Source organism: Atractosteus spatula, unplaced genomic scaffold, assembly GCF_055471065.1.
Source record: "Atractosteus spatula isolate fAtrSpa1 unplaced genomic scaffold, fAtrSpa1.hap1 Scaffold_159, whole genome shotgun sequence".
Classification (NCBI taxonomy): domain Eukaryota; kingdom Metazoa; phylum Chordata; class Actinopteri; order Semionotiformes; family Lepisosteidae; genus Atractosteus; species Atractosteus spatula.
In genome coordinates this window covers 1-69614 of record NW_028296718.1, presented here as the reverse complement: position 1 = coordinate 69614, position 69614 = coordinate 1, and the positions used below count along the sequence as shown (strand labels likewise).

Genomic DNA, 69614 nt, shown 5'->3' with positions numbered 1-69614 from the left:
TTGACTCCGGTATCACGTTAGTTAAAGACTTCGAAGCTTACAATGTTTAGGGAGAAATGGAATACCGGTGTGTATTTTTTTCTTTAAAGTACCAAGACCAGCTATATACTGTATGTTTATGTTCCAAAATTAATATCGTTTATGGCTTTCACACGCGTTACAGTATGCTCCTATTCTTTTTATGCTCAGCTACTAAGATTTCCCTTCAGTGGTAAAATTCAATATCTACAACGGGCACAGCAAAGACGTTTTTACTTTAAGTCTTTCTACGACAGACCAACGGACCACGAGTGCCCCTGTCGGTCAACCAATCACTTACTGCGGTGCCACGCGTCATCTTGCGTCATACTGAGCGACGTCACCTGCGGTACGTGTCTGTGACGCGCACTTTGAATGGCTGCATCTGTATCTCAAGAAATTAATAACGATATAATTATATTCATGTTGCAAAAGAACTGCAACGGACATAAAAACTCCCTTGCTTTTAACAGAGCGTTCCATAATTTCTAACTATGAAAATGCCAGGTGAAAGGATTTGTAAACATATTTTGTTAAAGCAAGTCAGTTTTTTCTGCAACACATAAAAGACATTTTTCCAAGAAAGTTTAGCCTTTGTCACTAATGAAACCACTAAATAAAGACATAAATATAGAAATCTTAAGATTTGTTTTATTTAATGTTGGTAGCAGGATGAACTGTCAGAGTGTATATTTTGTCGCAGAGTTGCTGCAAGATGTTAACAGTGAAAAAGGTATTTAGAAATGAGTTATTTCAAGATGAAAATTTTCAGAATAATTGCAAATCTAGCAGGATAGAGAAAGCACAGAAAACTGGCAGTTAGATTGATCAGATTAGTATGAAAAGTCATTTAGCAAAGGGAATTAGAAGAGTGACAAACTAGTATACTTTAGATCTTTTTTTCTGAACCAGGGACAATCTGATCATGTTTCCCTATAACAATAATAAAAAACTTTATTTGATATATCACCATTAAAGGTGGCATCTCAAAGCAATACAGTAGATGTAAAAACAGATAAAAGGACCACAGATTACAAAGTAAATGCATATAAGAAAGACAAGCAGTTAGAGGTGCTACCAAAATTAGAAAATGAAGCAGATACAGACACTAAGTCTTCTGAAAAGAAAGGTTCTGAGGTTAGATTTAAACTGGCCCTGGTGTGTGTGTGTTTGTGTCTGTCTGTCCTGTGATGGACTGGCGCTATGTCCAGGGTGTATTCTGCCTTGTGTCTGTCGCTTACTGGGATAGGCTCCAAATCCTCTGTACTGGATAAAGAGATTAGAAATGGATGGAAGTAAAGGCACTGTGTGGATGGAACTATACACAGTGTTAGAAACCCACTATGAAATGGCAGCATCTCACTGAGAATAAAACATTTTATACTGCTGGCTTAAGGAAACAGCCTTTCCACCTCTCTTGCACATCAGTATCCATACCTAGTTATTTAAACAAATTGCCTCTAATTATAAACATCTTAATATGCTGGCTCTGTGGATCCGCATCAGCTATGTTTGCCCATTCCTTCAATTCATGTGCATCCAACACACAGTTCAACGCTAGCAACTACACAAAATCTAAAATATGAGCTCTACTTGCCACTTACAGTACCAACAGTACCAGCTAACTTTAGTAGTGACATTTTCATGGATCTTTTTAACAATAAAATTTACAACATCAGACTTCAGACACAATTAAACAGGCCTCAAAAAAGTCTGGTACAAACATTTTCAGCATGGAATAAACCGTTACTTTAATGGTATAAACCTTAAATGGATTCATATTCTCAATAAGATTTGGTGCTCAGTAACATGACTTAGAAAATGACAGAAGACATACGTATCATGCTTATCCTTCTATTTTTCATAATCGTAAACTCCTTAAGGCAGTTACATTTTCTCTGTTCTGACCTGGAGTTACAGAGAAATTTAAATTCTAATAAGAGATTTGTAATGAGGAAAGTCATACCAATCACTCATACAGTACCAGGATTTGCAATTACAATACAAATACTTTCTTTCTGTATGTGTTTATTTTGCAGTTTGAGTCTATGGCATTCCTTTGGGGGTCCATACTCCAAGGCATGACTTTTTTATGTATAAACATCAGTATTTACTGCTATTAATTACTGTACGATTTATAGTTGAAATCTGAGCCTAGATATAAAGTTAGATATAAAGTTAAAATCTCGACAAAGCAATGTAGGAAATACAGAGAAAATAAATCCTTTCTGACATCTAAAATCAGTTTCGATCAAGGTCTCTAAAACGAACAAGAAAAAGAAGATTTTCGGAGGGCAATTACGCTGTGTTTATATAGAATAAGTGATTTATGAGCAATCTAATTTCTTGTTCGTTTAAAACAGTGAAATGTCAGCTGCAAAAGATCACACCAGAAACAGCACTCTCTCTGCCTGTCATAGACGTTCAGGAAAGGCTGAATGAAGTCATGTCAAGTACAATAATTCGGAGATCAACAATAACAGTTGTAGGACAGTATATAAGGAGGATAAGGATTTTGAAGTTGACTCGAAATCTGATAGGTAACCAGTGCAAGGACTTGAAAACAGGTGTAATGCATCCCTGATAGGATTCTTGCTGTCATATTCTGAACATATTGAAGATTGCTCAGTGTGGATTTAATTTCCCCAGTGAACAGGATGTGCATTTATTAATTCTAGAAAAAAAGCCTTTCTTGATTTCTCTAGTTCTTAGTTTCTCTAGTTCCCTTTAAAATAAACTATTATTCCACAATGCAGAGTATTACATGCCCAGTATTTACACATGATATTTGTGATTTAAAGAAATTAACACAAGCAGCTTTTGGAGATTTAAGTGTTGACTGAGTTATTGCAGGATAAAAGACTAGAGATGTTGGCAAGAAGAAGATAGTTTGGGGAAAGCTGAGGAATACACTTATAACAAGAACACTTCCTAATGGGGTTAGGCATACTTTTGATGAAGATGATGAAGTTAACAGACTATATGTTTACATAGATACTGAAATAAGGATTGTATTTTAGATTATGTGTAGTTGCTGGCATTGAACTGTGTGTTGGATGCACATGAATTGAAGGAATGGGCAAACATAGCTGATGCGGATCCACAGAGCCAGCATATTAAGATGTTTATAATTAGAGGCAATTTGTTTAAATAACTAGGTATGGATACTGATGTGCAAGAGAGGTGGAAAGGCTGTTTCCTTAAGCCAGCAGTATAAAATGTTTTATTCTCAGTGAGATGCTGCCATTTCATAGTGGGTTTCTAACACTGTGTATAGTTCCATCCACACAGTGCCTTTACTTCCATTTCTAATCTCTTTATCCAGTACAGAGGATTTGGAGCCTATCTCAGTAAGCAACGGACACAAGGCAGAATACACCCTGGACATAGCGCCAGTCCATCACAGGACAGACATACACAAACACACACACACCAGGGCCAGTTTTCCCATAAACCAATTAACTTACCAGTATGTTTTGGAGTGCGAGAGGGAGTCATATCACACATATGGAGAAAAACCATGTAACCCAGAGAGAACATGTAAACCCCACACACACAGGATGGCAGGAATTGAACCTAGGACCCCAGTGCTGCAAGATAGCAATGCTAACCACTTTGCCACCATTATAAATGGATAGATATCTTAGTTATCATTCTAGTTCACAGGTTTGGATGCATAATTTAATTTTGAAAGCCACTGAGACATCAGGTACTACTGTTGTATTTATGAAAAAGAAACAAAACAAAAAACATACTAACAACTGTGCCATCCTACTCCTTAGTTAATACATTTTATTATTCATAAACAGTTAACATTGTTAGCAAAATATTTTGAATTATATTTAACCCTATTTTTTCTTTAGTTTTGTATTTAACTTATTATATGATAGTCAGACTTAATGTATATTTGAACAATGAAAATATATTTTTACAAGATTTTACATTAAGCACTTAAAATTAATATGGTTAATAATAGTAAACTGTAACATGCTGTAACAAGATCGGTTAAACTGCGAAGAAAATGCTTTCAGAGAAAATGTTTCAGGTGTGAAGAACATAGATCTCCAATGCAATTTCAATCAAACCTGTTCCCACACACCCTGCCCCCACTACCATTAGAATATACACAAAGCACTCACATCTTTCGAGCTAATGATCAGGTGACCCAAGAGAGAGCGAGAGAAACACCAAGGGGTGCGGAACCAGGGAACCATTTACATGGAAAACGGGCGATCTCCCCAGACTGTCCGCCCGTTTCACTGTTACCTGGATACCTCTTTATTTAGAACTCACTAACACTGATTTTTAGTTTAGAAGGATTCAAGTAGGGTTTTAGATGAAAGGCAGCGACCTTAATCAAGCCCAAATCACAATTGAACCCATTCAGAGCCTACATTACATTTTAGCGTTTCATTCTGAGCAGAAGACCCTCACACCTGAAGAAGGGGGAGGTGTTTTTCGCTGGAAATCTCGCCTGCTTCTACTTTACAACCGGAGTGCTGGCTGTGACGAATTAAACCGGTATTACAGGTTTCAATCACAGACCATGTGACATGGGAGTCAGGAAACTAACACACAGCGCCACCGGATTTGATAACGCTATAAAAACGCTATAAAATAATGTGACTTGGCACAGAACAAGTTTACAGCACAGTACAATAATAAATGCTGACCATGACTTTAGAAGCATAAATTGCCTTACACTCAATTTAAACACAAGCTGTCTTTAGCCCTCTAAGCTGGTTCATACAGAAATGTAGAGATCCAGGCTCAGAACACACAGCTTCATTAGTGAATACATATGCAGGACAACTAGAGAAGATGTTTTACAGAGGATGGATTTTTAGAAACATCCCATCAGTGACATCACTGAAGTCAACTCCTAGGTACTGTAACTGTCGTGTGGATAGTTTCACAAGAATCAGACAAAGGTTTAAGCATCGCTTGTTCTAGATAAAACTGCAAAAAAAAAACAACAACCCATAATGTACTTCTTTGCGGCTCTGTTTGCCCAAATCATATATTCACAACGTGAAATCTAGAAAATAATATTACGTAACCAAAATCCGCAATATGGAAACAGAACCTGTGTAATTGTTGATAGATGATGTACTCGTAACATTTTTTCAAGACGAGCTACAACATTTAAAAAATGACTTGTATGTACTTGATATCTCTAATCAATCCACGGGTCCCAGCACAAAACGAAACTAAAACGCATACCGTTTCGCGCTTCTTATTAGTTGCTCAAAAGTAATTTGACCGTATGAAATGCATAATATAAACCTAGAAACATATACGTGAGCAGTACTTAAGCACTGTAGTATCGGTGTTAAGACATATCTCTCAAATACTGTAAATCAAGTTAAAAATATCTCAAGACAGATTCTGGTCATAATGAAACCATGTTTCGTGTATGTTTTCTTTAAAGTACCGAGACCAGCCATATACTGTATGTTTATGTTCCAAAATTAATATCGTTTATGGCCTTCACACGCGTTGCAGTATGCTCCTATTCTTTTTATGCTCAGCTACTAAGATTTCCCTTCAGTGGTAAAATTAGATATGAATATTCAATACTTAAACGGGCACAGTTAAGACATTAAATATACATATACATACTGTATACAGTACAGTTTGCATACGGTAATATGATTATGTTCCTAAATCAATCTCTTTTATGAGCATGTGTAAGGCATGGTGAATCGATTCTCAAAAATTACTGTACTTTGCATGATTGGAAAAAAATGTGTGATTGCGAAATGCTGTGGTGTTACTTTTACAAAGACGGTCAATGAAAAAAAGAATGTGGACCAGGGCAATACTTTGAGTTTACAGCTTGTCCAAGGTCATTTATTATTAATACTATTATTAATATCTTCGTTAAAGACTTTGATGGCTACAGCTCAAACATGAGAGGTTGAGCTTTATTAGCTCCACCTTGCGGAAATTCCGGATACTATTATTTTGCTAGCGGTATTTACCGGTAACTTGCGGTATTTACCGGTAACTTGCGGTAGACTGCGTACAGCATACCTGAAAATAATGCGGTATCGCCTGCGCATTTTGAATGGCTGCATCTGTAAATGAGGCAACTTGCAAGGCGAGCAGGCTCGGTGCACACCGAACGCAGATGTCTCAGAGCAGTTGAGACGTGTCCAAGTGGCTGTCAAAGGACGGCCCTTCGCCGGCGCCGTGGCTTAGTTGGCTAAAGCGCCTGTCTAGTAAACAGGAGATCCTGGGTCCGATTCCCAGCGGTGCCTTTCTTCCTGTCTTACTGTACAGAATTTATCCTTATGGGCAAATCCCATGCCTTTTAATTCAGGTGAATGCAAGTGTTCGTTTCCTTTCTGGAACAACTTGTTTTGAAAGAAATCTATACAGCTTGCGAAAGATGAAACACAAATCTTGCTTATCAGTGAAGAAGAGGTACTCCCAGCAGGCCAGCTAATACCAGCAGTGTTTTTTTTTCACCCTAACCCAGAGAATGGAGAAAAGCGAGGCGCCTGTGGCTCTGCAGTGTAATCAGTTCGCGAGTTCGGCGGTTAGCTGAAAGAGTGGTAAATGCAGCTTGCCCCAGCCCGTTCTTATTCTTTTAAAGAGGATAAAAAATTAACTTCGCCGCCATTACTACCAGCTTTAAAAGACTGCCATGGGCACGGAAAAAAACACACTACAGATGACTTTTCTGGAACCGAAGCAGAGATTCCTTTACGAACCAACTGATAAAGTTCAGCCAGTGAATACTGTTAACAGAATGTGAAAGCACGATCAACTTTGTAACTGCAACCACAGGAAAAACAGCAAGAAGCAGGCTCCATTCCCCATTTAGATCTGTCGTGCGAGGCATGCTTCTTGAACGCATGAAGTAAATGCCACGATCGCTTTTGAACTTGGACAAAGTACTTCCAAAGGAGCGCTATGCGCAAAGATTTAACAAGCTCAACCCCCGCCAACGATTCGGTGTGAAGAAGCAGAACATTCAATTTTCACAGACAGAAGCGGCACACCAGCACAGCCAACATTAAAACGGAGGGCACACTACGATTTGCATTGACACAAAAGTGATCTGGGCAGACGTCGTTCCCTGCATAACGCAAAAAGTGGCAAAGCGCTTTTGGGGTGAGAGGACGCAAGAGGGTTTTGGTTTTGTGCCTTGATGTCAAGCTGAGAAAGTATCTTTAAACACTTTGCTTAGTTTCTCGAGAGACTGCCAAAAGGCAGTTCCCTCCCTTTCGTCTGAAGTCAGCTGAAAAGGGGTCGCAACAGAAGCACCTGGCAGCAGTGGGATTCGAACCCACGCCCCCAAAGAGACTGGAGCCTTAATCCAGCGCCTTAGACCGCTCGGCCACGCTACCCGCTGTGCGATGTCTCTTTGTCTCATTACTTGCTCGGAGGAGGTCGGGTGGGTTTTGCTCTTGTCACCCGACTTAGTGGCGTTATGACCGTTGAACCGACTGCACCTGCTTTTTCTGAGATGCTTCCCCTCTCATGGTGAGATCTCGACTTCTTTAACACCTCTGGATAAAGATCTTCTGTGGAGCAGGTTTCAGACCTCTGCGTACAGCACCCTTGATGTCATTTTATTTTTACAGCAGCCGCATCCGGAAAGTTGTGTCTTTTACGTTTTATTTGAACAACAAAACTACATACAATACAAACAAGAGCACATATAACGTATGAAGAAAATCATCAGGGGAACATGCTATAATACAATTACACTTTATGAAAAACGATTACACAAGGTAAATAAAGATAAGGTCCGCACAGCTTGTTCTTACATTTCGAAAGAGTCCGTAAATACCCCTTTACGTCTATTTTGAACTGTTCAAACGTAGGACTCTTCCCAGACCATTTCACTTTATACCACATTCCTAAACGAGGATGCATCTCCTGTTTTAGAACTATTTTGGCCATGTGGCTTATACAACACACCCACAGTATTCAAATGGTGGACTGCAGATCTGTGCTATAGTTCAGTCGAATTCAAAGGATCCAGCAATCGTACTGGATTTGACTGGGATTCTGAAATGTCTCTTGCAAAAGTATTCGGGTTTGCTTGAACCTTTGATAAAAAAAGTGATCTGATCTGAAACTACCCAGCTTACAATCTCTGAGGTAGTTGTCACTAAACTCGGACGTGATGTGGCACACATGTGCCGTGTGCCTTTACTTTTGTAAAAAACTGGTATCGGGAAAAGTTTCTTAATATTTCTTTTGATTAGCATGCAAGAAAATGTGATCATTACCTATGGAATTTCCCGCCAGCGTGGAGCTTGAATTCACAACCTTGAGATTCAGTGTTCAAGAGTCACAGAAGAGGTCGGCCTGGTCTTCAGTTTGCCAACGATAAGCTCCGGCAGTGCTCCTCTGTAAAGCAGATTGTTCGGATCGGTTATGTGGGACGGCACTTCGATACTAAGATCGTTTGCAGCACACGCATTGTTTCCCCCCTTCACGCAAAAAACATAGACGAAGGAAGCTCTCTTCTCTTGGGCTGCTGACTCCCTGATTTAAAGCGCTCTGGGTGCCAGCTAAGTCTCTAACAAGCACACTATAAAGACAGGAATTACACTTTGCTCACGTCACGCATGGAATGGCGAGGCTACTTGTTCCAATATTATCTAGTCACACCTCATATGGTGCCGATTCCTGGATTTCATTTAAGAAAGAGCACTGCAAACACCGTAAACAGTGCAAAACGTGTGATGAAAGAAGTCTTTTCCCCCCTTTGTCTAAAGCAGAACACAGCGGAGTCATGCCGAGGGTTGTGAGATCAAGATTTCAGTGGAGCACTGTCGTCTACGTCTTTAGCTACATGAGTTGGACATCCTCTTGTACACGGAAAGCAGATTGAGATCCTCTGACATGAAAAGTGCCAGATAAAAGCCATTTCTCATCCTTTCTCTTAGTGGTGGAGCTATCGCATGTAAATGAAGCAACTTGCAAGGCGAGCAGGCTCGGTGCACACCGAACGCAGATGTCTCAGAGCAGTTGAGACGTGTCCAAGTGGCCGTCAAAGGACGGCCCTTTGCCGGCGCCGTGGCTTAGTTGGCTAAAGCGCCTGTCTAGTAAACAGGAGATCCTGGGTCCGATTCCCAGCGGTGCCTTTCTTCCTGTCTTACTGTACAGAATTTATCCTTACGGGCAAATCCCATGCCTTTTAATTGAGGTGAATGCAAGTGTTCGTTTCCTTTCTGGAACAACTTGTTTTGAAAGAAATCTATACAGCTTGCGAAAGATGAAACACAAATCTTGCTTATCAGTGAAGAAGAGGTACTCCCAGCAGGCCAGCTAATACCAGCAGTGTTTTTTTTTCACCCTAACCCAGAGAATGGAGAAAAGCGAGGCGCCTGTGGCTCTGCAGTGTAATCAGTTCGCGAGTTCGGCGTTTAGCTGAAAGAGTGGTAAATGCAGCTCGCCCCAGCCCGTCCTTATTCTTTTAAAGAGGATAAAAAATTAACTTCGCCACCATTACTACCAGCTCTAAAAGACTGCCATGGGCACGGAAAAAAACACACTACAGATGACTTTTCTGGAACCGAAGCAGAGATTCCTTTTCGAACCAACTGATAAAGCTCAGCCAGTGAATACTGTTAACAGAATGTGAAAGCACGATCAACTTTGTAACTGCAACCACAGGAAAAACAGCAAGAAGCAGGCTCCATTCCCCATTTAAATCTGTCGTGCGAGGCATGCTTCTTGAACGCATGAAGTAAATGCCACGATCGCTTTTGAACTTGGACAAAGTACTTCCAAAGGAGCGCTATGCGCAAAGATTTAACAAGCTCAACCCCCGCCAACGATTCGGTGTGAAGAAGCAGAACATTCAATTTTCACAGACAGAAGCGGCACGCCAGCACAGCCAACATTAAAACGGAGGGCACACTACGATTTGCATTGACACAAAAGTGATCTGGGCAGACGTTGTTCCCTGCATAACACAAAAAGTGGCAAAGCGCTTTTGGGGTGAGAGGACGCAAGAACGTTTTTGTTTTGTGCCTTGATGTCAAGCTGAGAAAGTATCTTTAAACACGAGAAAAGCTTAGTTTCTCGAGAGACTGCCAAAAAGCAGTTCCCTCCCTTTCATCTGAAGTCAGCTGAAAGGGGGTCCTGACAGAAGCACCTGGCAGCGGTGGGATTCGAACCCACGCCTCCGAAGAGACTGGAACCTTAATCCAGCGCCTTTGACCGCTCGGCCACGCTACCCGCTGTGCGCTGTCTCTTTGTCTCATTACTTGCTCGGAGGAGGTCGGGTGGGTTTTGCTCTTGTCACCCGACTTAGTGGCGTTATGACCGTGGAACCGACTGCACCTGCTTTTTCTGAGATGCTTCCCCTCTCATGGTGAGATCTCGACTTCTTTAACACCTCTGGATAAAGATCTTCTGTGGAGCAGGTTTCAGACCTCTGCGTACAGCACCCTTGATGTCATTTTATTTTTACAGCAGCCGCATCCGGAAAGTTGAGTCTTTTACGTTTTATTTGAACAACAAAACTACATACAATACAAACAAGAGCACATATAACGTATCAAGAAAATCGTCAGGGGCACATGCTATAATACAATTACACTTTATGAAAAACGATTACACAAGGTAAATAAAGATAAGGTCCGCACAGCTTGTTCTTACATTTCGAAAGAGTCCGTAAATACCCCTTTACGTCTATTTTGAACTGTTCAAACGTAGGGCTCTTCCCAGACCATTTCACTTTATACCACATTCCTAAACAAGGATGCATCTCCTGTTTTAGAACTATTTTGGGTGGTATAGCTTATACAACACAGCTACAGTATTCTAATCGTGGACTGCAGATCTGTGCTATAGTTCAGTCGAATTCGAAGGATCCAGCAATCGTACTGGATTTGACTGCGATTCTGAAATGTCTCTTGCAAAGGTATTCGGGTTTGCTTGAACCTTTAAAAAAAAGTGATCTGAAACTACCCAGCTTACAATCTCTGAGGTAGTTGTCACTAAACTCGGACGTGATGTGCCGTGTGCCTTTACTTTTGTAAAAAACTGGTATTGGGAAAATTAAAGTCGAAACCCAAAACAGTTACATAATTAAGAGTAAATGCCTCCTAATAGCTAGCAAACGCTCCTAGTTAGTAAAGTTTTTTGTGTTCCTGCCTGTCACGCGGGAATCTGGGGTTTGATTACCGACGGGGAGACAGCTAGTTTTTTATGATCAGATTCCAATATTAATGCTGTGTGTGAGAGTTTACGTAACTTTCCTTTTCTCACATTTTCTGACGACTATTCCGAAGGAGCGCCCTGTCAACTCCTAATACTTTTAAAAAAAATCTACCTGCATGTTTGATTATTTTTGTTTTATTTAGAAAAAGTTCAATATTGATCATAACTAAAGAAAATAATGATCAGAAACAAAAACAAAATGTTGAAGATGCGACTCAATCTTGAATCAGAGCTGGGTGACACGGGCTTCTGTTCTGATATGGTTGTACGAGAAACAGGAGGAATCTTTTCTCTCCTATGGAGCATGAGCTGAATCAGGAATGAGACATTTCGTGTGTTTGTGCATATGTCAACGCATGACCTACATCGTAAAACTAAAACTAAATTAAAAACTAACATTAAGTTTTCAGAGACATTCATTTATATACAAACAAGAGATAGACAAAGCAATAATTCTACATTAACTTGTCCTGCACTGATCAGACTAATTGAAATGGTCTGATTCAGAGCCTGTGCAGCTCGTGCTAATACAACATTTTCCTTTGATTTCCTTTGAGTGACGTCAGTGTAAAACAGCTTTCCTTCTTGGGGAACAACGGTTGTGTTCCATATTTCTAATTATTTTGGTTTCAAGATAGCAATTTAGGATGAAACATAAAAGCCAGCTGGATAAAGCCGTTACACGTCATTTACAATGGTCTTTCAACTAATAGCCCGTGCAGGGATCAAACCCTCAGCTGTTGGTACGAGTTGCGTAAGGCTCTGCAACATGCAGATGAGAAACTAACCTCTGCTTCTTCATTATATACACAGTGAGCTATATATGCGGGCTTACTGCCCCCTACGGGCTCTGTATTTGATTGCGGTACAAGACCGGCCGTGGAGAAATGAAGTGAAGAGGGTGTGTTCATTAAAAGGCTCATAGCATCCCTGGATGGTCTCAAACCACCACCCTTTTGGTTAACAACCGAGCCACAAAGACTCATGTACAGCTTAACACTTCTCGGTCTCAGTGTAAGTGATACACTCCGTAAAATTTCTGGAGAATCATTTGTTTTTAAAGGAAAATCGCCAACAGATCAATTGGAGTTTTTTCATTCTATACTGCAATTTCTGAAGGGTACCCTGTGAAAATACGAGTTTTGACGAGAAGGGATGGACATATAAGGTCAGCAGGCTTGGGGAATTGGACCTTATGGTGAAGGCTGCGGGCTCGGCATCAGCAGAACCTGATCAATATCGGTTGACTCCAATATACTTTGACAACTTAACTTCTGGATTTAGAGACATTTACCTTAGTGTCGGTATACTAAGATGTTTTGGTAACGAGGAAGGAGGGACAAAGCAAATTGGCAGAATGTGTGCTATTTTGTTGACTACAAGTCCTCACATGCCAGAGGGTCAATATTAAAAAAAACGTAACAGTATAATCTCTTGTACTTCACAATTTAATAGTGTCTGTTACATTGTGTCTCACACCTCAGTGTCAGAATTGTGAGACGAGTTTGTAATCAGGAGGGAGGGCCATAGCAATTCAGCAGAAATTGCATTCACCTTTTCCCAATGCATTCTTACATGCCATTTTCTCACATGCCATGCTCAGAGGGTCATATTTTTAAAATGGTATCATAAAATGTCCTGAAGTTCAGGATTTTGACAGTCTGTTATATTGTGTCTCACACCTTGATGTCAGAAATATGAGACGATTTTAAAATCAGGAGGGAGGGCCCTAGCAATATAGCAAACATTGCATTTACCATTTGACAATGTATTCTCTCATGCCATGTTCAGAGGGTCGTATTTCAAAAACGGTACAGTACAATGTCCTGAAGTTCAGGATTTTGATAGTCTTTTCCATTGTCTCTCACACATCTGTGTCAGAATTTTTAGACATTTTTATAACCAGGAGGTAGGTTCGATCACCCTCTGCTCATCCTCAGTTAACCATATAGTCTCATATGCCATGTTCTAAATGTCCCATTTAAAACTGCTATATTAAAATTTCTTGTAAAATGCAAGAGTTTGAGACTTTTTATGATCAGAAGGCAAGGTCGTGGAAAATATGCAGAAAGTGCCAGTGAATTTACGTTTTGCCTTTGTCTTATTTACTCCTGGTATAACATGCCAGTTTGTTTTATTGTGAGTTGTGTTTCTGAAATGTGTTTCATACAAAAATGCAATTTGGACAGTCTCTACTTACATATTCCCCTTTACTGAGGAAATGTACAGTAATACATCCGGATAAGTATTTTTAAAAATGACTGTAGAGAGCCATCTACAGGCGAAAGACGACATAACATCACAGCAGCAGCATTTAAGATGGAACGAAAAACGCAAAGCAGCAGCTGGCGAATAAGAAGCCAACTTCAGCCTCGTTAATGCAATAGCATTAGGTGAGGTGGAAAAATATTTCTTGCTCTGAATCTTAACATTTTTATAGGAGGTGTTCTAGGACTTCTTGCCTCAGAAAAAAAAACTGCCAGTACATCAGTTATTTCTACTCCATCAATAGCAGCAGTGTTATCAGTACTGAGCCCTAAATGTACTGTAGGTCCTATCATCATATAAAAAGTCGAAAGTATCGACTGCATTCAACTGATAAAATGTATCTTCTATGAGAGTTATATCTTTATCCAAAATACATCAGAAACAAATTTGCACGTTTTTTGGGGGGGATCCTGAAGACTGAGACTCAAATTTTATGCTTTAAATTAAATAAATTGTATTTATTATGAATGTGCCGGAAATTTTTCAGTACTTTAGAGGGTTCTGCCATTTTAGATGTTATGCTGTTCCTGTCTGATTTATCAAATGTGTCATTTAAATCTCCAGTCATTTCTATATCAGTCTGAAGGCCTTGCAGTAAAGATTGCAATTCATCCAAAAATGCCAATTTTCCCACTGGTGATACATACAAGGAAATGAATGTATATTTTCCCCCCAAATCAACAAATTTAAGATCAAATACCTCCCTCATCTGCAGGTGGAGATAATAATGTCAGAATAAATACAGGTTTAAAAGTCAGGAGCATTGATAGTCCTATTTTAAAATGACACTAAAATGCTCACAATATATTAAAAAGCTCTGTAAAATGCAAAAATAATAAAAAAAATATTAAAACAAGGTAAAAAGAAATAATACACAGTTATAAAGCTCAGGAATTATCAATGTGAAGTTACAATGGGTTGATTGTGTTTCATGTGATTTAAAAAATAAAATGTTTGCAAAAAATCCACTTACAATATGCTAAAAATGGCAAGAATACTTAACCTTTTACTACCAGTGACATATTTAGCCAATGTCCACCTGGAATTTCCTCCCCCTTAAACATTTGTTATATCTCTGCAGCAGAACATAGCAGGAGCCTGGTTCAGGTCTTAAATTGAAGCTAACCCCCTTGGCTTTGAGTGTGAATAGTCAAATTTCTTATATTTCTTAATGTGTCCACTCAGCAGACAAACATATGAAAATAAAACAAAAAAAACAGCTGGCGAACATTTTTTTTGGTCTTCAGAGGTCAGAGTTTTCAACTATATGCATGTCAAGGGCCTGGGAATGATTTGAAAACCTTGTTCTAGGTGGCTACTAGCTTGGATAAAAATTTGGGACAAATGGATCAATTAGAAAAAATTCTACATCATGTTTTGTGAAGACTGGACCTGGAATGAAATTTCACGCCTATAATAAAAAATCATAAAAATATTGAAAATAATAAGAATAAAAACCATTGCAATTGCTATAAAAACCTTAAGACACTGCTAGAGAGCCTTTATCTGCTGTTATGCAATGAAAAAAAACCTCAGAGTTGCCTTCTGGTGTGAAAAAAAGGAGCACTGATAAGAAACTGATAAAAAACTGATTGATTATCCCTTCTGAGTCAATGATTGACAGCTAAAAATGCAGCCTGAAGCTTCTAGAGGAAGTCTCACCCCCTAAGGGCTCTGAATGGCTGAAAATACAAAGAATGACAGCGGTTTTTACCAATCAAATCGCCTTATTTCTGGCGCTCGTTCTTCAAACATTTATTACGTAATCAGTAACGTTTACTAGTCTCTAGCTCTTGAGATAAATTAGTCTGGGTTATTTTGGATATATATCATGCTCCAGAATAAGGTAAAAACATGGGATATATATATATATTTGCTGGTTTTTGCTTTTGCGGTTTTGTTGGTAAAAATGTATGATATTGACATGCTGGGCTGGCCAGGTGATCGGGTGTTTTTATTGGGATTCTGCTAGTTCATTAATTTATTGGTTTATTGCATAATAGTGTCATGTCTGTGGAAACAAACTTTATGATTTTGTTGTGGTGATATTTGAGAATACGTGCATGTGAGAAAATTTGTGGAGCGGTTTCAAACAAACGTTGTTTATCTCGCCTTTATCTTAAAAATAATAAGTGTCATCTGGGGAGACAGGAGTGGTCCTCGGTGACCGCGATCCGGACTGTTAACAGGTGTGTAATTTAAAAAAAAACAAGTTAAAAATAAATGCTAAATGGGTTTAACATTTAGGAATGTAATTGGTCAGATGCTTACGATAAGTGATGCTGGTGTTTCGTGTGATTTAGCGAATTCAAAAAAATATTAATTTTAAAAACGGCAAGAGCTCGTATGAAAAAAAAGTTCGTAAGTATCTTTGTTACAACAGCCGCGCCAGAACTATTCAGATACTGTACATCAGAAAAGTACCTGAACTTGACTGGTTTATATTCAGTTATGTGCATTGGGAACGAAAGGGAGACTTAGATGGATTTTATTAGGGTTTTAGGAATCAGAAAATTTATTTTTACACGTTTATGCCTACGAGCAGAAATAACTTCCTGCTTTCAGCGCTTTTTTTGTTTCTGCTTCTTACCTCGAACAGAGAAACCCAGTACTGACTCACAGAAACACCCCGGAGTTTCTGGGATTTAAGAGGGATGTATGCAGCGGTGTTACGAGTCTGGAAGGAGGAGACGCGCATTCCGCACGGGGAGCGTAGAGCAATGAGACGCACCTGCTGCGCGCTGAGTCCTGTCCTATATAACCGCTGAGCACGGACACACAGAGTCTCCAGCCAGTGTTGGAGATTTATGATTTCAATGTTTTTTTTTTCCTTTTGAGCAGAAGCTGGGTTTCTTCCTCTAGTTAAAGTTATTGGAGTTGTGGTTACTGTGCTAGACCGTCGGGAATAGCGCTTTTATTTATTTTTTTGTCAAGCAGTCTGCTGTATACTGTACGTGAAATAAAGATAAGAGTGCTTTCTTGATACTTCACAAGAGTATACATAATCCACGAGCTGTATTAAAAAAAATGAACTGGAAGAAAAGCAATAGGGCTGGAGTTTATAGACTGTGATGCAAATACGAGAGTAGGAGAGGAGGGGACTAGTTCAGGAGCACAACCGGCCCTCTCCTGCCCATTCTCCCACCAGGGTCTGTTGTAAGCCAGTGTGAAATTCAGCTCCTTGCAGTTCAGCTTTCGATCACTCAGCTGCATTGCCCTGGGAATGTGGGGCAAATAAAGGAGATAGCAACCAGACTAGAGGGAGAGTTTTTATTCCTAAGGAATGACTTGTTTTACAACAGCAGACAACTTAAAGAAACAAAAACCTCTGTTTTGCTGCTCCAGGTTGGTTCCACTGGGAACAAGTGTGGCCAGGAGCTCATGAACAGTAATTAGGGGTTGTTTCCACAAGGGGGGCTGGAGTAAGTTAGATGTCAAGGGCAATAAAACTCATTAGACCTAATTGACCAGTTAAAGTGAGTTGTTCTGCTTTCTGCACAGAAACCAGTGCTCTCTTCTCAATGTGTGGGTGAGTCTCTCAGTGATATAACAGCTAGGCAGGACTGCCACTGTGGTCTATTTCATCACCTGTGACCCCATCTTCCAAAGACAACAGTCCAATCTAGCATAGAGTGTCCCGGACTGCTCGGTCAGTGACAGTGAGAGGTTTATCTTGTCTCTTGTTCCGCCAGAATGTAACAAATAGTGACCCCTTAATGGAGGAAACTTTAGCTTTTGTAGGTAATTATACCACTTGACAATGTTACAGGTGTTGGGGGGGAACCCCTAGTGATCCCACATTCTCACATAGACAATGGCCAGTCTACACAAACCTCCAGTCAACACAGCCCTGACCCCTGTTATGTCACCCAGGTCTACACTGTGAGACAATGATTATTTAGGAAAATTGTAAGGAATGCATTCCAAAGCAGTCAATGGAAGTATGGAATTAAAATAGTCAAGTCTTGATAAATAGAGTATATTATCTATTTATTATACCTTTACATTGTGACAAAAACAAATTTCAAGTCCATTATGAGCACACACAGCATATTAAAGATGGGTCTCTGCACTGTAAAGGAATCTCAGTTCACTTATAAAAACTTTAGCTAATAAACCTGAAATGTCATTTCTTTTACTGCTTGTTCTTTAAGGTACTAACTCATTGACATTATGTAGATTAAAATAAGACTATTCACAAAGAAAAAGCATTTATCACAAATGTATCATGCCAAATAAACTCTAGTAATCAAGAGCAATTAAGAAAAGGAAACAAAACCATCTTTTGAGGATGCCAGATAGAAATGTAAACACACACTCACACGTGGGGCCAATCTTACCAGAAATCAATTAACCCACCAATGATCTTGGACTGATGTCTGAAAACCAGAGCAAACAGTACAATATTAAGGTACTAAAGCTATTAGTAGAACAGATCTAGCTTCTCAACATAATACTTATGTCTGAACTTCATTGAATAGTGACACTTCAATCTTTCATATTCAATATTTTTCACAAAATCAACAGCTGAGAACAGACCGCCATATACCTTTATCCAGTGGTTTTCAGAGCAGAGACTTCCGTGTGGGCAAGAGTTCTTTCCCTGAGGTCCACTGCACTTCAGCTAGCCACGTTCTGGCTGGGTCGTGTGTACTCCTGGGAACGTCGCCTGTAATGAATATTGGGGACTTTGTACAAATTAATAATGTGAGCATATAAATATGATTTGTGTTGAAGCCAAACATAGACAATCACTGTTAAAACTTGAATTCAACCTCCAGTGTCTGCTTTTGAAATGCTGATCATCACCCGTCTTCTGGCTTCTAGATGGACGTGTTAATGGATATTTCTTGTCTTCTTTTTTTTTCCCCCATATGCTCTTCTCTGTATCATTAAGTACTTCTGGGTCATTTCATGTACCTTGTGGCATCTTGGCTGATGGTGAATGGCAGGCAGCTGCTCTAAAAATAACATGCCTATTAATATGATGTTGAAGACAAAACCAAAACAAACAACTTTGTTTTGCACTTTACAATTTATCACAAGCTTGTCATATTTACAGTCATCAACTGATTTAGGCTGCTGTTCCTGTGAAAAATGTCCTTTGTTTAAGAAAGATTCAATTTAAAATCTTTAGGTTTTAAATATAAACCACTGGCAATGTGGTAATCACTTTTACAACTTTTAAGAAGTTGCAAGATATCTCTACAACTATGTTGTCCTTAACCTATTCAGAAACTACCACTAATATTGTAAGAAATTGTTCTCTAGACTCTAGATCTTGTGGGCTCTGTTCTCGATGAATTGGAAAGGTGTCGTTCATGAAGTCCAGTACTCTGTCGATCTCTCTCTTACCAAGAGACTACCCATCTAACGCTGCAGGAAACTCCAGTGCCTGGTCTGGGAATGCTGTGCTATTCAGATTCTGTCAATAAATTTCAAGAATGGTTCACCTTTTGGTTTACACTGTGGCATTTCTTTGCAGTAACAATTGAGTGGGATAGTTATCTGCCTTCTATACTCTTCTGAAAATCATGTATCTTTTTAGCAGTCCCATATCCTTTCCTTATATGCTTGCTGATGAGAATGAGAAATGCTATTTTCAAGACATTAACACGAATATAATTTTTACATTAATTCCAAGGTACAAGAAAATGAATATCTTCAAAATATGCACTTTAATAAACTTACTTAGTTTCTTTTTTGGAAATGGTCAGTGAACCAACCACTCCAGAGCTTGTCCTTCAACCTTGAAATTATTTCCTGGAAATGCTGTAATCACAGAGGAGCTCTTCTCCCCTCAACAATGTCCCTTTTTGTCACAGACAGAATTATGACAGGCTGTTCGTTGATTATAAATGACTTTCTTACAGCCCTTACATTGTCTTTTCTCTTTGATGGATTTATCCATCTTCCAATTTGCCTCCTTATCCGGGAGGCAGGCTCAGTGTTTTTCACGAGCATCAATGCACAGTTTTTGTGCAGGTTCATCTGAAAAGAAAAGACATCTCATGTCTCCCTCTGTCATCTGTGAGCTTCAGCAGTTGTCTTTGTGATGACCTTGCCGTTGTAATCACACACCACCTCTCCCTTCTGGAAACACCTGGAAGTCACAAACTTCTTCCCCTTCACAGGATCGTCAGTGATGCTCAGGCCTTCCCAGATTTGATACTTTATCAACTTTTTAATTTGCATGCCATTTGGTGGCAGTCCTGTGTTGGGCTTCCACTCCTCAAGCACTTCAGACACTGTTGATACATTGGCTGACCAGTCCATCTTCTCCGTCTCCTTTCACAGCTGCTGACCTGGGCATTACAGCGCAGTTTAGTGAAGTAAAGATGAAACGGCTGATAAAACACAAATAAAATGCAATTAAGGTACATTCCAGATTTTCTTAAATACCGTACATGATTGGAGCTATGCAGGTGGAGGTCTTTTGTTCGGTATTAACATGGATTTTAATTGGCTTCTATGAAAATTGGCCATGGTGTGAGTGAGTCCTGTGATGGACTGGTGTCACATTATGGGTGATACAGTACTTTGCATCCACTGCTTGCCAGGATGGTTCCAGTTCTACCACAACCCTGAATTGAGTGGATGGGTATATCAATGTAGCCATCAACTTGCATGTTCCTCTTCTTCACTCAATGCAAAGGAAGCCAGCTGTTGTTTGAGGTTTTGTGCTCTTTAACAGGAATTATGACCATTTTTGTGCCCACTTGTTGAAACAACACTTTCTTTGCACCCATTCCTCAACCTGTAATAGCGAGAAAATAAAAATGAATACACCAAACTGTAAAAATCCCATCTATGTAATTTCTTACTTTTGTTGTATGAAAGTATTCTTACTGTCATGTTCTTTACCACCCCTGGGTGCTACAGGTGCTTCAGCTGGAGAAAGGCCTGCAGGTAATACAGTACAAGAAGCTGCTCAGGCAAGGTGATGTCTTGCCCAGTCTGTGCAACACATCTCTCTTTGCAACACTTTGCAACACCTTCCAGCAATCCTTCGTACTTGGTTCTGGACTCTGCAACTGTCTATATCTGTGGGAGAAATTAATACTCATCAACTTTTTTTGTATTCAAATTAAAAGTACAACTGAAAGAAGTTTTAAAATGAAAATGACCTATTTTTAGTAATCTCTTGGCAACATTCTTACTGTTCTTCTTCTGAATATCCTTTAGGATACTTTGGAAGTTGATGATGAGGTTAGCCAGGCTGGGATCCTCTACTTTCACACTGATATCATTTAGGATGTAGCCCGGAAAATGGTTTATGTTCTTAATATAATTAGCAATGATTTGGTGAGACAGTCCAGTGGTCTTCATTTGGTTACAATAATTGTTGTTTTGGATAGGCCCTTTACAAAGTTTAAGGAAGATGCAGATGGATCCATAAAAACAGGAATCTGGAAACATTTTCTACCTCACAAATGTAGAGTCACTATGTTTATGGCTGAGATTTCACATGGGTGAATTTTAAGCTAAGGAGTAAAAACATGTGCTATGGAAATATCACTGCTCAATTTTAAATGCCTTTAAAAATAAATACCTCCTGAGAGCAATCTGCCACTCCAAGATCCTTGGTAAGGTCCTGTTTAAACCCAGCCAGGTGAGGAGCATCCAGGGAGTGCGTTCTGTCCAGTCCAGCCTGGTTCACCGTCTTCCTGAGAGCCTGCTGATGGCTTTTAATAACTGGGGGACAGTACGAATACAAAATACACATTTAAACATTTTTACTTCTAAGACAAACTAGAATACAAGTATAAAACAAAAGATACATTTGGAAAAAATAGAAAGTTCTCCAGAACTCACATCTTCCCCTTCCTCTTCCACTTCAGTCTCTGGCATCTCTTCCTCCTGGACAGCAGCCTCTTGCTCAGGGCATCTGGACCACTGGTATATCATTTTAACATACCCTTACATAAAGGTAAAGGTTAGAAATGAAACAGAAGAACCCTTATAAATTATAAATATCTTACCTTGCTGATGTGTCTTCAGGATTCCACATAAAACAGTCCATGGACTCCGCCAGTCTCACATTCTCACCACACATGAGCCCTATGCTCTTGCAATCCCCGACCTGCCCATTCCTCAGGTGATTCAACAAGTCCTTCCTGGCCTGGAGAAGGAACTTGCTGATCTCCTCTGCTGAGGCTCATTTCATACACACCCTCTTTAGGTGAAGAGGAAACTGGTCAAATGTCTTCAGGCAGGTCTTGCACACCAGAGGAATCCTCATGGGTCTCTTTTGAAAATAAATAACTTTTGTGTAAAGGAACAAGTCAAGACTGTTTCAGTTTCTTAACCGAGCCTTAATTTTCTCTCCAATAGCTTCACCATATTGTTTATTGTATTTTTATCAGAATTATACCTTGCTCTAAAATAATGACTTTATAAAACAACTTAACTCTTACTTGGTCTTGTTCGCAGTCTTTCCAGTAGAAGTCGTTGTAGAATTTAAAAACTGCTGTGATAATTTGATCTGCCTGAGTGTCCTTCCCTAACCCAGTATTGATAGCTTGTGTACTGTAGGGTCCAAAGGTGGTGTTCTGCAATTTCCTCCCATAATGTTTCTTTGATCAGTTGGGAGCAAGTGTGAAAGCTTCCTCCCAGTGGGGAAGCTCAAGATCCTCTAGTTGTATGACAGATTTTGCTCTTCGAGGATCTGCAGTGTGGTGTGAAGCCAATTTTTGGCATTGCTTACCAGCTTCAAATATGTGAGTTTGGGTGGCTTGGCAGGTTTTATGAGTTCCTTGGTCTTCCGTCGTAGGCTGGCGGGTGCTCGGTTCTCCCGTCCAATAAAACTGCTGTGTTTTGTAAATGGTGGACTGTTTGGATCATTTTGTAGATGATCCTGGTTCCTTGTTGGAAGGTATCCTGTCTGTTTGACATGTTTGTTGTGTAGGCAGTGTGGAGGGTGACCGTACGGTTGCGTGCGTTGTCAACTCTGGATTGATCCATACTTACCATTTAAATGCCTAAAGCTTCGTTGACACCATTAGGTTTCCACTGTTAGGCAGCTTTACCTCTGTAGAATCTGTGGCTCCATAGGAAGACAATCTTGCCTTTCTGTGTGTCGCTATGTTTCTGCCTGGGTCTTCTTCAGGCATTGTTCTGGAACACTGTGTCCATGCTGGCCTGTTTTTATCCTGTTTTGTAAGGGGCAGTGTGTTGTAGTTCCTCCTAGGGGGCTAGTTTGTATCCTATGGTCTGTGTTCCTTCTGTATGTTTCTGTACGAGTAGGTGCAGTTTCAGTTGGTGAATGGGTTTCTGCTTTCCCTGGTGGGGATTATGCATGGACCATTAACATCTCAATAGGAAATCAGGGTCTTTTTGTTTTCCTCCCTAGTAGGACTGTGCAAGCTGTGCGAGTTTCCATAGCTGATTGGTTTCAGTTATTCTTCTGTTTGTTGCGTGTTAGTATGGTGAAGAGTTCCAGTCCCTGTAGGGTCTGGCTATTGAGGAGAGGGGAACAAAGCTCCTTCTCCCAGATTTTATCCGAGAGGGGACCATCTGGGACAAGGAGAGCACTCTCCTTCCAACGACTAAAACCCTCCCGGTTTTTCTGATGTTCAGGTCTTGTGTAAAGATAGTATTAAGTCTTTTGATCCACTCCCTTTCCTTTTTCTTTCTTTCTATCTCTGTCCAGTTGGGGTTGCTTTCCAGTCCCGTGGTTCCTGATGTACCTGTGTTGTGTCAGCTGGGTTCGGATGGAGTTACCCGTTCCCCCCACATAGGTCACCCCGCACTTTTTGCACTGGATGCTGTAGATGGCGTTATTGATGTTTTCTGAGAGTGCCCTTTGCAACTGGAAGATTTCTTTAGTTTCTTTGTTTTGGATCATTGTTTTCTGTTATGAAATGTTTGGCTCTTGGTGTATATGATCTGTTTTGTACAGGTTTTAGCTTGCTTTGGACTAATTAATGCTGAAGGTTTTTGTTTTTTTCTGTGTGCAGATATGATTTTGTGCTCCCTCAGTATGTTTGTGTTTTCTAATATCATGGTTTTTGGTTGGTTTTTATGCTGAGTTGAGAATATGATGTGTTGAGGGGTATTTTTCTGTCATCTGGAGTTTTTCTATTTAGAAATGTTTGTGCCACATTTTTGAGGAAACTTTGTGTGTATCTTCTCTGGCATAAAGCTGGGAAGAGTGTGTATTTGGCTTCCTCAAAGTCTTGTTGTTGTGTACAGATTTTGTGGAAGTGTAGGAGTTGTGATTTTACCAGTCCTTTTAAAGTATGTTTTGGGTGGAAGCTATCCTTGTGCAGTAAGCCGTGTGAATGTGTCTTTGAAAAATACCTTGATGTCCAGTTTGTCTGTGTTGTTGAAGGAAGAAACCTTGTATGTGGTGGTGTCTAGGAAGTCTATCAGGCTACCATGCTTGGTGTATTTGAGTTTAATGGACCTGTGGTGTGTGTTGAGGGTGTTAATGATTTCTTGTAAGGCTTGATATGTGCTGCCTATATGTTTATTTTTTATATCTTTGCCCTGGGATGGACTGGTGTCCTTTCCAGGGTGTAGCCTGCCATGTGTCTATTTCTTGCCACGTTTTAAAGTGGAGTTACAATCTTACTATTTTTACAGTTTAAATTGACATTTACAAATGTATATTGAAGCAGCTACCCACCTGAACTACACTATGTCAGCATGTGTAGTCTGCAAAGGAACAAGTAATAGGTTTATTCCATACTGAAAAGAGAAGAGAGAAAACTCAATGTTTCGGCTGTGAAGCCTTCTTCAGGTGTGAGAAAGACAGGGCAGATTACAAAGATTAAATAGCACAGAAGAACAAAAGCTGGGAGAAGGGAGGAGGCAGGAGCAGCAGAGAGGCCACTCAGGAAGTGCAAAATGGAGAGAGGTGAAGAAAGGTGTGAAGTCAAAACCTGCAAGAGAATAGAGAAGATTACATTAAAATAAGTCAGTCATTGAGAGATCCTGGCTATTTGAGGTGAAAAGAAAAACTATGGGCTTGGAGAAATCTTTAACCTTCCCAGCCCTAATATGTTCTCTGAAGCATTCTCCTAGTCTCCTTTCGGTTTCCCAAATGTAGATAGCTGGGCATTTTTTGCAAGAGATACAGTAAATGAGATTCAGGATGTTGTCAGGGTTATCTGGAATTGTCCTGTGATGCCCTGATTGTCGTTAGATATGTATTTGCCAGTGATGCAGCGAGTGCTATTGCAGGGGAAGGTGCTGAGTGTGAGGGAGCTGTGAAGAAGAAGCTTATGTGGTGGTCAGCGATAAGAGATGATTGGGCGGTCGGAAAAAAGAGTACCAATGGAGGGATCGTCCTGTAAAATGTAGTCATTGTTAATGATGGTCCTGGGGATAGAAATTGGGTTAGGGTGGTAGGGAAGCACCGAGGGAATGCAGTTGTGAGACTGGGAGTTCCTGATTGAGTTGATGATCCGAGGGCTGTTTTTGGCCCGGGAGTAGAATAAAGCGACACTTTTCATCAAACATTTTGACAGGTACCACGCCCCCTTTTTCAGCCAATGGGAGGCCGCCATGGGCAGATGTCCTGCCCCCTTATCGGCCAATGGTGCAATGTTATGGGCGGATGTCCCGCCCCCTCGAGAGCCAATGGTGTGTCATAATGAGTGTTGTTGTCCCGCCTTCCACCCCTAGCAGCCCCAGGCCTCAGGGTCCAAATGCCCACCACCGCATCCCCTTCGATTTATAAATAAGTGTGTGAAAGAGCGTATTAGCAACGAGGGATGGAAGGTGATCATGTCTGCTGCAGGTTTGAATGCAATCTATTATAACCCTAGGGAATCGGCGGTGTGGGAAGTCTGGTGAGTGCCGCGAGTTTCTTGGGTGTGAGCGCACGCACGCACGCATGCACACTGACTGACTGAGTAAAGTGTCACAGAAAGAACTCGCAGGACAAATAGCATGTGAAATGTGAACCACTTTATTTCATCGGTAGGTTTTAAATTACAGAAACATCCCAGTATACACTTTTAAACTTTTCACACACATTACAGACTACTGCTTGCAATCGCCAATTAAATGTTGGTGCAGAAAATTAGTTGTAGCTATCGCCCCAACATTGTTCAGAAACTCAGCAGCATCTGAAAAAGCATTCATAACGCCCTTTCTCTTGCCATTTTTTATAGCCATGAACACCGAACTGGGCGACCCTAACAGAGCAAATAAATTAGCCTGAGTGATCAGAGGGACGGTGTTACCACAGGTTCTATGTAAAATACGTTGTATTTTGGAATACACACCGCTGAATCCGCCAGGCTTCAGTTTCTGATCTGAAAACATCAGAATCGCAGTAATTTCACTCATGTTCTTTACATGCACATCTATCTCTTTAACAAATTCAAGGACATTAGCATTCAGTTAATTGATTTTCATTTCAAGCTTTGCAGAAAGAAGAGTGTAAAGCACTTTTTGTAAGAATTCTTACGTATACATTCGAAATTTTTCGTTCTTCTCACAATGGCACACCTGTGTCTGTAAAACAGAGTGAAAGCTCTATTCACATTGCGAGTATTTCACAGCCCTGGTTTTACATAGATCTTTTTTCTTTTCTGTAAAAATAAGTATAAATAAGTATAAAATAAGTTTTGCAACGCACCAAAAGTCACGTGTAGTATTTTTCCATCTACCTTTACAAGTAAGGAGCGTACATTCTCATATGGCGAGCGGTCGTCAATTATTTTTCTCAGCAAGTGCTTTATAATCTGCTCAGTATCATCTGTAAAAGTATAGGCACCCAGGCCACTGGCGATGTACAGAACAGCCGATAAAATTCGGGCTAAACTGAGACACTTATAAATTTCTAATGCGGCAAACAACACATCTTTGTACTGTAACATGACCAGGGGAAGGGTCATTCATAACAGGTATTTTCGGAATGACCTACTTAAAATACTAGATATGGACCTTAGCAAAATGGCTGCCAAAAAGAATCAGCTGACCGGTAAATGGAAAGGGTCTACCCTGAGAAACAATGAGACACAGCTGAGCCGCATCAGGAACCGAAATATAAGTGCCCCGGAGGCAGTGAACAGGGCGGAAGCCGATAAGGTGAATGCGGTTTGGAGGAAAAGAGAGGAAAGAGGTGTATGTTAAAGATCGGGCTACAGAATAACGGACTACTGAAAGGAGAAAAGGTTTATGGTTTTTGGATTACGGACACTGGATAAAGATACATCGCGGATTGGCTTTATTACGGACTTTTGGAACTCGGATCGGATCAGGATTAAGGGAACGGATTACGGACTGTATTTGGAAGATAGTTGGAGGAAGAAAAGCCACGAAACTCAGGAAAGAAAAGTGTGGTGTGAGTACTACTTTCATTTACATAAACTTTCCCCCGGAGACACCACAGTACCCATCCGCGCACCCGACAACCAGGCATGTGTGACCCCGTTGACCTGGATGATTAATCAAACAGGCCGCGCATTCATCAACCACAACCCCCTTTAAACAATGGTTGAAGGTGCAACATACCACCCACTTTACAATCTGATCCATAGCATCGGGCTCATTAGAGCCATCGTTAGCTAAACTAGGTTGAACATTATCATTAATCACATTTTGGCGAACACACATGAACAGACACGAAACATTCAAGCTTGATGGTAGTTTGAAGATTGATGCATCGACCTCTTCGTTATTCTATTAAAGGAAAAAAGAAAAGGAAGGCTTAACAAAATAAATAGGCATGCTTTTTACCTAAAATATTTAAATTGTAATGCCTCTTTTGTGTTAGAGTTCTTTGTTTGCTTCGAACTTGCTGTGGTTTAATATTTACCATTTGTAGCAACTCTTCATCAGTCGTTGACGGACCCCCAACACCTGAATCGCCATCAGAGTTCACATGACAGCCACTGTCACACACCACTGAGTGCTGAGTCAGCTTTTGCTAAAAAGAAGACAAAGTGTTGAAAACGAAATACGCTAAACGCAGATTGAAACAACAATTCCACGATCAGAAAAAATATTTTAGCAACCTACTTCTTCAGTTTGCATAGCAGAGGAATCCGATGATTCACTACTCAAAGAAGCCATCTTCGCAGCAGTCAATATCGGGGCCTCACAGCTCAGGTGTCACACTTCAAAACTGGCAAGTCGGCTAATTTAAGCATAAACTCCAAATTTGTAACCATGCTCAAGACATTTTTCAAATGGTTGTGATGTTTTAGAACGCCCCACCATATCCCCCCGCCCCAAAATCACACGTGTTTTATCGAGAGTGAAAAGTAATCACGTTGAATTAAAATATGTAAGCTTATTTCAATGACAAATTCTCAACAACTTTTCAAAAGTTTGAAATGATTTTCCACGTACCGTGAACGTAAAGTCTTTAAACCTTAAAAATATTAACATGCAACCCAAGCCTCAAATGATGTGTGTTTCTCTAGAAAAGAAATTACATTGAATCAAAAAATGTAAAACTTATTTTATCTTTTGAGAAGAGCATTGTAGGGCGGGTCTTTATATTTTAGTGGATAGGTCATAAAAGTGTTAAAATAATTGAATAAGACACATTTAGCAGCGATAACTTATAAGCACGAGCAAAAATTGATCTTATAGATTATAGACGCTTATAGATTTTAACAATATAACAGACTTTACTAAAATGTTTACTTTTAAAATAAATATTACATCACAACATGTCCACACTCAGGCACCTGCCGTTAAAGGTTATGGGATGTAGAGATACAGTATATAAGGTTCATGATAAGAATAAATGGCTGGCGATAAACCTTTCCTCGATCCTTTGCGGACTTGTAAAACTGTTCATGATCAGAATAAAAAACGCTCACGCTATTACACAAGCACCCGTGTCTCGCCAAAGCTGACAAATAAACAGACGGAAAAGCCGCACTGCACGTGTGAACAGGGGAATGAGCGAGCGAGCGGGGATAGGGCGCCTCCTGCGCTTAAAAGCTTACAGCACCTGGTATTCCCAGGCGGTCTCCCATCCAAGTACTAACCAGGCCCATCCCTGTTTAGCTTCCAAAATCAGACAAGATCAGGCGTGCTCAAGGGGGTGTGGCCGTAAGCGAGAGCAGGGCTCACTGGCACCCTTCTTATAGAGAGGACAGCTCCGCCACATCTTTTACGACGCTGCTTTTTTTCCCTTGCGTTTTTCTCTTCTTCCCACGTTCTCTCTCTTCACTGCCTTCGTCCCCGCTCTATTTCACTTCAGCCTTTCACTCTTGCTTCCTTCCAATGAGGACGGAGCTGCGGGAGAAAGGGCGCTATAGAGGATCGCTGTGGAGAGCTGCTGCTGTGCTTTGACATCTGAGCTCTGTGGAAAATGATCTCAATACAATTCTGAAAAAGGCGACTCCCCGAACGCCAGCCGAACAAGTCTCCACAGCCGAAGCGCTGTGTCTCTTTTCAGCTGGCGATAAACCTTTCCTCGATCCTTTGCGGACTTGTAAAACTGTTCATGATCAGAATAAAAAAGGCTCACGCTAATACACAAGCACCCGTGTCTCGCCAAAGCTGACAAATAAACAGACAGAAAAGCCGCACTGCACGTGTGAACAGGGGAATGAGCGAGCGAGCGGGGATAGGGCGCCTCCTGCGCTTAAAAGCTTATAACACCTAGTACTCGCAGGCGGTCTCCCATCCAAGTACTAACCAGGCCCGTCCCTGCTTAGCTTCCGCAATCAAACGAGATCAGGCGTGCTCAAGGGGGTGTGGCCATAAGGGACAGCAGGGCTCACTGGCACCCTTCTATTAGAGAGGACAGCTCCGTCACCTCTTTTACGACGCTGCTTTTTTTCCCTTGCGTTTTTCTCTTCTTCCCACGTTCTCTCTCTTCACTGCCTTCGTCCCCGCTCTATTTCACTTCAGCCTTTCACTTGTAGCGGCAATGGTTGTTAATAAGACAGAATTAAGTGTTGCTGTGCTTTTTCAAATGAGGCCCCATCTCTCTGTTCATCTCTGTGGTGCAGCCACAGAGAAACTATTCATGCAGGCTGATTTAAAGATGTTTTCTTTTGATAAGGGACAGCTCCCAAATGGGGATGCACTTAGCTAAGCCTAGCTATCATGATCAATGGTCATCCATTGGCGCCTATCTTTCTAGGGTGTGCCAGATGGACATCTGGACTGCATTCCTAAGTGTCAGGAGTAAGTGACTCACATCTCACCTTCAACAACCAATCAGGGACTGGTAGGGCCGAGTAACCTACGTGGGACTCTGATGCCCATGGAACTTTCAGCCAATGAACGAGCTGAAGTTCCTCCAGGTAAAAACAGGCAACACAGAGGGCCTGAGAGACTATTTCCTGGACTTTTCTAAAGGGAATTCAAAGGAGAATTCCAGGGCAGGACGGCCCAGGAGCCAAAGGCTCCCAAGGGCAGGACATTCTCGCAGCGCGCCTCCTGACCATCCTAAGAGTCAGCCTGGACAACCACGGAACGACCAGTGTGTCCGAGTGCCAGAACTTTCCTTTGTTCTAAGAGTCTAGAGCGGAGGTTGCCAGAGAGTAACCAGAGGATCCACCTGAGGTAAGCACCAGCAGCAAGCCTTGTGAACAGGTCGGAACTGTGGACAGCTGAATCACTATTCAGAACTAGCGCTTCATCAGGAATGAACCGGTCCTCTTCCTGACTTGCTGGGACCCACAGTCATCTTTTCTCCTGTGCACAAACTTTGCTAGTTAAAGCCAACACTAACTAGCCGGTCAGTGAGCATCTGCAGCACAGCACAGCCTGGCACGGAGCCAAAGAGCCCGCAGGAGATCTGAATCCCCAGAGATTGGATGAGTATTCAACTTCAATGCATTACAGCTCAAGAATTCAATTGTTATCCCAACCAGTTGATATCAATTTTATTCCTAAGAGTTATGTACTTGTTTTGAGTATCTAATGTAGAAGTTGTAACCAAGTTCAATTACGAAACGGTCTAAATGAATGATATACTGAACTTATGTCCTCTTGATATATGTAACTCTTTGTAACTGAATGAATATATATCTTTTGTATTCTGAAAACCGTCACGATAAGATCTGTTAGGTTTACATGCATATTTTATGTATTAATAAATGTATCCTCGTGTATTAGTACCTGTGTGTGTGTGTGTGTGTGTGTGTGTGTGTGTTGTTTGAGTTATATCGCATGGTTGGATTCTAAGGCCATTAAAAGAATCCATTTCGTGATTTACGGCTACAATTAATAATTGTCCCCTTAAATGCCCAAATTCTACATTAGTATAGTGGCAAGTATCCCCGCCTGTCACGCGGGAGATTGGGGTTTGATTCCCCACCGGGGAGTAGCTTTTCTTTTACCTCCTTAGAGAAAGGACTGCCTTTCACTTCTCTGTTTTCTTTCACAGCGTCGTGCACCTTTTCATTGCTCTCGCTTTCAGAGCCTCCGCACGGCACACGACTCGACATCAGAAAGCACATTGAAGTGAAAGCAGGAAGCGCTGCGACATGCACTGTGCAGATCCTGCCACACTAAGAGGTGAGTGGGTCTGTTCGATGCACAAAGAACGCTTTGATAAGCGTCAAAGGCAAGTCATTCCGAGTTGGTCGTTTGTGTTTTCTGTTCAGACGCGAAATGCTGAAATGATCTCTCGGCTCCTCGGTTGTCATTTCTGCTCCGTAAAGAAATCACAGCACGCGTCGGCTTCCAGCACGGTGGGTCGGGACACGATGCCGGGGGTCGGAGAGAGCGATGTCTTCCTCGTTAGTATAGTGGTGATTATCCCCACCTGTCACGCGGGAGACTGGGGTACATCAGGACGCGCATTGGAGTGAAAGCAGGATGCGCTGCGACATGCACTGTGCAGATCCCGCCACACTAAGAGGTGAGTGGGTCTGTGCGATCACAGCGCTAGGCGAATCCCCAATCCCCTTTTGTGCGTGGCGACAAAAGAAGCCGGTCTGTTTCCGCCCAGTTTCGAACCAGGGACTTTTCGCGTGGGAGGCAAACGTGATAACCACTACACTACGGAAACGGTAGCAAACCCTTCCCAGCGGCCCAGTGCTGAGCTTCGCCAATGCGATTCAGCTGCTTCCAGTGCCTTTATTGGAGTGCGCTGATGGACCGTGCTCTCTCTCCAGAGACCAGCACGCCTGTCATGGACGGAGCAGGAAAAGCGGCGCCACATTCTACAGCCCTCTCCACGCAATCGACGAAATCGGGCTACTGAAGTGGAGAAAATCGCCTCTCCAGAAAGTGCAAATATCATCTTGGAGAGTATAAATCCTATTGCCGAAGGTCAGCCCTGTCTACCAGAGTAACCCTCCCACCTCCTGCAGCGATGATCAGCTCGTCTCACACGCGAGAAGTCTTCGGTTGGAAACAAGCGCCCCCTCTTCTCGCGCGTTTTGCACGTTCGAGTGGTTTTAATGCGGCTCCTTCGTACACGGTGCTGATCTTTTGGAAAGCAGGAGGCAAAACTGACACGTTCCCATACCGGGAGTCAAACCCGGGCCGCCTGGGTGAAAACCAGGAATCCTAACCGCTAGACCATATGGGAGCACACAACCCCGCTGTTCCGGGCATCATGCAAGCAAACTACATAAATATGAGAAAACACGCAAGAGAGTTGTCACTCAGAGTGTCGAAGGGTCGATGTATACTGGGGCTCAGTTGAAATGCAACGTCAGGACTTTTCCGAATTAGGTCACACGAAGAGAGCACAGCCTTTTCCGCCCTACCATGTGTGTATCGGTAACTCGCCGTGATCGTATAGTGGTCAGTACTTTGCGTTGTGGCCGCAACAACCCCGGTTCGAATCCGGGTCACGGCAGAATAGGGGCGTCTGCTTTTACTACTTGCGCGAATGAAGGCAAAAGAAAGCCAATCGATGTGAACGAACGGCGCTTTACAGAGGAGTACTGCCTGACTGGATCGTTGATGAACGACAGAGGCCACTCCGACCTCTTCTCGGTTTTCTTCAACGACTTACTAAGGATCTTCTTCACATTCGCCCATGCAGGGGAAGCCAGTTACACCAAAGCAAACGCAGGAAAGTGCATTTCAAGCAGAGACCAGGAGGGACTTGTTTACACCGAGAGTGGTCGGAGAATGGAACAATGCGCCCAGCCCTGTTGCTGGAGCCGATTCTTGATGAGATCTTGGGCTCACTGGATGCTAATCTTTCTGTTGTTCTTGCAGGTCCTGCGCTGCTTTTGAGCCGACAGAGCTCGTCCTGGTCTGTCGGCACAGCCCAATTGCAAATGATCGGCTCCGCGTACAGAAGGAACGTGCGTTTGGTACAAGAGTGCATGAAGGCACCGGAAATACATTGGGAACAAATGACCGGTCGCTCAAGACCTCTGTGAAGTACAGGAGCGTGCAACAAGAGGCTGTTTTCGCCCGGTCTCGAACCGGGGACCTTTCGCGTGTTAGGCGAACGTGATAGCCGCTACACTACGGAAACCTGCAGGGACCGCTGCTGGTGTCTCGCTTGCGTTTCGGGCTGAGAATGGGAAGCGTCACTTTAGGCAGGGGGCGCTGGAGAGAGGAACAAAGGGCGCGATGAAACAAAATGCCGAAACCCGGGATCGAACCAGGGACCTTTAGATCTTCAGTCTAACGCTCTCCCAACTGAGCTATTTCGGCAGTGCACAGAGCCCACAGCCACCTGCTCCAGTGGCATGAGCGCACCAAGAGGAGCGGGAGAGTGTTGCAGGAACGTCACTCAGAAGGAAAGCCACCCAGCTGCGCCCTCTGAGCTCTGTCCAGCGCATCTTCCTCGCATGGACTCCTGCCTGCGACGGCACGAAACAATTAGCAAGAACAGAACAGCACCCCATGGGTGTCTCATGACCACACCTTAGGTTGTGACACGTGCAGGTGTGAGGGGTTGCCGGGCTACTCTGGAGCAGAGCTTGGGCGGAGGGGGGGCGGGAAAGCAGACAAAGAGGTGACACCTCAAGGTCTGCACGATCACAGCTCTCCGCCGCCCCAGGCTTCCGCTCGATAAGCTACTGTACACACCCGCCCCTCCTCACACAGACCGTGGAAAAGCCCCCGAGTGGGAGGGCTCTCTCTTCCTCCCAGGAGCTCTTGGACACGACGCACAGACAGAGCGCGGGGAGCTGCCGCCTGCAAACACGGCTCCAGGCAGGACTCCACTCCGCAGGAGCCGCAGAGCAGAGGAGATGGGGGCAGCTTAGTTCCTGTGCAGAGACCTGAGCTGTTGTTGCTGCGGACGCTGTCTTTTCTGTTCTCGGGGTAGGAGTGAATGTTGAGTTGCCCTTAGAAATGAAGCAGAGCACTTCAACGGCACGGGTGTGTGTGTGTGCGTGCGCCCTGGTGATTCTGGGAGACAGATCGAACCTGGGCTAAAAGAGAGGGGGCTTAGCCCTCTTCCATTTGCTAGTTCAGAGTTGTACAACCCATTTGTATCTGCTAGGCGGCGCAGTCGTCGTGCACAAAGAACGCTTTGAAAAGCGTCAAAAGCAAGTCATTCTGAGTTGGTCGTTTGTGTTTTCCGTTCAGACGCGAAATGCTGAAATGATCTCTCGGCTCCTCGGTTGTCATTTCTGCTCCGTAAAGAAATCACAGCACGCGTCGCCTTCCAGCACGCTGGGTCGGGACACGATGCCGGGGATCGAAGGGTGTGATGTCTTCCTCGTTAGTATAGTGGCAAGTATCCCCGCCTGTCACGCGGGAGACCGGGGTTCGATTCCCCGACGGGGAGTAGAAAGCTTTTCTTTTACCTCCTTAGAGAAAGGACTGCCTTTCACTTCTCTGTTTTCTTTCACAGCGTCGTGCACCTTTTCATTGCTCTCGCTTTCAGAGCCTCCGCACGGCACACGACTCGACATCAGAAAGCACATTGAAGTGAAAGCAGGAAGCGCTGCGACATGCACTGTGCAGATCCAGCCACACTAAGAGGTGAGTGGGTCTGTTCGATGCACAAAGAACGCTTTGATAAGCGTCAAAGGCAAGTCATTCCGAGTTGGTCGTTTGTGTTTTCTGTTCAGACGCGAAATGCTGAAATGATCTCTCGGCTCCTCGGTTGTCATTTCTGCTCCGTAAAGAAATCACAGCACGCGTCGGCTTCCAGCACGGTGGGTCGGGACACGATGCCGGGGGTCGGAGAGAGCGATGTCTTCCTCGTTAGTATAGTGGTGATTATCCCCACCTGTCACGCGGGAGACTGGGGTACATCAGGACGCGCACTGGAGTGAAAGCAGGATGCGCTGCGACATGCACTGTGCAGATCCCGCCACACTTAGAGGTGAGTGGGTCTGTGCGATCACAGCGCTAGGCGAATCCCCAATCCCCTTTTGTGCGTGGCGACAAAAGAAGCCGGTCTGTTTCCGCCCAGTTTCGAACCAGGGACTTTTCGCGTGTGAGGCAAACGTGATAACCACTACACTACGGAAACGGTAGCAAACCCTTCCCAGCGGCCCAGTGCTGAGCTTCGCCAATGCGATTCAGCTGCTTCCAGTGCCTTTATTGGAGTGCGCTGATGGACCGTGCTCTCTCTCCAGAGACCAGCACGCCTGTCATGGACGGAGCAGGAAAAGCGGCGCCACATTCTACAGCCCTCTCCACGCAATCGACGAAATCGGGCTACTGAAGTGGAGAAAATCGCCTCTCCAGAAAGTGCAAATATCATCTTGGAGAGTATAAATCCTATTGCCGAAGGTCAGCCCTGTCTACCAGAGTAACCCTCCCACCTCCTGCAGCGATGATCAGCTCGTCTCACACGCGAGAAGTCTTCGGTTGGAAACAAGCGCCCCCTCTTCTCGCGCGTTTTGCACGTTCGAGTGGTTTTAATGCGGCTCCTTCGTACACGGTGCTGATCTTTTGGAAAGCAGGAGGCAAAACTGACACGTTCCCATACCAGGAGTCAAACCCGGGCCGCCTGGGTGAAAACCAGGAATCCTAACCGCTAGACCATATGGGAGCACACAACCCCGCTGTTCCGGGCATCATGCAAGCAAACTACATAAATATGAGAAAACACGCAAGAGAGTTGTCACTCAGAGTGTCGAAGGGTCGATGTATACTGGGGCTCAGTTGAAATGCAACGTCAGGACTTTTCCGAATTAGGTCACACGAAGAGAGCACAGCCTTTTCCGCCCTACCATGTGTGTATCGGTAACTCGCCGTGATCGTATAGTGGTCAGTACTTTGCGTTGTGGCCGCAACAACCCCCGTTCAAATCCGGGTCACGGCAGAATAGGGGCGTCTGCTTTTACTACTTGCGCGAATGAAGGCAAAAAAAAGCCAATCGATGTGAACGAACGGCGCTTTACAGAGGAGTACTGCCTGACTGGATCGTTGATGAATGACAGAGGCCACTCCGACCTCTTCTCGGTTTTCTTCAACGACTTACTAAGGATCTTCTTCACATTCGCCCATGCAGGGGAAGCCAGTTACACCAAAGCAAACGCAGGAAAGTGCATTTCAAGCAGAGACCAGGAGGGACTTGTTTACACCGAGAGTGGTCGGAGAATGGAACAATGCGCCCAGCCCTGTTGCTGGAGCCGATTCTTGATGAGATCTTGGGCTCACTGGATGCTAATCTTTCTGTTGTTCTTGCAGGTCCTGCGCTGCTTTTGAGCCGACAGAGCTCGTCCTGGTCTGTCGGCACAGCCCAATTGCAAATGATCAGCTCTGCGTACAGAAGGAACGTGCGTTTGGTACAAGAGTGCATGAAGGCACCGGAAATACATTGGGAACAAATGACCGGTCGCTCAAGACCTCTGTGAAGTACAGGAGCGTGCAACAAGAGGCTGTTTCCGCCCGGTCTCGAACCGGGGACCTTTCGCGTGTTAGGCGAACGTGATAGCCGCTACACTACGGAAACCTGCAGGGACCGCTGCTGGTGTCTCGCTTGCGTTTCGGGCTGAGAAAGGGAAGCGTCACTTTAGGCAGGGGGCGCTGGAGAGAGGAACAAAGGGCGCGATGAAACAAAATGCCGAAACCCGGGATCGAACCAGGGACCTTTAGATCTTCAGTCTAACGCTCTCCCAACTGAGCTATTTCGGCAGTGCACAGAGCCAACAGCCACCTGCTCCAGCCTTCCTGTATTGCGGCATGAGCGCACCAAGAGGAGCTGGAGAGTGTTGCAGGAACGTCACTCAGAAGGAAAGCCACCCAGCTGCGCCCTCTGAGCTCTGTCCAGAGCATCTTCCTCGCATGGACTCCTGCCTGCGACGGGCAGGAAACAATTAGCAAGAACAGAACAGCACCCCATGGGTGTCTCATGACCACACCTTAGGTTGTGACACGTGCAGGTGTGAGGGGTTGCCGGGCTACTCTGGAGCAGAGCTTGGGCGGAGGGGGGGCGGGAAAGCAGACAAAGAGGTGACACCTCAAGGTCTGCACGATCACAGCTCTCCGCCGCCCCAGGCTTCCGCTCGATAAGCTACTGGACACACCCGCCCCTCCTCACACAGACCGTGGAAAAGCCCCCGAGTGGGAGGGCTCTCTCTTCCTCCCAGGAGCTCTTGGACACGACGCACAGACAGAGCGCGGGGAGCCGCCGCCTGCAAACATGGCTCCAGGCAGGACTCCACTCCGCAGGAGCCGCAGAGCAGAGGAGATGGGGGCAGCTTAGTTCCTGTGCAGAGACCTGAGCTGTTGTTGCTGCGGACGCTGTCTTTTCTGTTCTCGGGGTAGGAGTGAATGTTGAGTTGCCCTTAGAAATGAAGCAGAGCACTTCAACGGCACGGGTGTGTGTGTGTGCGTGCGCCCTGGTGATTCTGGGAGACAGATCGAACCTGGGCTAAAAGAGAGGGGGCTTAGCCCTCTTCCATTTGCTAGTTCAGAGTTGTACAACCCATTTGTATCTGCTAGGCGGCGCAGTCGTCGTGCACAAAGAACGCTTTGAAAAGCGTCAAAAGCAAGTCATTCCGAGTTGGTCGTTTGTGTTTTCCGTTCAGACGCGAAATGCTGAAATGATCTCTCGGCTCCTCGGTTGTCATTTCTGCTCCGTAAAGGAATCACAGCACGCGTCGCCTTCCAGCACGCTGGGTCGGGACACGATGCCGGGGATCGAAGGATGTGACGTCTTCCTCGTTAGTATAGTGGCAAGTATCCCCGCCTGTCACGCGGGAGACCGGGGTTCGATTCCCCGACGGGGAGTAGAAAGCTCTTCTTTTACCTCCTTAGAGAAAGGACTGCCTTTCACTTCTCTGTTTTCTTTCACAGCGTCGTGCACCTTTTCATTGCTCTCGCTTTCAGAGCCTCCGCACGGCACACGACTCGACATCAGAAAGCACATTGAAGTGAAAGCAGGAAGCGCTGCGACATGCACTGTGCAGATCCCGCCACACTAAGAGGTGAGTGGGTCTGTTCGATGCACAAAGAACGCTTTGATAAGCGTCAAAGGCAAGTCATTCCGAGTTGGTCGTTTGTGTTTTCTGTTCAGACGCGAAATGCTGAAATGATCTCTCGGCTCCTCGGTTGTCATTTCTGCTCCGTAAAGAAATCACAGCACGCGTCGGCTTCCAGCACGGTGGGTCGGGACACGATGCCGGGGGTCGGAGAGAGCGATGTCTTCCTCGTTAGTATAGTGGTGATTATCCCCACCTGTCACGCGGGAGACTGGGGTACATCAGGACGCGCATTGGAGTGAAAGCAGGATGCGCTGCGACATGCACTGTGCAGATCCCGCCACACTAAGAGGTGAGTGGGTCTGTGCGATCACAGCGCTAGGCGAATCCCCAATCCCCTTTTGTGCGTGGCGACAAAAGAAGCCGGTCTGTTTCCGCCCAGTTTCGAACCAGGGACTTTTCGCGTGTGAGGCAAACGTGATAACCACTACACTACGGAAACGGTAGCAAACCCTTCCCAGCGGCCCAGTGCTGAGCTTCGCCAATGCGATTCAGCTGCTTCCAGTGCCTTTATTGGAGTGCGCTGATGGACCGTGCTCTCTCTCCAGAGACCAGCACGCCTGTCATGGACGGAGCAGGAAAAGCGGCGCCACATTCTACAGCCCTCTCCACGCAATCGACGAAATCGGGCTACTGAAGTGGAGAAAATCGCCTCTCCAGAAAGTGCAAATATCATCTTGGAGAGTATAAATCCTATTGCCGAAGGTCAGCCCTGTCTACCAGAGTAACCCTCCCACCTCCTGCAGCGATGATCAGCTCGTCTCACACGCGAGAAGTCTTCGGTTGGAAACAAGCGCCCCCTCTTCTCGCGCGTTTTGCACGTTCGAGTGGTTTTAATGCGGCTCCTTCGTACACGGTGCTGATCTTTTGGAAAGCAGGAGGCAAAACTGACACGTTCACATACCGGGAGTCAAACCCGGGCCGCCTGGGTGAAAACCAGGAATCCTAACCACTAGACCATATGGGAGCACACACCCCCGCTGTTCCGGGCATCATGCAAGCAAACTACATAAATATGAGAAAACACGCAAGAGAGTTGTCACTCAGAGTGTCGAAGGGTCGATGTATACTGGGGCTCAGTTGAAATGCAACGTCAGGACTTTTCCGAATTAGGTCACACGAAGAGAGCACAGCCTTTTCCACCCTACCATGTGTGTATCGGTAACTCGCCGTGATCGTATAGTGGTCAGTACTTTGCGTTGTGGCCGCAACAACCCCGGTTCGAATCCGGGTCACGGCAGAATAGGGGCGTCTGCTTTTACTACTTGCGCGAATGAAGGCAAAAAAAAGCCAATCGATGTGAACGAACGGCGCTTTACAGAGGAGTACTGCCTGACTGGATCGTTGATGAACGACAGAGGCCACTCCGACCTCTTCTCGGTTTTCTTCAACGACTTACTAAGGATCTTCTTCACATTCGCCCATGCAGGGGAAGCCAGTTTCACCAAAGCAAACGCAGGAAAGTGCATTTCAAGCAGAGACCAGGAGGGACTTGTTTACACCGAGAGTGGTCGGAGAATGGAACAATGCGCCCAGCCCTGTTGCTGGAGCCGATTCTTGATGAGATCTTGGGCTCACTGGATGCTAATCTTTCTGTTGTTCTTGCAGGTCCTGCGCTGCTTTTGAGCCGACAGAGCTCGTCCTGGTCTGTCGGCACAGCCCAATTGCAAATGATCGGCTCCGCGTACAGAAGGAACGTGCGTTTGGTACAAGAGTGCATGAAGGCACCGGAAATACATTGGGAACAAATGACCGGTCGCTCAAGACCTCTGTGAAGTACAGGAGCGTGCAACAAGAGGCTGTTTCCGCCCGGTCTCGGACCGGGGACCTTTCGCGTGTTAGGCGAACGTGATAGCCGCTACACTACGGAAACCTGCAGGGACCGCTGCTGGTGTCTCGCTTGCGTTTCGGGCTGAGAATGGGAAGCGTCACTTTAGGCAGGGGGCGCTGGAAAGAGGAACAAAGGGCGCGATGAAACAAAATGCCGAAACCCGGGATCGAACCAGGGACCTTTAGATCTTCAGTCTAACGCTCTCCCAACTGAGCTATTTCGGCAGGGCACAGAGCCCACAGCCACCTGCTCCAGCCTTCCTGTATTGCGGCATGAGCGCACCAAGAGGAGCTGGAGAGTGTTGCAGGAACGTCACTCAGAAGGAAAGCCACCCAGCTGCGCCCTCTGAGCTCTGTCCAGAGCATCTTCCTCGCATGGACTCCTGCCTGCGACGGGCAGGAAACAATTAGCAATAACAGAACAGCACCCCATGGGTGTCTCATGACCACACCTTAGGTTGTGACACGTGCAGGTGTGAGGGGTTGCCGGGCTACTCTGGAGCAGAGCTTCGGCGGAGGGGGGGCGGGAAAGCAGACAAAGAGGTGACACCTCAAGGTCTGCACGATCACAGCTCTCCGCCGCCCCAGGCTTCCGCTCGATAAGCTACTGGACACACCCGCCCCTCCTCACACAGACCGTGGAAAAGCCCCCGAGTGGGAGGGCTCTCTCTTCCTCCCAGGAGCTCTTGGACACGACGCACAGACAGAGCGCAGGGAGCCGCCGCCTGCAAACATGGCTCCAGGCAGGACTCCACTCCGCAGGAGCCGCAGAGCAGAGGAGATGGGGGCAGCTTAGTTCCTGTGCAGAGACCTGAGCTGTTGTTGCTGCGGACGCTGTCTTTTCTGTTCTCGGGGTAGGAGTGAATGTTGAGTTGCCCTTAGAAATGAAGCAGAGCACTTCAACGGCACGGGTGTGTGTGTGTGCGTGCGCCCTGGTGATTCTGGGAGACAGATCGAACCTGGGCTAAAAGAGAGGGGGCTTAGCCCTCTTCCATTTGCTAGTTCAGAGTTGTACAACCCATTTGTATCTGCTAGGCGGCGCAGTCGTCGTGCACAAAGAACGCTTTGAAAAGCGTCAAAAGCAAGTCATTCCGAGTTGGTCGTTTGTGTTTTCCGTTCAGACGCGAAATGCTGAAATGATCTCTCGGCTCCTCGGTTGTCATTTCTGCTCCGTAAAGGAATCACAGCACGCGTCGCCTTCCAGCACGCTGGGTCGGGACACGATGCCGGGGATCGAAGGGTGTGATGTCTTCCTCGTTAGTATAGTGGCAAGTATCCCCGCCTGTCACGCGGGAGACCGGGGTTCGATTCCCCGATGGGGAGTAGAAAGCTTTTCTTTTACCTCCTTAGAGAAAGGACTGCCTTTCACTTCTCTGTTTTCTTTCACAGCGTCGTGCACCTTTTCATTGCTCTCGCTTTCAGAGCCTCCGCACGGCACACGACTCGACATCAGAAAACACATTGAAGTGAAAGCAGAAAGCGCTGCGACATGCACTGTGCAGATCCCGCCACACTAAGAGGTGAGTGGGTCTGTTCGATGCACAAAGAATGCTTTGATAAGCGTCAAAGGCAAGTCATTCCGAGTTGGTCGTTTGTGTTTTCTGTTCAGACGCGAAATGCTGAAATGATCTCTCGGCTCCTCGGTTGTCATTTCTGCTCCGTAAAGAAATCACAGCACGCGTCGGCTTCCAGCACGGTGGGTCGGGACACGATGCCGGGGGTCGGAGAGAGCGATGTCTTCCTCGTTAGTATAGTGGTGATTATCCCCACCTGTCACGCGGGAGACTGGGGTACATCAGGACGCGCATTGGAGTGAAAGCAGGATGCGCTGCGACATGCACTGTGCAGATCCCGCCACACTAAGAGGTGAGTGGGTCTGTGCGATCACAGCGCTAGGCGAATCCCCAATCCCCTTTTGTGCGTGGGGACAAAAGAAGCCGGTCTGTTTCCGTCCAGTTTCGAACCAGGGACTTTTCGCGTGGGAGGCAAACGTGATAACCACTACACTACGGAAACGGTAGCAAACCCTTCCCAGCGGCCCAGTGCTGAGCTTCGCCAATGCGATTCAGCTGCTTCCAGTGCCTTTATTGGAGTGCGCTGATGGACCGTGCTCTCTCTCCAGAGACCAGCACGCCTGTCATGGACGGAGCAGGAAAAGCGGCGCCACATTCTACAGCCCTCTCCACGCAATCGACGAAATCGGGCTACTGAAGTGGAGAAAATCGCCTCTCCAGAAAGTGCAAATATCATCTTGGAGAGTATAAATCCTATTGCCGAAGGTCAGCCCTGTCTACCAGAGTAACCCTCCCACCTCCTGCAGCGATGATCAGCTCGTCTCACACGCGAGAAGTCTTCGGTTGGAAACAAGCGCCCCCTCTTCTCGCGCGTTTTGCACGTTCGAGTGGTTTTAATGCGGCTCCTTCGTACACGGTGCTGATCTTTTGGAAAGCAGGAGGCAAAACTGACACGTTCCCATGCCGGGAGTCAAACCCGGGCCGCCTGGGTGAAAACCAGGAATCCTAACCGCTAGACCATATGGGAGCACACACCCCCGCTGTTCCGGGCATCATGCAAGCAAACTACATAAATATGAGAAAACACGCAAGAGAGTTGTCACTCAGAGTGTCGAAGGGTCGATGTATACTGGGGCTCAGTTGAAACGCAACGTCAGGACTTTTCCGAATTAGGTCACACGAAGAGAGCACAGCCTTTTCCGCCCTACCATGTGTGTATCGGTAACTCGCCGTGATCGTATAGTGGTCAGTACTTTGCGTTGTGGCCGCAACAACCCCGGTTCGAATCCGGGTCACGGCAGAATAGGGGCGTCTGCTTTTACTACTTGCGCGAATGAAGGCAAAAAAAAGCCAATGGATGTGAACGAACGGCGCTTTACAGAGGAGTACTGCCTGACTGGATCGTTGATGAACGACAGAGGCCACTCCGACCTCTTCTCGGTTTTCTTCAACGACTTACTAAGGATCTTCTTCACATTCGCCCATGCAGGGGAAGCCAGTTACACCAAAGCAAACGCAGGAAAGTGCATTTCAAGCAGAGACCAGGAGGGACTTGTTTACACCGAGAGTGGTCGGAGAATGGAACAATGCGCCCAGCCCTGTTGCTGGAGCCGATTCTTGATGAGATCTTGGGCTCACTGGATGCTAATCTTTCTGTTGTTCTTGCAGGTCCTGCGCTGCTTTTGAGCCGACAGAGCTCGTCCTGGTCTGTCGGCACAGCCCAATTGCAAATGATCGGCTCCGCGTACAGAAGGAACGTGCGTTTGGTACAAGAGTGCATGAAGGCACCGGAAATACATTGGGAACAAATGACCGGTCGCTCAAGACCTCTGTGAAGTACAGGAGCGTGCAACAAGAGGCTGTTTCCGCCCGGTCTCGAACCGGGGACCTTTCGCGTGTTAGGCGAACGTGATAGCCGCTACACTACGGAAACCTGCAGGGACCGTTGCTGGTGTCTCGCTTGCGTTTCGGGCTGAGAAAGGGAAGCGTCACTTTAGGCAGGGGGCGCTGGAGAGAGGAACAAAGGGCGCGATGAAACAAAACGCCGAAACCCGAGATCGAACCAGGGACCTTTAGATCTTCAGTCTAACGCTCTCCCAACTGAGCTATTTCGGCAGTGCACAGAGCCCACAGCCACCTGCTCCAGCCTTCCTGTATTGCGGCATGAGCGCACCAAGAGGAGCTGGAGAGTGTTGCAGGAACGTCACTCAGAAGGAAAGCCACCCAGCTGCGCCCTCTGAGCTCTGTCCAGAGCATCTTCCTCGCATGGACTCCTGCCTGCGACGGGCAGGAAACAATTAGCAAGAACAGAACAGCACCCCATGGGTGTCTCATGACCACACCTTAGGTTGTGACACGTGCAGGTGTGAGGGGTTGCCGGGCTACTCTGGAGCAGAGCTTGGGCGGAGGGGGGGCGGGAAAGCAGACAAAGAGGTGACACCTCAAGGTCTGCACGATCACAGCTCTCCGCCGCCCCAGGCTTCCGCTCGATAAGCTACTGGACACACCCGCCCCTCCTCACACAGACCGTGGAAAAGCCCCCGAGTGGGAGGGCTCTCTCTTCCTCCCAGGAGCTCTTGGACACGACGCACAGACAGAGCGCGGGGAGCCGCCGCCTGCAAACATGGCTCCAGGCAGGACTCCACTCCGCAGGAGCCGCAGAGCAGAGGAGATGGGGGCAGCTTAGTTCCTGTGCAGAGACCTGAGCTGTTGTTGCTGCGGACGCTGTCTTTTCTATTCTCGGGGTAGGAGTGAATGTTGAGTTGCCCTTAGAAATGAAGCAGAGCACTTCAACGGCACGGGTGTGTGTGTGTGCGTGCGCCCTGGTGATTCTGGGAGACAGATCGAACCTGGGCTAAAAGAGAGGGGGCTTAGCCCTCTTCCATTTGCTAGTTCAGAGTTGTACAACCCATTTGTATCTGCTAGGCGGCGCAGTCGTCGTGCACAAAGAACGCTTTGAAAAGCGTCAAAAGCAAGTCATTCCGAGTTGGTCGTTTGTGTTTTCCGTTCAGACGCGAAATGCTGAAATGATCTCTCGGCTCCTCGGTTGTCATTTCTGCTCCGTAAAGGAATCACAGCACGCGTCGCCTTCCAGCACGCTGGGTCGGGACACGATGCCGGGGATCGAAGGATGTGACGTCTTCCTCGTTAGTATAGTGGCAAGTATCCCCGCCTGTCACGCGGGAGACCGGGGTTCGATTCCCCGACGGGGAGTAGAAAGCTCTTCTTTTACCTCCTTAGAGAAAGGACTGCCTTTCACTTCTCTGTTTTCTTTCACAGCGTCGTGCACCTTTTCATTGCTCTCGCTTTCAGAGCCTCCGCACGGCACACGACTCGACATCAGAAAGCACATTGAAGTGAAAGCAGGAAGCGCTGCGACATGCACTGTGCAGATCCCGCCACACTAAGAGGTGAGTGGGTCTGTTCGATGCACAAAGAACGCTTTGATAAGCGTCAAAGGCAAGTCATTCCGAGTTGGTCGTTTGTGTTTTCTGTTCAGACGCGAAATGCTGAAATGATCTCTCGGCTCCTCGGTTGTCATTTCTGCTCCGTAAAGAAATCACAGCACGCGTCGGCTTCCAGCACGGTGGGTCGGGACACGATGCCGGGGGTCGGAGAGAGCGATGTCTTCCTCGTTAGTATAGTGGTGATTATCCCCACCTGTCACGCGGGAGACTGGGGTACATCAGGACGCGCATTGGAGTGAAAGCAGGATGCGCTGCGACATGCACTGTGCAGATCCCGCCACACTAAGAGGTGAGTGGGTCTGTGCGATCACAGCGCTAGGCGAATCCCCAATCCCCTTTTGTGCGTGGCGACAAAGGAAGCCGGTCTGTTTCCGCCCAGTTTCGAACCAGGGACTTTTCGCGTGGGAGGCAAACGTGATAACCACTACACTACGGAAACGGTAGCAAACCCTTCCCAGCGGCCCAGTGCTGAGCTTCGCCAATGCGATTCAGCTGCTTCCAGTGCCTTTATTGGAGTGCGCTGATGGACCGTGCTCTCTCTCCAGAGACCAGCACGCCTGTCATGGACGGAGCAGGAAAAGCGGCGCCACATTCTACAGCCCTCTCCACGCAATCGACGAAATCGGGCTACTGAAGTGGAGAAAATCGCCTCTCCAGAAAGTGCAAATATCATCTTGGAGAGTATAAATCCTATTGCCGAAGGTCAGCCCTGTCTACCAGAGTAACCCTCCCACCTCCTGCAGCGATGATCAGCTCGTCTCACACGCGAGAAGTCTTCGGTTGGAAACAAGCGCCCCCTCTTCTCGCGCGTTTTGCACGTTCGAGTGGTTTTAATGCGGCTCCTTCGTACACGGTGCTGATCTTTTGGAAAGCAGGAGGCAAAACTGACACGTTCACATACCGGGAGTCAAACCCGGGCCGCCTGGGTGAAAACCAGGAATCCTAACCACTAGACCATATGGGAGCACACAACCCCGCTGTTCCGGGCATCATGCAAGCAAACTACATAAATATGAGAAAACACGCAAGAGAGTTGTCACTCAGAGTGTCGAAGGGTCGATGTATACTGGGGCTCAGTTGAAATGCAACGTCAGGACTTTTCCGAATTAGGTCACACGAAGAGAGCACAGCCTTTTCCACCCTACCATGTGTGTATCGGTAACTCGCCGTGATCGTATAGTGGTCAGTACTTTGCGTTGTGGCCGCAACAACCCCGGTTCGAATCCGGGTCACGGCAGAATAGGGGCGTCTGCTTTTACTACTTGCGCGAATGAAGGCAAAAAAAAGCCAATCGATGTGAACGAACGGCGCTTTACAGAGGAGTACTGCCTGACTGGATCGTTGATGAACGACAGAGGCCACTCCGACCTCTTCTCGGTTTTCTTCAACGACTTACTAAGGATCTTCTTCACATTCGCCCATGCAGGGGAAGCCAGTTTCACCAAAGCAAACGCAGGAAAGTGCATTTCAAGCAGAGACCAGGAGGGACTTGTTTACACCGAGAGTGGTCGGAGAATGGAACAATGCGCCCAGCCCTGTTGCTGGAGCCGATTCTTGATGAGATCTTGGGCTCACTGGATGCTAATCTTTCTGTTGTTCTTGCAGGTCCTGCGCTGCTTTTGAGCCGACAGAGCTCGTCCTGGTCTGTCGGCACAGCCCAATTGCAAATGATCGGCTCCGCGTACAGAAGGAACGTGCGTTTGGTACAAGAGTGCATGAAGGCACCGGAAATACATTGGGAACAAATGACCGGTCGCTCAAGACCTCTGTGAAGTACAGGAGCGTGCAACAAGAGGCTGTTTCCGCCCGGTCTCGGACCGGGGACCTTTCGCGTGTTAGGCGAACGTGATAGCCGCTACACTACGGAAACCTGCAGGGACCGCTGCTGGTGTCTCGCTTGCGTTTCGGGCTGAGAATGGGAAGCGTCACTTTAGGCAGGGGGCGCTGGAAAGAGGAACAAAGGGCGCGATGAAACAAAATGCCGAAACCCGGGATCGAACCAGGGACCTTTAGATCTTCAGTTTAACGCTCTCCCAACTGAGCTATTTCGGCAGTGCACAGAGCCCACAGCCACCTGCTCCAGCCTTCCTGTGTTGCGGCATGAGCGCACCAAGAGGAGCGGGAGAGTGTTGCAGGAACGTCACTCAGAAGGAAAGCCACCCAGCTGCGCCCTCTGAGCTCTGTCCAGCGCATCTTCCTCGCATGGACTCCTGCCTGCGACGGGCAGGAAACAATTAGCAAGAACAGAACAGCACCCCATGGGTGTCTCATGACCACACCTTAGGTTGTGACACGTGCAGGTGTGAGGGGTTGCCGGGCTACTCTGGAGCAGAGCTTGGGCGGAGGGGGGGCGGGAAAGCAGACAAAGAGGTGACACCTCAAGGTCTGCACGATCACAGCTCTCCGCCGCCCCAGGCTTCCGCTCGATAAGCTACTGGACACACCCGCCCCTCCTCACACAGACCGTGGAAAAGCCCCCGAGTGGGAGGGCTCTCTCTTCCTCCCAGGAGCTCTTGGACACGACGCACAGACAGAGCGCGGGGAGCCGCCGCCTGCAAACACGGCTCCAGGCAGGACTCCACTCCACAGGAGCCGCAGAGCAGAGGAGATGGGGGCAGCTTAGTTCCTGTGCAGAGACCTGAGCTGTTGTTGCTGCGGACGCTGTCTTTTCTGTTCTCGGGGTAGGAGTGAATGTTGAGTTGCCCTTAGAAATGAAGCAGAGCACTTCAACGGCACGGGTGTGTGTGTGTGCGTGCGCCCTGGTGATTCTGGGAGACAGATCGAACCTGGGCTAAAAGAGAGGGGGCTTAGCCCTCTTCCATTTGCTAGTTCAGAGTTGTACAACCCATTTGTATCTGCTAGGCGGCGCAGTCGTCGTGCACAAAGAACGCTTTGAAAAGCGTCAAAAGCAAGTCATTCCGAGTTGGTCGTTTGTGTTTTCCGTTCAGACGCGAAATGCTGAAATGATCTCTCGGCTCCTCGGTTGTCATTTCTGCTCCGTAAAGGAATCACAGCACGCGTCGCCTTCCAGCACGCTGGGTCGGGACACGATGCCGGGGATCGAAGGGTGTGATGTCTTCCTCGTTAGTATAGTGGCAAGTATCCCCGCCTGTCACGCGGGAGACCGGGGTTCGATTCCCCGACGGGGAGTAGAAAGCTTTACTTTTACCTCCTTAGAGAAAGGACTGCCTTTCACTTCTCTGTTTTCTTTCACAGCGTCGTGCACCTTTTCATTGCTCTCGCTTTCAGAGCCTCCGCACGGCACACGACTCGACATCAGAAAGCACATTGAAGTGAAAGCAGGAAGCGCTGCGACATGCACTGTGCAGATCCCGCCACACTAAGAGGTGAGTGGGTCTGTTCGATGCACAAAGAACGCTTTGATAAGCGTCAAAGGCAAGTCATTCCGAGTTGGTCGTTTGAGTTTTCTGTTCAGACGCGAAATGCTGAAATGATCTCTCGGCTCCTCGGTTGTCATTTCTGCTCCGTAAAGAAATCACAGCACGCGTCGGCTTCCAGCACGGTGGGTCGGGACACGATACCGGGGGTCGAAGGGTGTGATGTCTTCCTCGTTAGTATAGTGGCAAGTATCCCCGCCTGTCACGCAGGAGACCGGGGTTTGATTCCCCGACGGGGAGTAAAAAGCTTTTCTTTTACCTCCTTAGAGAAAGGACTGCCTTTCACTTCTCTGTTTTCTTTCACAGCGTCGTGCACCTTTTCATTGCTCTCGCTTTCAGAGCCTCCGCACGGCACACGACTCGACATCAGAAAGCACATTGAAGTGAAAGCAGGAAGCGCTGCGACATGCACTGTGCAGATCCCGCCACACTAAGAGGTGAGTGGGTCTGTTCGATGCACAAAGAACGCTTTGATAAGCGTCAAAGGCAAGTCATTCCGAGTTGGTCGTTTGTGTTTTCTGTTCAGACGCGAAATGCTGAAATGATCTCTCGGCTCCTCGGTTGTCATTTCTGCTCCGTAAAGAAATCACAGCACGCGTCGGCTTCCAGCACGGTGGGTCGGGACACGATGCCGGGGGTCGGAGAGAGCGATGTCTTCCTCGTTAGTATAGTGGTGATTATCCCCACCTGTCACGCGGGAGACTGGGGTACATCAGGACGCGCATTGGAGTGAAAGCAGGATGCGCTGCGACATGCACTGTGCAGATCCCGCCACACTTAGAGGTGAGTGGGTCTGTGCGATCACAGCGCTAGGCGAATCCCCAATCCCCTTTTGTGCGTGGCGACAAAAGAAGCCGGTCTGTTTCCGCCCAGTTTCGAACCAGGGACTTTTCGCGTGTGAGGCAAACGTGATAACCACTACACTACGGAAACGGTAGCAAACCCTTCCCAGCGGCCCAGTGCTGAGCTTCGCCAATGCGATTCAGCTGCTTCCAGTGCCTTTATTGGAGTGCGCTGATGGACCGTGCTCTCTCTCCAGAGACCAGCACGCCTGTCATGGACGGAGCAGGAAAAGCGGCGCCACATTCTACAGCCCTCTCCACGCAATCGACGAAATCGGGCTACTGAAGTGGAGAAAATCGCCTCTCCAGAAAGTGCAAATATCATCTTGGAGAGTATAAATCCTATTGCCGAAGGTCAGCCCTGTCTACCAGAGTAACCCTCCCACCTCCTGCAGCGATGATCAGCTCGTCTCTCACGCGAGAAGTCTTCGGTTGGAAACAAGCGCCCCCTCTTCTCGCGCGTTTTGCACGTTCGAGTGGTTTTAATGCGGCTCCTTCGTACACGGTGCTGATCTTTTGGAAAGCAGGAGGCAAAACTGACACGTTCCCATACCGGGAGTCAAACCCGGGCCGCCTGGGTGAAAACCAGGAATCCTAACCACTAGACCATATGGGAGCACACAACCCCGCTGTTCCGGGCATCATGCAAGCAAACTACATAAATATGAGAAAACACGCAAGAGAGTTGTCACTCAGAGTGTCGAAGGGTCGATGTATACTGGGGCTCAGTTGAAATGCAACGTCAGGACTTTTCCGAATTAGGTCACACGAAGAGAGCACAGCCTTTTCCGCCCTACCATGGGTGTATCGGTAACTCGCCGTGATCGTATAGTGGTCAGTACTTTGCGTTGTGGCCGCAACAACCCCGGTTCGAATCCGGGTCACGGCAGAATAGGGGCGTCTGCTTTTACTACTTGCGCGAATGAAGGCAAAAAAAAGCCAATCGATGTGAACGAACGGCGCTTTACAGAGGAGTACTGCCTGACTGGATCGTTGATGAACGACAGAGGCCACTCCGACCTCTTCTCGGTTTTCTTCAATGACTTACTAAGGATCTTCTTCACATTCGCCCATGCAGGGGAAGCCAGTTACACCAAAGCAAACGCAGGAAAGTGCATTTCAAGCAGAGACCAGGAGGGACTTGTTTACACCGAGAGTGGTCGGAGAATGGAACAATGCGCCCAGCCCTGTTGCTGGAGCCGATTCTTGATGAGATCTTGGGCTCACTGGATGCTAATCTTTCTGTTGTTCTTGCAGGTCCTGCGCTGCTTTTGAGCCGACAGAGCTCGTCCTGGTCTGTCGGCACAGCCCAATTGCAAATGATCGGCTCCGCGTACAGAAGGAACGTGCGTTTGGTACAAGAGTGCATGAAGGCACCGGAAATACATTGGGAACAAATGACCGGTCGCTCAAGACCTCTGTGAAGTACAGGAGCGTGCAACAAGAGGCTGTTTCCGCCCGGTCTCGAACCGGGGACCTTTCGCGTGTTAAGCGAACGTGATAGCCGCTACACTACGGAAACAGTGGGAAAAGGGGTCCCCCGGCAGTTAGTATTCAACTTCACAGCATTAGTGCTCGAGAATTCAATTGTTATCCCAACCAGTTGATATCAATTTAATTCCAAAGGTTATGTACTTGTTTTGAGTATCTAATGTAGAAGTTGTAAACAAGTTCAATTACGATACGGTCTAAATGAATGATATACCGAACTTATGTCCTCTTGATATATGTAACTTTTTGTAACTGAATGAATTTATATCTTTTGTATTCTGATAACCCTTACGATAAGATCTGTTAGGTTTACATGCATATTCTATATAATAATAAATGCATCCTCGTGTATTAGTACCTGTGTGTGCGTTGTTTGAGTTATATCGCATGGTTAGATTCTAAGACCATTAAAATAATCAATTTTGTGATTTACTGCCACAATTAATAATTGTCCCAGTAAATGCCCAAACCCCTACAGAACTGGTGCTTTGTGAGAGCACACTACAACAGTGTGTGATCTCCTGTCCCAGCCTGAGGAGCAGACAGCGAGCCTGTCTCTCAATAATACTAATAATACAGTGTGTGATCTCCTATCCCAGCCTGGGAAACTGTGAGTCAGCCACTCAATAATTATAATACAGTGTGATCTACTGTCCCAGCTTGAGGAACACACAGTGAGCCTGTTTCTCAATAATAATAATACAGTGTGTGACCTCCTGTCCCAGCTTAGGGAACAGTGAACTAGACTCTCAATAATAATAATACAGTGTGATCTCCTGTCCCAGCCTGAGGAACAGTGAGCCTGTCTCTCAATAATAATAATACAGTGTGTGACCTCCTGTTCCAGTTTGGGGAACAGAGAACTAGACTCTCAATGATAATAATACAATGTGATCTACTGTCCCAGCCTGAGGAACAGTGAGTTTATCTGTCAATAATAATAATACAGTGTGATCTCCTGTCCCAGCCTGAGGAACAGTGAGCTAGTCTCTCAATAATAATAATAATACAGTGTGATCTCCTGTCCCAGCCTGAGGAACAGTGAGCCTGTCTCTCAATAATAATAATACAGTGTGTGATCTCCTGTCCCAGCCTGAGGAACAGACAGTGAACCTGTCTCTCAATAATGATAATAATACAGTGTGTGGCCTCCTGTCCCAGCCTGAGGAAGAGACAGTGAGCATGTCTCTCAACAATAATATTAATAAACTGTGTGATCTCCTGTCCCAGTCTGAGGAACAGACAGTGAGCCTGTCTCTCAATAATAATAATACAGAACGTGATCTCCTGTCCCATCATAAGGAATAGACAGTGAACCTGTCTCTCAGTAATAATACAGTGTGTGATCTTCTGTCCCAGTCTAGGGAATTGAAAGTGAGCCTGTCTCTCAGTAATAATAATATAGTGTGTGATCCACTGTCCCAGCCTGAGGAACAGACAGTCAGCCCGTCTCTCAATAATAATAATACAGTGTGTGATATCCTGTCCCAGCCTGAGGAACAGACAGGAGTGAGCCAGTCTCTGAGTAATAATAAAGCAGATTATGATCTGCTGTCCCAGCCTAAGGAACAATCAGGAAAGAGCAGGTCTCTCGATAATAATAATACAGTGTGTGATCTCCTGTCCCAGCCTGAGGAACAGACAGTGAGCCTGTCTCTCAATAATAATAATATAGTGTGTGACCTCCTGTCCCAGCCTGAGAAACAGACAGTGTGCCTATCTCACAATAATAATAATACAGTGTGTGACCTCCTGTCCCAGCCTGGGGAACTGTGTGCCAGACTCTCAATAATAATAATACAGTGTGATCTCATGTCCCAGCCTCAGGTACAGTGAGCCTGTCTCTCAATAATAATAATCCAGTGTGATACTTCCTGTCCCAGCCAGAGGAACAGACAGTGAGCCTGTCTCTCAATAATAATAATACAGTGTGTATTATTGTGTATTATTATTTCTCAGCCTGAAGAACAGTGAGCCTGTCTCTCAATAATAATAATACAGTGTGTCATCTCCTGTCCAAGCCTGAGGAACAGTGAGCTTGTCTCTCAATAATAATAATACAGTGTGATCTCCTGCCCCAGCCTGAAGAACAGTAAACCTGTCTCTCAATAACAATAATCCAGTGTGTGATCTCCAGTCCTGAGGAACAGACAGTGATCCTGTCTCTCAATAATAATAACCTAGTGTGGAATGTCCTGTCCCAGTCTGAGGAACAAACAATGAGCATGTCTCTCAATAATAATAGAATAGTGTGTGATCTCCAGTCCCAGCCAGAGGAACAGACATTGAGCCTGTCTCTCAATTATAATAATACAGTGTGTGACCTCCTATCCCAGCCTGAGGAACAGACAGTGAGCCTGTCTCTCAATAATAATAATACAGTGTGTGACCTCCTCTCCCAGCCTGGTGAACACTGAGCCAGACTCTCAGTCATAATAATACAGTGTGATCTACTGACTCAGCCTGAGGAACAGTGAGCTTGTCTCTCAATAATAATAATACAGTGTGATCTCCTGTCCATGCCTGGAATACAGACAGTAAACCTGTCTCTCAATAATAATAATCCAGTGTGTGACTTCCTGTCCCAGCCTGAGGATCAGACAGTGAGCCTGTCTCTCAATAATAATAATACAGTGTGTCATCTCCTGTTCCAGCCTGAGGAACAGACAGTGAGCCTGTCTCTCAATCATAATAATACAGTGTGTGACCTCCTGTCCCAGCCTGGGGAACAGTGAGCCAGACTCTCAGTCATAATAATACAGTGTGATCTACTGTCCCAGCCTGAGGAACAGTGAGCTTGTCTCTCAATAATAATAATACAGTATGGTCTCCTGTCCCAGCCTGAGGAACAGAAAGTGAGCCTGTCTCTCAATAATAATAATAATACAGTGTGTGACTTCCTGTCCCAGCCTCAGGAACAGCGAGCCTGTTTCTCAATAATAATAATACAGTGTGTCATCTCCTGTCCCAGCCTGAGGAACAGTGAGCTTGTCTCTTAATAATAATAATACAGTGTGATCTCCTGTCTTAGCCTGAGGAACAGACAGTGAACCTGTCTCTCAATAATAATAACCTTGTGTGGAATGTCCTGTCCCAGTCTTAGGAACAAACAGTGAGCATGTCTCTCAATAATAATAATATAGTGTGTGACCTCCTGTCCCAGCCTGAGAAACAGCGAGCCTGTCTCTCAATAATAATAATAGTGTGTCATCTCCTGTCCAAGCCTGAGGAACAGTGAGCCTGACTCTCAATAATAATAATACAGTGTGTGATCTCCTGTCTTAGCCTGAGGAACAGACAGTGAACCTGTCTCTCAATAATAATAACCTTGTGTGGAATGTCCTGTCCCAGTCTGAGGAGCAAACAGTGAGCATGTCTCTCAATAATAATAGAACAGAGTGTGATCTCCAGTCCCAGCAAGAGGAACAGACAGTGAGCCTATATCTCAATAATAATAATACAGTGCGTGATCACCTGTACTAGCCTGAGGAACAGACAGTGAACCTGTCTCTCAATAATAATAATACAGTGTGTGACCTCCTGTCCTAGCCTGAGGAAGAGACAGTGAACCTCTCTGTCAGTAATAATAATACAGTGTGTGATCTCCTGTCCCAGCCCAAAAGAAGAGACAGTGAGCCAATCTCTCAATAATAATAATACAGTGTGTGATCTCCTGTCCCAGCCTGAGGAACAGACAGTGAACCTGTCTCTCAATAATAATAATAATACAGTGTGTGACCTCCTCTCCCAGCTTGAGGAACAGACAGTAAGCCTCTCTCTCATTAATAATAATAAAGTGTGTGACCTCCTGTCCCAGCCTGAGGAACAGCGAGCCTGTCTCTCAATAATAACAATACAGTGTGTCATCTCCTGTCCCAGCCTGAGGAAAGTGAGCTTGTCTCTTAATAATAATAATAATAATACAGTGTGATCTCCTGTCCCAGCCTGAGTAACAGTGAACCTGTCTCTCAATAATAATAATACAGTGTGTGACCTCCATTTCCAGCCTGAGGAAGAGACAGTGAACCTCTCTATCAGTAGTAATAATACAGTGTGTGATCTCCTGTCCCAGCCCTAAAGAAGAGACAGTGAGCCTGTCTCTCAATCATAATAATACAGTGTGTGATCTCCTGTCTCAGCCTGGGGAACAGACAGTAAACCTGTCTCTCAATAATAATAATACAGTGTGTGACCTCCATTTCCAGCCTGAGGAAGAGACAGTGAACCTCTCTATCAGTAGTAATAATACAGTGTGTGATCTCCTGTCCCAGCCCTAAAGAAGAGACAGTGAGCCTGTCTCTCAATCATAATAATACAGTGTGTGATCTCCTGTCTCAGCCTGAGGAACAGACAGTGATCCTGTCTCTCAATAATAATACCCTAGTGTGGAATGTCCTGTCCCAGTCTGAGGATCAAGCAATGAGCATGTCACTCAGTAATAATAGAATAGTGCGTGATCTCCTGCAATATTCTGAGGAACAGACAGTGAGCCTGTCTCTCAATAATAATAATACAGTGTGTGACCTCCTATCCCAGCCTGAGGAACAGACAGTGAGCCTGTCTCTCAATAATAATAATACAGTGTGTGACCTCCTGTCCCAGCCTGGGGAAGAGACAGTGAGCCTGCCACTCAATAATAATATTACAGTGTGTGATCTCCTTTCCCAGCCAGGGATCAGACAGTAAATCTGTCTCATAATAATAGTAATCCACTGTCTTAGCCTGAGGAACAGACAGTGATCCTGTCTCTCAATAATAATAAAAATACAGTGTGTGACGTCCTGTCCCAGCCTGAGGAACAGACAGTGAGCCTGTCTCTCAATAATAATAATAATACAGTGTGTGACCTCCTGTCCCAGCCTGAGGAACAGACAGTGAGCCTGTCTCTCAATAATAATCAGTGTGTGACTTCCTGTCCCAGCCTGAGGAACAGACAGTGAGCCTGTCTCTCAATAATAATAATACAGTGTGTGTCCTCCTGTCCCAGCTTGGGGAACAGTAAGCCAGACTCTCAACAATAATAATACAGTGTGATCTACTGTCCCAGCCTGAGGAACAGTGAGCTTGTCTCTCAATAATAATAATACAGTTTGATCTCCTGTCCCAGCCTGAGGAACAGACAGTGAGCCTCTCTCTCAATAATAATAATAAAGTGTGTGACCTCCTGTCCCAGCCTGAGGAACAGCGAGCCCGTCTCTTAATAATAATAATACAGTGTGATCTCCTGTCCCAGCCTGAGGAACAGTGAGCCCGACTCTCAATAATAATAATACAGTGTGTGATCTCCTGTCTTAGCCTGAGGAACTGACAGTGAACCTGTCTCTCAATAATAATAACCTTGTGTGGAATGTCCTGTCCCAGTCTGAGGAGAAAACAGCGAGCATGTCTCTCAGTAATAATAGAACAGTGTGTGATCTCCAGTCCCCGCAAGAGGAACAGACAGTGAGCCTATATCTCAATAATAATAATACAGTGCGTGACCTCCTGTCCCAGCCTGAGGAAGAGACAGTGAACCTCTCTGTCAGTAATAATAATACAGTGTGTGATCTCCTGTCCCAGCCCAAAAGAAGGGACAGTGAGCCTATCTCTCAATAATAATAATACAGTGTGTGATCTCCTGTCCCAGCCTGAGGAACAGACAGTGAACCTGTCTCTCAATAATAATAATAATACAGTGTGTGACCTCCTGTCCCAGCCTGAGGAACAGACTGTGAGCCTGTCTCTCAATAATAATAATACAGTGTGTGACTTCCTGTCCCAGCATGAGGAACAGACAGTGAGCCTCTCTCTCAATAATAATAATAAGGTGTGTGACCTCCTGTCCCAGCCTGAGGAACAGCGAGCCTGTCTCTCAATAACAATAATACAGTGCGTGATCACCTGTACTAGCCTGAGGAACAGACAGTGAACCTGTCTCTCAATAATAATAATAATACAGTTTGTGACCTCCTGTCCCAGCCCAAAAGAAGAGACAGTGAGCCTATCTCTCAATAATAATAATACAGTGTGTGATCTCCTGTCCCAGCCTGAGGAACAGACAGTGAACCTGTCTCTCAATAATAATAATAATACAGTGTGTGACCTCCTGTCCCAGCCTGAGGAACAGACAGTGAGCCAGTCTCTCAATAATAATAATACAGTGTGTGACTTCCTGTCCCAGCATGAGGAACAGACAGTGAGCCTCTCTCTCAATAATAATAATAAGGTGTGTGACCTCCTGTCCCAGCCTGAGGAACAGCGAGCCTGTCTCTCAATAATAATAATACAGTGTGTCATCACCTGTCCCAGCCTTAGGAACAGTGAGCTTGTCTCTTAATAATAATAATACAGTGTGATCTCTTATCCCAACCTGAGGAACAGTGAGCTTGTCTCTTAATAATAATAATACAGTGTGATCTCTTATCCCAACCTGAGGAACAGTGAGCCTGACTCTCAATAATAATAATACAGTGTGTGATCTCCTGTCTTAGCCTGAGGAACAGACAGTGAACCTGTCTCTCAATAATAATAACCTTGTGTGGAATGTCCTGTCCCAGTCTGAGGAACAAACAGTGAGCATTTCTCTCAATAATAATAGAACTGTGTGATCTTTAGTCCCAGCAAGAGGAACAGACAGTGAGCCTATATCTCAATAACAATAATACAGTGCGTGATCACCTGTACTAGCCTGAGGAACAGACAGTGAGCCTGTCTCTCAATAATAATAATACAGTGTGTGACTTCCTGTCCCAGCATGAGTAACAGACAGTGAACCTCTCTCTCAATAATAATAATAAAGTGTGTTACCTCCTTTCCCAGCCTGAGGAACAGCGAGCCTGTCTCTCAATAATAATAATACAGTGTGTCACCTCCTGTCCCAGCCTGAGGAACAGTGAGCTTGTCTCTTAATAATAATAATACAGTGTGATCTCCTGTCCCAGCCTGAGGAACAGTGAGCCTGACTCTCAATAATAATAATACAGTGTGTGATCTCCTGTCTTAGCCTGAGGAACAGACAGTGAACCTGTCTCTCAATAATAATAACCTTGTGTGGAATGTACTGTCCCAGTCTGAGGAACAAACAGTGAGCATGTCTCTCAATAATAATAGAACAGTGTGTGATCTCCAGTCCCAGCAAGAGGAACAGACAGTGAGCCTATATCTCAATAATAATAATACAGTGCGTGATCACCTGTACTAGCCTGAGGAACAGACAGTGAACCTGTCTCTCAATAATAATAATACAGTGTGATCTCCTGTCCCAGCCTGAGGAACAGGCAGTGAGCCTGTCTCTCAATAATAATAATACAGTTTGTGATCTCCTGTCCCAGCCCAAAGGAAGAAACAGTGAGCCTATCTCTCAATAATATTAATAAACTGTGTGATCTCCTGTCCCAGCCTGAGACACAGACAGTGAGCCTCTCTCTCAATAATAATAATACAGAGTGTGATCTCCTGTCCCAGTCTGGGGAACAGAAAGTGAGCCTGTCTCTCAGTAATAATAATATAGTGTGTGATCCACTGTCCTAGCCTGGGGAACAGACAGTCAGCCCGTCTCTCATTAATAATAATACAGTGTGTGATCTCCTGTCCCAACCTGAGGAACAGATAGGAGTGAGCCGGTTTCTCAATAATAATAAAGCAGATTATGATCTCCTGTCCCAGCCTAAGGAACAGTCAGGAAAGAGCAGGTCTCTCGATAATAATAATACAGTGTGTGATCTCCTGTCCTAGCCTGAGGAACAGACAGTGAGCCTGTCTCTCAATAATAATAATACAGTGTGTGACTTCCTGTCCAAGCCTGAGGAACAGACTGTGAGCCAGTCTCTCAAAATAATAAAAATACAGTGTGTGACCTCCTGTCCCAGCCTGAGGAAGAGACAGTGAGCCTGCCTCTCAATTATAATAATACAGTGTGTGACCTCCTGCCCCAGCCTGGGGAACAGTGAGCCAGACTCTCAATAATAATAATACAGTGTGATCTCCTGTCCCAGCCTGAGGAACAGTGAGTCTGTCTCTCAATAATACAAATACAGTGTGTGATCTTCTGTCCCAGCCTGAGGAACAGACAGTGAGTCTTTCCCTCATTAATAATAATACAGTGTGTGACTTCCTGTCCAAGCCTGAGGAACAGAGAGTGAGCCTTTCCCTCAATAAGAATAATACAGTGTGTGACCTCCTGTCCTAGCCTGAGGAACAGACAGTGAGCCTGTCTCTCAATAATAATAATACAGTGTGTGACCTCCTGTCCCAGCCTGGGGAACAGTGAGCCAGACTCTCAATAATAATAATACAGTGTGATCTCCTGTCGCAGCCTGAGGAACAGTGAGCCTGTCTCTCAATAATAAAAATACAGTTTGTGATCTCCTGTCCCAGCCTGAGGAACAGACAGTGAGCCTGTCTCTCAATAATAATAATACAGTGTGTGATGTCCTGTCCCAGCCCAAAGGAAGAGACAGTAAGCCTATCTCTCAATTATATTAATAAACTGTTTGATCTCCTGTCCTAGCCTGAGATACAGACAGTGAGCCTGTCTCTCAGTAATAATAATAAAGAGTGTGATCCACTGTCCCAGCCTGGGGAACAGACAGTCAGCCCGTCTCTCAATAATAAAAAAACAGTTTGTGATCTCCTGTCCCAGCCTGAGGAACAGACAGTGAGCCTGTCTCTCAATAATAATAATAATAATAATTATAATAATAATAATAGAGTGTGTGACCACCGACAATGGCCACAAAGCCGGGGAATGGCACCTGTAAAGTGTTAATTGGGGCACAGGAACAGCCCGTCTTGTCTCGGGGGCCGGCTTCAAAGACAATACAGCAAACACAACGGGGCAGGGGAAGAAGACGACACGACACATGCAGGTACATTCAGTTCCGGCCGGAACGAGTCATTTGTCAGTGTTTTCAAGTGCTGGGAGCCGAGTAATCCTTCGCTTGTATCGTTTCTCCCCGGTGACTAGATCTCACCCTGCGACTCTCGACTGGGCTCACCCACGGCAGCCCAGCAGGTGTGAGCCTAGCTGGCACCCGGATGGGAGATTCCCCCCAGAAAAGCTCAGGTTGCTGCTGCTCCTGCAAGAGGTGTGACTGGGACCAGTAGGGAGCGCTCACCCTGCGGTCTGTGTGGCTTTCTTATGCCCCAGCATCCTGATGGCAACACTCTGCTGCACAAACAGGCGCCGCTCTTCGGGGGAGGCGTAAAACCGAGGTCCCGACCCTCCTTGGCCATTAAGAAATTCCAAGGCGTCTCTCAAAAAGAGATGCCGGAGGTGTCACTCTGGTGTTAGTGTTCCCCTTTACCAATCAGTCGGGGTCTCCTCCTAATCAGCGTCTCATATGTAACAATCAATGACGAGGCCCTCCTGTCCTGCGATATTGTACTTGTCTCCTGGCCGCTGGCTGGCGCCGTGAGATTTAGTCCTTGCGCAAGAGACCGGGGGCAGAGCGCGAACGCGGTCCCCCGCCCCCCGCAAAGTGTGCGCTCCAGGTTCCCTCTCGGGGCTCTGCAACACAGCGGAAAGGCAGCGAGAAGGAACCTCTTGCTCTGACGCCGCAAGGCCACAAGAGGGCGGAGGCGCCGCGCGCCCGGCCGACGTGTTGGACTGGTGCGCTTTATGTGCTGAAATAAACACGCGACAGCCCAGAAATGTTTTCAGAGTGCTGTGCACTGGAGGTTTTTGTCTTGTGAAGACTTGCCTTGTGCTCCTCCGTGCAGTTTGTTTGTCCTCCTCCAGTGCGAGACAAGCCAACACTAGGGAGCACATTCGCCAACATCCAGGCACGCAATGCGATTTGGAATGAAGCTCCTTTCCAAAGAGTTGCACACGATCGATCCTTCAGTCCTGCTCGGGGAGCACGGAGCCCCAGCCACACACAGCTTCAAGTAGCGAGTCAGGCGCCACTGCTTTCACTTGCGGCCACACCACCCTCAACGCGCCCGATCTCGTCTGATCTCAGAAGCTAAGCAGGGTCGGGTCTCGTTAGTACTTGGATGGGAGACCGCCTGGGAATACCTGGTGCTGCAAGCTTTTGCTCTCTCGGCCAGCAGGGGTCGCCATTGGTGCCGTAGGCTTTGGGAGGAAAACCTGGAGGATGGAAAGGTGATCTATAGCCTCATCTCTAGAGATGTTTTGTTGCTATGGCATGTGTGTGACCCATATAAAAAAAACCCCGTTTGTAAAACGAATATCGAAGCTGCCTCGAAATCTACAAATGAAGATGAGTCGATAAACCACTTGTTTTTCGTACAACTATACATATATTCATTTATTACTGATTTCATTCATTGAGCACGGATACAATAGAGGTACAGCCATTCACTGTTTGACATGTCTGCACTGGTACAGAACCTAGCAATCAGAAAATGGGTGAAACTGTCTTTAGAATTAGCATACAGTACCGAGGTCCCCATGACCAAATAAAGGCTAACCTCGATAATCAGCCTAAATAATGCAGACTACAGCAAAACAACTGACTTTGAAAAGGGAATGAATGTCCGGAACCAGCTTGAAATGCCTCTCCGGACCTCTAACTAAAAGAAACCGAGAACCAGCAGTATCATCGACTCCTTTCGAACTGGGATCCTATCGCAGCCACGCAGTTCGTGGTGTCGTAACTCTTCCATATCTGATATTGGACCAAGCACATCAGATATAATCTTTGATATAATCTTAGTGTCCACATTATTATACATCTCTGTAAAGTTCTTATATACTAAAGCATTATTCATTTGTTTAAAACACTTCTGCAATGACAGTCTCTCCACTCTAACAGAACAAGGCCTTATTATCATCAAGCGCTGTAGGAGCTGCTGTTGTTCCTCCCTGTCCTAACTCTGTGTGTGACTCAGTACTGTTCTCTTCAGGTACATCAGTCTGCTGATCTGCAGGGTCAATCAACTGAGGATCCACATCCTGCTTTTTAAGATTAAATGCATACAGTTGTTTTTTGTGATTTTGTACAGAGTCACAGTCAAGTTCTTTACAACCTTGTCTAATATTGTTAGTATCTAGATTATTAATCTTCTTTGTAAAGTCCTCAGCTACTAAGAGCCCAGGTGTCTCACTCTCCGGCTCTGCCTTCATCATGGGCACAGAGTCCAGATCCTTGACACTCTGTCTGCTGTCTGTGTGCTGCTCACTGAGTGCTTCTTTCTCTTCTGCAGCAGTGAGCTCTGTCTCCTGCATCAGACTGGAGCCCCACTCCCCCTCACTGTGCTGCTGTTCAAGAGGAGCCCTTTCCCCAGCTTCAGGGAGAGCACTGGCCTCTGACCCTGAAAACACAGGAGAAGAGAATAAAACCTTTAATGTGATCTTAGAGGAGAATTCAAAAGGAAATAATATTCATACATAAGAGGCTTAAAAATTTAATTTTGAGATAGCAAGGAAATATCATCAATAACCTTGTCTAAATTAAATTGTCAAAGCTCATTTTTTAAACTAGATATACACCAAGTAGTCAAACACACTTGAGTTGCCTGAACATAGATAACGTGAAAAGGAACTGAAAATAATAAAATAATTTTCATCCTAGTTTCTGTCCGGGTGAGGTTCTGAATCCAACAAAAGGAAATGTTCAGCCACAGTGATCAGAAAAGCATGAACTGCAGATGCAGAACAAGACTTGTTCTCCTACAAATGAAAGGGATTTTATAGCACCTAGATAGACTAGCACAGAGCACTTGTCACCCCAATATTCACAAACTGAGTGGATGCTACAGTTCACTGACACTGCACCGAGACACAGGAGAAAACATGCAAGATGGGGCCGACAGGGAAGGCTGCCGTCCTGCGAGCTCCCATTCGTCCTTGTCTATTTTTTTATTTTTTGTTGTTTTTCGTACTGCTAACTGCACATACTGCTTGCTCAGTGATTAGTTATAACCGACAAACACTTATAAACATAAGATCGAATATTGGCACAGTTAAATCTACACCAATAATTACTGCCGACTATCTGGACTGTGGTGTCTCACCTGTACCTGTACTGGGAAGAAGACGGCATCATAGGAAGAGGGGTAAACGGGCAGGCGTTCTGGTAAGATTGAGGCAACGCAGCAAATCGCTCCCAGCCCCGAGTATACTTCTTGCTAATGTTCAGTCACTGGACAATAAACTGGGTGAACAGAGAGCAAGACTTACTTTCCAACGGGACATCAAGAACAGCAATGTGCTGGCATTAACTGAAACCTGGCTTGACCCGTCTGTTCCGGACTCTGCTATCCTCCCGGGAGGATTTTCTGTTCACCGTCAGGACAGAACAACGGATTCGGGTAAGAGCAAAGGGGGCGGGGTATGCTTCATGGTAAACAATTCCTGGTGTACAGACGTGGAGATTATTTCAACATCTTGCTCTACACATCTTGAACATTTGACAATAAAATGTCGCCCTTTCTATCTCCCGAGGGAGTTCACATCGGTAGTTCTCACAGTGGTGTATATTCCACCACAGGCAAATTACACAAAGGCACTGGATGAACTACACTCTCACCTTAACAGACAGGAGAATACACATCCTGAGGGGGCATTCATCATAGCGGGTGATTTCAACAGTGCGAACTTGAAAAAAACAATGCCTTATCTACATGAATACATCGATTGCCCGACGCACGGAACAAACACGTTGGTCAATGTTTACACTCCCTTCCGGGATGGTTACAAAGCCCTCCCCCCTCCTCCTTTCGGCAAATCTGATCACGCCTCCGTTCTGCTACTTCCCGTTTACAAGCAGAAGCTTAAACAGGAGAGGCCAGCGTTAAGAACCATTCAACGTTGGTCGGATGAATCAGATTTTATACTAAATCACTGTTTTGCTACCACTGACTGGCAGATCTTCCGCGAAGCTGCCGAAAATAATATCAATCTGTATACGGACTATGTTACTGGCTACATCAGCGAATGTATTGAAGACGTGGTTCCCAGGATTACTGTTCGCACATATCCAAATCAGAAACAGTGGATAAATGGTGAGATACGTGCCAAACTGAAAGCTAGGACAGCTGCTTTCAATTCTGGCGATATGGGTAAATACAAAAAATCCAGATACAACCTCAGGAAAGCCATCAAAAGAGCTAAATACAACTACAGAGTAAAACTAGAGTCATATTATCACGGCTGCAACACACGGACAATGTGGAGTGGTATACGCACCATTACAGACTACAAAACGCAACCCAGCTACAGTGGTGTGAAAAAGTGTTTGCCCCCTTCCTGATTTCTTATTTTTTTGCATGTTTGTCACACTGATATGTTTCAGATCATCAAACAAATTGAAATATTAGACAAAGATAACACAAGTAAACACAAAATGCAGTTTTTAAATGAAGGTTTTTATTATTAAGGGGAAAAAAATCCAAACCTACATGGCCCTGTGTGAAAAAAGTGATTGCCCCCCCTGTTAAAACATAAATTAACTGTGGTTTATCACATCTTTGGAAAGCTGAGTTCAATTTCTCTAGCCACACCCAGGCCTGATTACTGCCACACCTGTTCTCAATCAAGAAATCACTTAAATAGGACCTGCCTGACAAAGTGAAGTAGACAAAAGATCCTCAAAAGCTAGACATCATGCTGCGACCCAAAGAAATTCAGGAACGAATGAGAAACAGAGTAATTGAGATTTATCAGTCTGGAAAAAGTTATAAAGCCATTTCAAAAGCTTTGGGACTTCAGCGAACCACAGTGAGAGCCATTATCCACAAAACATGGAACAGTGGTGAAACATTTCAGTGTGACAAACATGCAAAAAAATAAGAAATCAGGAAGGGGGCAAACACTTTTTCACACCACTGTATATCGCACAACAGTCTGCCTCTCTTCCTGATGAGCTAAATTCATTCTATGCTCGGTTTGAGGTCAGCAACGCAGATCCAGTCAGGAAGATTCCAGAAATCCAAAACGGAAACCCACTGATTGTATCCAGAGCGGATGTTTGTAAAGTTTCTTAAAAAGACCAATCCACGCAAGGCTCCTGTCCCTGATGCCATCCCTGGCCGCGTTCTGAAGGCATGTGCAGATCAGCTGGCAGATGTCTTCTCAGACATTTTTAATCTCTCTCTAGCTCAGTCTATAGTTCTTTCCTGCTTTAAGAAAACCACCATTGTCCCTGTTCCTAAAAAATCCAGAGTCAGCTGCCTAAATGACTACCGCCCTGTTGCACTCACATCAGTTATCATGAAGTGCTTCGAGCGGTTGGTCAAAGCATACATCACCTCCTCACTGCCTGACACCCTAGACTCACTGCAATTTGCATACTGCCAGAACAGGTCAACAGAAAATGCTATTGCCACTGCCCTCCATACTGCCCTCTCACACCTGGATAAGAAAGGAACATATGTGAGAATGCTGTTTGTTGATTTCAGCTCAGCATTCAATACCATAGTGCCCTCAAAGCTCGTCATCAAGCTCCAGGACCTGGGACTGAACACCTCCCTCTGTAATTGGATCCTGGACTTCTTGACGGAACGTCCGCAGGTGGTGAAGGTACTCCTTATTTACCCATGATTGTGTCGCCAGGCATAACTCAAACTCCATCATCAAGTTTGCGGACGATACAACAGTCATTGGCCTGATCTCAGATGGTGAGGAGTCTGCATACAGGGAGGAGGTTGAAACCCTGGCAGTATGTTGCCAGGAGAATAACCTCTCTGTGAACATCAGTAAGACTAAGGAGATGATTGTGGACTATAGGAAACATCAGGGAGGAGCCCACACACCTATTTACATCAATGGGACTGCAGTGGAGAGGGTCAGCACCTTTAAGTTCCTGGGAGTTAACATCTCAGAGGATTTAACCTGGACCCACCACACCAACACTGTGGTCAAGACAGCACGGCAGCGCCTGTTCTTTCTCCGCAGGCTAAAGAAGTTCGGCATGCCATCACATATCCAGGCCAACTTCTACAGGTGCACTATTGAGAGCATCCTGACTGGTTGCATCAGTGCCTGGTATGGGAACTGTTCCGCCCAGGATCGCAAAGTATTGCAGTGGGTGGTGAAGTCAGCGCAGCTTATCACCAGCTCTGAGCTACCAAGCATCCCGGAGATCTACTCAGCTAGATGTCTGAAGAAGGCCTGGTCCATTATCAAGGACTCCAGTCATCCAACTCACAAACTATTTTCCCTCCTACCGTCCGGTAAAGTGTACCAAAGCATTCGGTCCAAGTCCAACAGACTACAGAACAGCTTCTACCTCCAGGCAATAAGACTGATAAATAGCCAACCTGTAGCTGGCTATTTTCCTGGCTAGCACTCCTCTCCATCTGGCAGCAGCCTTCCTTCCCTCACCATAAAAAAGGCCCTCGTCCTCACCTTCACCTCCTCCCACCACTTTCCTACTGACCTGTACAGACACTGCAAGGACAGCCACTGTGATAGTTTCTCCTTGTAGTGGGATACTACCCCCTCGTTCTCTAGCAGCTTTGTGTTGAGTTTCCAGAGGCCTGGGCCAAAGACAGTCCCACCCTGGAGTTCCACTCTACACCCTAAAGCCTGATGATCTGAGAAGAAGACAGGCTGAAGAGTGACCCCAACAACTTTCACTCTCTCTGAGACAAAGCAATAGTCAATTCTAGGGCTGCTATTCCTCCCTGACCATGTATATCCTGCTGTTGTGGGATATATACATCTATATGTGTCTGAGAGTTTAAAGTCTTGAACTAAGTTTTGCAGGGCCAGTGAGCTGGAATCCAATTTTATCGGAGAGCTAGACTGCCTGTCTGTGTGCTCTAAGATACAATTAAAATCCCCTCCCACTATCACATCTGTGCTACATAACAATAGGGGAAAGAGTGCCTTGAGTAGCTCCACCCTTCCTCCCACGTCAGTAGGACAATACACATTGATTAGACGCAGGTTAACGGTCCCCCATTCGACAGCCACACAAAGCAACCTGCCATCTATGACCCTCTGAATACTTTTCAATATGAATGCCCATCCTTTGAAAAGAATGGCCACGCCAGAGGCTCTGTTGTTATTGTCCCCTGACCAAACAGAAGGCCCTTTATCCCACCTATCTTCAAAGCTTTTATACCTCTCTTGATAGGCTAAAGGACACACCTGCAACATCAACACATCTCCCTCTCTCTGCTGGAGGTAATCAAAGACAGACTGGCATTTAACTCTGTCATTGATACCTCTGGTGTTAAGAGAAATTATGTTTAGAGCCGTATTACGTAAGAAAGTGGAACCAGTCTTTACAAAACACATTTCTCTTCTGTCTCACCTGTTACCTTCTTCTTTTTCTTTTTCTTCTTACCAATTTCCTGCCAGCCATCCTCTGAATGAGCCTTCATCAGGGTGGCAGCAGTAAAAGCGTTCACGGAGTCCATTTCATGGAAGGGGGTAGAGGGAGGGGTGGAGGGGTTCCAGCTGTTCCCATCACCATGCTCTCCTTCCTCCTCGCTCGGGGAGAAAACAGAGTCATTTTTCCTTTTCCTCACGTCCAGCTCCTGGGAGCACTGAGGGGAAAGGGGTGCAGCCGATGCACCAGTCTCCTCTTCCCCCTCACCCACCAGCTGCTGCAGATCCTCCGTGATGGACTGGATGGAGGAGAGGAGGGCATCTGTAGCACTTGCAGAGTCTGAGAAAAGCAGCTCCGCTGAATCCTGGGTATCCTCGCTGGACCCGCTCCACCAGGGGGCCCCACACTGGCCCTCTTTCTGAGGAGCAGGAGTGGGGGAGGGGTCCTCGCTGTTCTCGGGGGTTTTCAAACCCTCGTGCTTGTCTGGTGCAGTCTGCGGTTGTGGGGGCGTAGTGGATCTCTCTTCCACTGGCCCCGGAGCCACAGCAGGACTGATCCTGGCTGGAGGCTGAGAGTCTTTGTCCAACAAGGGTTCTTTGTTTGACTTGTTGTTTGCTTTGGCTTTTCGGGCCGGTTTGGCTGAAACAAGCACTGCCTCATCCTTTCTCATTTTGAGTTTATTGGCGTAGGCGTGAGGGCAGTTCTTAAAAACGTGTCCTTCCGAGCCACATAAATTGCACTTTGGCAGCATTGAACAGTCAGAGGCTAAATGTCCCTGTTTGCCACAGGTCTTGCAGAATTTCACAGTGCAGGACGATGCCAGGTGTCCCACTGCACCACAGCGCCGACACACCTTTGGTTGTCCCACATAAAAAACATAGCCATTGCAGGCGCCCAGCCGGATTGTAGAGGGCAGGTGCCTTAAGCCTCCATTTACATTGTCCGGTAGCAAGCGAACCTCGAATTTCCTTGCTCCTGTTTTTATACCGTCAACATCTCTAACCTCAGTTCCATGGTGGACGGTGCAATACTGGTTAAGCCAGGTGTGAATGTCCTCCGTCTTTGCCAGTTCCGAGAACATAACAACATGCACGGTTTTCCTCTCTCTCTGTGTCAAAGGCTGCAAGTTGATCTTCTCAAGATAAGGAACTTTCCCTCTTTTTGCCTCAAACACATCCACACATTGTTCAAACAGAGGATAGGTAGCAAATACAACCTCAAATGCTTTCTGACCTGGGAGAGCAAAGATGAAATCCAAGTGCCGAGGTTCAAAGCCAAGTTCCTTCTGCAACACTTTTCTGCTGAACTGCATACGATCCATGAAGAAGTCATCCAAAAGCTCAAAACGCACAGCATTCTTGCGGGATCCAAAAGTTGCCATTTCGTAAACTGCAAAACAAACACTGCTTCCACAAAACAAGAAAACAATCCAACAACTCCACCTACAGGCTGATTAAGGTATCAGCAAACAAGCATTAGCTTTATTTGTTTGAAACCACACGAAACCAAACACAGGATCTACACACACAGGAGGAGACTGACGGAACACGTACACATTTTTAGGGTGGTAATTACCTAACAACACACTACACTTTTACAGGACTACACAGGGCACTAGAATTACTAGGACATTATTTACACAGGTAGGGTCAGCCGCTGGTCATCGTGCTGACCCTCAGACTCTCCCCGGCTACCACTCCCAGCATGCCCCGCGGTACTACGAGCGCCTAGGGGCGCTTCCTCCTCACCACCAGGCGAGGGCGTTACAATATAAAGGAAGGTAAACCGTTATAACGCAATCCGAACCAGGCAGGAGTTGAACCTACGATCTCTTGGTGAAAAGGTATTACATCACTGGCCCTGGTCTTATTACTCCATTGCACCATAGTAAGCTCAGCGACACTATTACTAATTACTATTACTAATACATTGCCCCCAGTCCAAAATTTCTAAGTAAAAAAAAACACGTTTTCTACACTTATGTCTGTTTAAAAATATGAAGACAAAGGGTTTGCGCTAAAATTCTGCTTCATTTTGAATGCAAATAAAAACAATTTTCTTCCAATAAATCATACATTTTGTTCCATCCTTCTTACTATACTTCTCTCTTGTAGTAGTAAAGCATTTTGATTGAAACCGAACAATACATTAAAGTTTTCATCTATACGCTTATACACGTCCGGACCCCCGCTGAACGATCACCAATCAATAACATTTGAACTCTGCGATATAGGCTCCTGCGCTCCGGATCATGTGTGAGAGACACTGAAATAGTCGTGTGAAAGTAGATTTTGCACCTGCGCCAGTGCTGTAGTGGTACCATACAAATCCACCACATGTTGGAAGCTCTGGAAGGCAACGTAAAATATTGCTCTGCCCGTTGGTTGATGAGGTATGCACGCTATATTTCAATTTAAATATACATTGAACCTATCAAAAAATCGATTTTGAGTCAAAATCGATTCATGTAAAAACTGATAAAGGTAATGCTTTTTTTCAGGGCTATAGCTACTTTTTTTAAGAAGTCTATCGCGATTGTGAAAATTAGATAAGGTGTACCAGCGGGTCTTCATATCGCCAGCTTCAGTCTCGCCTGTAGCTGCGAGAAGGTTAAAAGCGCACATGTGAGCTGTCTTTCGTCAAAAGCATTGCCGGAGCAGTAGAACGCAGAGCACTGTCCAGCAGCTGTAGACGGTGCTCGTGGAAGAACTAATTCCATTTTCAGCACAGGGAGTGAGAATGAGCTCAGTTCGGCTCCCAGCAGAATCCGTTCTGGTTTGGTCACTGTCGGACTGTTTGGATCGCAACGTGAAAAAACACTCGCTCTCATCGTGTGACTTCAACTAGAGGAAGGGAAGATCTCATGTTTAAAAAAAATCAGGACTGAAGATAACGGGAACTGAATCCGGGGCTTCACGCTTATCAAATTATAAAATAATAATTATTAAAATATCAGGTTGTTTTATGCAGCATTTTGTGCGCAGTACGTCGTATTTATCTAACAAAAGAACAACAGCCTACCTCAAGGAGGGCTTCACACGCAGTCTGGGGTATTTTCCCCTTTTACATTT

The 69614-nt window shown here is 45.8% G+C and overlaps 22 non-coding genes and 3 pseudogenes across 22 annotated transcripts; 12 read left to right on the top strand and 13 right to left on the bottom strand.

Annotated features, from left to right (window-relative positions):
- The first annotated feature begins 6207 nt into the window (after positions 1-6207).
- Positions 6208-6281, top strand: trnat-agu (transfer RNA threonine (anticodon AGU)). The gene has a single exon. It is a non-coding gene; the product is annotated as a tRNA-Thr (tRNA).
- Positions 6282-7294: 1013 nt separating this feature from the next.
- Positions 7295-7376, bottom strand: trnal-aag (transfer RNA leucine (anticodon AAG)). The gene has a single exon. It is a non-coding gene; the product is annotated as a tRNA-Leu (tRNA).
- A 1678-nt stretch (positions 7377-9054) lies between these two features.
- On the top strand, positions 9055-9128 carry trnat-agu (transfer RNA threonine (anticodon AGU)). Its single transcript has one exon. It is a non-coding gene; the product is annotated as a tRNA-Thr (tRNA).
- Positions 9129-10145: 1017 nt separating this feature from the next.
- On the bottom strand, positions 10146-10227 carry trnal-aag (transfer RNA leucine (anticodon AAG)). The gene has a single exon. It is a non-coding gene; the product is annotated as a tRNA-Leu (tRNA).
- An 18166-nt stretch (positions 10228-28393) lies between these two features.
- LOC148809178 (5S ribosomal RNA) lies at positions 28394-28512 on the bottom strand (annotated as a pseudogene).
- A 537-nt stretch (positions 28513-29049) lies between these two features.
- LOC148809177 (5S ribosomal RNA) lies at positions 29050-29168 on the bottom strand (annotated as a pseudogene).
- Positions 29169-31353: 2185 nt separating this feature from the next.
- On the bottom strand, positions 31354-31426 carry trnag-ccc (transfer RNA glycine (anticodon CCC)). Its single transcript has one exon. It is a non-coding gene; the product is annotated as a tRNA-Gly (tRNA).
- Positions 31427-31879: 453 nt separating this feature from the next.
- Positions 31880-31951, bottom strand: trnae-uuc (transfer RNA glutamic acid (anticodon UUC)). The gene has a single exon. It is a non-coding gene; the product is annotated as a tRNA-Glu (tRNA).
- Positions 31952-32152: 201 nt separating this feature from the next.
- Positions 32153-32224, top strand: trnah-gug (transfer RNA histidin (anticodon GUG)). The gene has a single exon. It is a non-coding gene; the product is annotated as a tRNA-His (tRNA).
- A 742-nt stretch (positions 32225-32966) lies between these two features.
- Positions 32967-33039, bottom strand: trnaf-gaa (transfer RNA phenylalanine (anticodon GAA)). The gene has a single exon. It is a non-coding gene; the product is annotated as a tRNA-Phe (tRNA).
- Positions 33040-34051: 1012 nt separating this feature from the next.
- Positions 34052-34123, top strand: trnad-guc (transfer RNA aspartic acid (anticodon GUC)). Its single transcript has one exon. It is a non-coding gene; the product is annotated as a tRNA-Asp (tRNA).
- A 2051-nt stretch (positions 34124-36174) lies between these two features.
- trnav-aac (transfer RNA valine (anticodon AAC)) lies at positions 36175-36247 on the bottom strand. The gene has a single exon. It is a non-coding gene; the product is annotated as a tRNA-Val (tRNA).
- A 109-nt stretch (positions 36248-36356) lies between these two features.
- On the bottom strand, positions 36357-36429 carry trnaf-gaa (transfer RNA phenylalanine (anticodon GAA)). The gene has a single exon. It is a non-coding gene; the product is annotated as a tRNA-Phe (tRNA).
- Positions 36430-37455: 1026 nt separating this feature from the next.
- trnad-guc (transfer RNA aspartic acid (anticodon GUC)) lies at positions 37456-37527 on the top strand. Its single transcript has one exon. It is a non-coding gene; the product is annotated as a tRNA-Asp (tRNA).
- A 1419-nt stretch (positions 37528-38946) lies between these two features.
- Positions 38947-39018, top strand: trnah-gug (transfer RNA histidin (anticodon GUG)). Its single transcript has one exon. It is a non-coding gene; the product is annotated as a tRNA-His (tRNA).
- Positions 39019-39760: 742 nt separating this feature from the next.
- trnaf-gaa (transfer RNA phenylalanine (anticodon GAA)) lies at positions 39761-39833 on the bottom strand. The gene has a single exon. It is a non-coding gene; the product is annotated as a tRNA-Phe (tRNA).
- A 2517-nt stretch (positions 39834-42350) lies between these two features.
- On the top strand, positions 42351-42422 carry trnah-gug (transfer RNA histidin (anticodon GUG)). The gene has a single exon. It is a non-coding gene; the product is annotated as a tRNA-His (tRNA).
- A 560-nt stretch (positions 42423-42982) lies between these two features.
- On the bottom strand, positions 42983-43055 carry trnav-aac (transfer RNA valine (anticodon AAC)). The gene has a single exon. It is a non-coding gene; the product is annotated as a tRNA-Val (tRNA).
- A 1208-nt stretch (positions 43056-44263) lies between these two features.
- Positions 44264-44335, top strand: trnad-guc (transfer RNA aspartic acid (anticodon GUC)). Its single transcript has one exon. It is a non-coding gene; the product is annotated as a tRNA-Asp (tRNA).
- Positions 44336-44955: 620 nt separating this feature from the next.
- Positions 44956-45028, bottom strand: trnag-ccc (transfer RNA glycine (anticodon CCC)). The gene has a single exon. It is a non-coding gene; the product is annotated as a tRNA-Gly (tRNA).
- Positions 45029-45754: 726 nt separating this feature from the next.
- trnah-gug (transfer RNA histidin (anticodon GUG)) lies at positions 45755-45826 on the top strand. The gene has a single exon. It is a non-coding gene; the product is annotated as a tRNA-His (tRNA).
- A 1841-nt stretch (positions 45827-47667) lies between these two features.
- trnad-guc (transfer RNA aspartic acid (anticodon GUC)) lies at positions 47668-47739 on the top strand. Its single transcript has one exon. It is a non-coding gene; the product is annotated as a tRNA-Asp (tRNA).
- A 1634-nt stretch (positions 47740-49373) lies between these two features.
- On the bottom strand, positions 49374-49445 carry trnae-uuc (transfer RNA glutamic acid (anticodon UUC)). The gene has a single exon. It is a non-coding gene; the product is annotated as a tRNA-Glu (tRNA).
- Positions 49446-49646: 201 nt separating this feature from the next.
- On the top strand, positions 49647-49718 carry trnah-gug (transfer RNA histidin (anticodon GUG)). The gene has a single exon. It is a non-coding gene; the product is annotated as a tRNA-His (tRNA).
- Positions 49719-60213: 10495 nt separating this feature from the next.
- Positions 60214-60332, top strand: LOC148809158 (5S ribosomal RNA; annotated as a pseudogene).
- The last annotated feature ends 9282 nt before the right edge of the window (positions 60333-69614 follow it).